Source organism: Brienomyrus brachyistius, chromosome 23 (assembly GCF_023856365.1).
Source record: "Brienomyrus brachyistius isolate T26 chromosome 23, BBRACH_0.4, whole genome shotgun sequence".
NCBI lineage: Eukaryota > Metazoa > Chordata > Actinopteri > Osteoglossiformes > Mormyridae > Brienomyrus > Brienomyrus brachyistius.
Genome location: NC_064555.1, coordinates 4,797,484 through 4,868,383, shown reverse-complemented (window position 1 = coordinate 4,868,383; position 70,900 = coordinate 4,797,484). Strand labels below are relative to the sequence as shown.

The 70,900-nt window shown below is 45.3% G+C and overlaps 4 protein-coding genes across 12 annotated transcripts in view; 2 read left to right on the top strand and 2 right to left on the bottom strand.

Moving 5' to 3' along the window:
* Nucleotides 1–23,958, bottom strand: part of LOC125718752 (hemicentin-1-like) — a 30,058-nt gene extending 6,100 nt beyond the window's left edge. For 2 of the 4 annotated variants that reach the window (XR_007384920.1, XM_048992785.1), the window contains exons 1-7: nt 23,812–23,958; nt 20,373–20,714; nt 19,320–19,625; nt 19,049–19,157; nt 17,849–17,997; nt 12,666–12,758; nt 383–724 (exon numbers count right to left, since the gene is read on the bottom strand). Coding sequence is in view for 3 of the 4 variants with exons in the window: in XM_048992785.1 (XP_048848742.1) it covers nt 383–724; nt 12,666–12,758; nt 17,849–17,997; nt 19,049–19,157; nt 19,320–19,625; nt 20,373–20,714; nt 23,812–23,899 (1,429 nt within the window). In the remaining variant the exon portion in view is untranslated. Of the gene's footprint in view, nt 1–382; nt 725–12,665; nt 12,759–17,848; nt 17,998–19,048; nt 19,158–19,319; nt 19,626–20,372; nt 20,715–20,807; nt 20,866–23,811 lie in introns of all 4 variants that reach the window. The other 2 variants (XM_048992786.1, XM_048992787.1) reach the window with 2 other exon arrangements.
* Nucleotides 23,959–32,964: 9,006 nt separating this feature from the next.
* Nucleotides 32,965–36,552, top strand: LOC125719612 (DNA-binding protein inhibitor ID-4-like). Of its 3 annotated transcripts, none has more exons than XM_048994565.1 (4): nt 32,965–33,170; nt 34,699–35,056; nt 35,427–35,494; nt 35,779–36,552. In XM_048994565.1, exons 2-4 carry the CDS (start codon nt 34,751–34,753, stop codon nt 35,792–35,794), a joined length of 390 nt encoding a protein of 129 aa, XP_048850522.1. In that variant the 5' UTR covers nt 32,965–33,170; nt 34,699–34,750; the 3' UTR covers nt 35,795–36,552. The 3 variants fall into 3 exon arrangements, with proteins under 3 accessions (XP_048850522.1, XP_048850521.1, XP_048850520.1); XM_048994564.1 differs by lacking the exon at nt 32,965–33,170 and adding an exon at nt 34,515–34,613; XM_048994563.1 differs by lacking the exon at nt 32,965–33,170 and having other exon boundaries at nt 34,549–35,056.
* Nucleotides 36,553–45,848: 9,296 nt separating this feature from the next.
* Nucleotides 45,849–57,309, top strand: LOC125719207 (neurocalcin-delta-like). Of its 3 annotated transcripts, none has more exons than XM_048993781.1 (4): nt 45,849–46,135; nt 54,187–54,606; nt 55,575–55,680; nt 55,942–57,309. In XM_048993781.1, the coding sequence occupies exons 2-4, from the start codon at nt 54,229–54,231 to the stop codon at nt 56,037–56,039; spliced, it is 582 nt and encodes a 193-aa protein (XP_048849738.1). In that variant the 5' UTR covers nt 45,849–46,135; nt 54,187–54,228; the 3' UTR covers nt 56,040–57,309. The 3 variants fall into 3 exon arrangements, with proteins under 3 accessions (XP_048849738.1, XP_048849737.1, XP_048849739.1); XM_048993780.1 differs by having other exon boundaries at nt 45,851–46,021; XM_048993782.1 differs by lacking the exon at nt 45,849–46,135 and adding an exon at nt 46,184–46,528.
* A 151-nt stretch (nt 57,310–57,460) lies between these two features.
* Nucleotides 57,461–70,676, bottom strand: LOC125719205 (grainyhead-like protein 2 homolog). Of its 2 annotated transcripts, none has more exons than XM_048993777.1 (16): nt 70,378–70,676; nt 68,210–68,393; nt 67,419–67,486; nt 66,984–67,308; nt 66,516–66,574; nt 66,223–66,379; nt 65,576–65,687; nt 63,241–63,335; nt 60,847–61,005; nt 60,525–60,582; nt 60,078–60,220; nt 59,840–59,877; nt 59,544–59,635; nt 59,195–59,280; nt 59,007–59,071; nt 57,461–58,874 (listed from the first exon to the last, which is right to left on the bottom strand). In XM_048993777.1, the coding sequence occupies exons 1-16, from the start codon at nt 70,395–70,397 to the stop codon at nt 58,760–58,762; spliced, it is 1,776 nt and encodes a 591-aa protein (XP_048849734.1). In that variant the 5' UTR covers nt 70,398–70,676; the 3' UTR covers nt 57,461–58,759. The 2 variants fall into 2 exon arrangements, with proteins under 2 accessions (XP_048849734.1, XP_048849735.1); XM_048993778.1 differs by having other exon boundaries at nt 60,078–60,217.
* Between the last annotated feature and the right edge of the window lie 224 nt (nt 70,677–70,900).

Below are 70,900 nucleotides of genomic sequence, written 5' to 3'. Positions count from 1 at the left end.
AGTTCATTCCACCAATTAGGTGCCAGGACAGAGAAGAGCCGAGATGTGTGTCTTCCCTGTGCCTTGACTGGAGGTGGGACCAGTCGAGCAGTGCTGGAGGATCGGAGAGATCATGGTGCAGTGCGGGGTGTGATGAGGTGCTTTAGGTAGGATGGTGCCAGAGAATTTTTGGCTTTGTATGCGAGCATTAGTGTTTTGAATCTGATGCGGGCAGCTACAGGAAGCCAGTGGAGGGAGCGCAGCAAAGGAGTGGTGTTGGAGAACTTGGGAAGGTTGAAAACAAGACGAGCAGCTGCATTCTGAATCAAGTACAGTTTCTTTGCATTTATTTTTTCCAAACTTTATTAAGCTGGGTGTTTCTTAGTAACAAAGACTAACTTACCATGAACTGTCAGCTGAGTTTCTATCTGGTGCGGCCCGCTTGGGAACACCGTGAAGATGCAGGTATACACGCCTTCATCTTGCAGCGATACATTCGATATCTGAATCGATCCAGTTTTCATGGATAAGTTTCCAATAAATCGGACCCGATTCACTAATCCGTTGATGTGTCTTACGTCCCGGGGGGGTAAGATGACCAAGAAGTTGTGATTCTGAGGAATTTCTCGTGTCCTTTTTCGCCATGTTACCTGCTGCAGATCTTCATCAGTCTCAGTCAGTCTGCAGGATAAATTAGCACTGCCACCTTCAGTGACGGATACCGGCCCGTTTACCACCCGAATAGCTGCAGAGAGAAGAAAGCGAGAGGTGAGAAGCGCACTGCTGTCTGATATTACGGGGATGACAGAGTATGGGAATGAGCAGCGCGGCTCATTACTTGACAAGTACCAGTGCTTCTCGGGGCTCTGAACACGGAAACGGTTCATATTCTTCAGCTGTTGATATAATGATGTATATTTTGTAGTTCATTATGACTGTTATTTTCTTGATATTTTACATTATTTAATTTGAATCTTTTTAAAGTATTTTGTAGTCGTGTTTTGAGATGTCCTACAAAGTACACTGTAAACAGTGGACAATGGGGACAATGCACACCGCCTGGATTTGTAGGTAATCTATATATATTTATTAATAATTATACTGTATTCATACAGTGTGCAATGGGACAATACATAAATTGTCTAATAGCTCTAAAACTAAACGAGACAGACGTGTCCTACAAAGTTTGCTTTGAATAGCGGACTATGGAGAGCAAGGCAAATTCCCTATGACATCATATTGCTTAAATGATGCAACAAGACAGGGAGCCTCACGACTTTCATTCTCTTACAAAGATGTCAGAGGAGCCACGCACCCCTCAGAGTCAGCAGAGACAGGAATTTTAGGTAATGAGGTAAGTGGACCTCACTGAAGTCAAGATTTTGTTGACTGACAGACACACGTGTGTGTGTGTGTATATGTATGTATATATGTATATTTGTGTATATATGTGCATATTTGTGTACATAAGAACTATACAAACGAGAGGAGGCCATTTGGCCCATCAAGCTCGCTTGGGGAGAACTAAACTAATAGCTCAGAGTCGTTAAAATCTTATCTAGCTCTGATTTAAAGGAACCCAAGGATTCAGCTTGCACTACATTATCAGGAAGGCTATTCCATACTCTGACTACACGCTGTGTAAAGAAGTGCTTCCTTAAATCCAGCTTGAAATGTTCTCCCGCTAATTTCCACCTATGGCCACGAGTTCGTTTATTTAAACTAATGCTGAAGTAAATATTTGGTTGAACAGCATCCAAACCTGTTAGAATCTTACAGTTGAGGCCAAAATTATTAGCCCCCCTGGAATCATGGAACATTTTCCTAAACTTCTTCCCAAAGTTTGCAACATTGATGAAACTTGATATAATCAAACATCCACCAGTGCTATTTACTAGCTTTTGATACATTTTGTAATATAAAATATATTTTTAGTCTTGCTTTATATCAAATATAGTAAAAAATGGGGTGGTCAAAAATATTAGCCCCATGTTAATGTTTGCTTTCAAAACACACCTACAGTAATGAACCAATCAGCTTTGACACCACACCTGTGCAATAAATTGGCTTCCCAACAACACCTGCAGTCAATTGGCTTCCTAACAACACTCAATCAGCATAAAAAGACTCCCGAGGAACAGGGCTCTTGAACACATGAGAGGGACTACTGTTACTGACCATGCCAAAGACAAAGGAAATCAGTCTGGAGCTCAGAAAGAAGATAGCAGAGGCTCGTGATAAGGGGCAAGGCTACACTGCCGTTTCCAAGTGATTCACAGTGTCTAGAACTGCTGTACGTTGCATCATTGCCAAGTACAAGGAGACAAATTCTGTTAGAAACAAACCTGGCCGTGGCCGTAAGCGCAAGATTTCAAGAACTCTGGAGAGAAAAATAGTCAGAGATGTCAGCAAGGAACCCCGGACATCTGCCAAGATGATTGTTGCTGACCTGGCCTCTTCTGGAGTTGATGTTTCAAGGAACACAGTTGTGAGGGCTCTTCACCGTGGTGGGCTTCACGGCCATCGTCCCAGAAGAACCCCTTTACTCAAAGAGCGGCACATCACAGCCCGACTGAGGTTTGCCCGTGAACATTTGAAATGTAAAGATGATTTTTGGAAGTCTGTGCTTTGGTCTGATGAGACTAAACTGGAACTGTTTGGGCACATGGATGTTGCTTATGTTTGGCGAAGAAAGGGACAGGCCTTCAACCCTAGGAACACAGTTCTCACAGTTATACATGGTGGTGGGAGCATCATGCTGTGGGGCTGTTTTGCAGCCTCAGGCACAGGGAGCCTTGTGCGGGTGCATGGCATCATGAAAAAAGAAAATTATGTTGACATTCTGAGGGAGAATATGCAGAAATCTGCTCGTAGTCTAGGCTTAGGTCGTCGCTGGATCTTCCAACAAGACAATTACCCAAAGCATGCATCAAAATTAGTTCAACAGTTTTTCAAGGATACCAAAACCAAGATCTTGGAGTGGCCCTCAGAGCCCAGACCTCAATCCCATTGAGAATCTGTGGCGAGTGCTCAAAGTGAATGTCCATGCTCGGAAACCACGCAATTTGGACCAGCTAGAACAATTTGCAATGGAGGAATGGACCAAAATCCCTCAGGAGACCTGTGCTAATCTAGTAAAGACCTACTCTAATAGATTGTTGTCAGTGATGGCTCAAAAAGAGTAGAGTATTGACTATTAATGGGCATGGGGCTAATAATTTTGGCCACCCCATTTTTTTACTATATTTGATATAAAGCAAGACTAAAAATATATTTTATATTACAAAATGTATCAAAAGCTAGTAAATAGCACTGGTGGGTGTTTGATTATATCAAGTTTCATCAATGTTGCAAACTTTGGGAAGAAGTTTAGGACAATGTTCCATGATTCCAGGGGGGCTAATAATTTTGGCCTCAACTGTATATACCTGGATCATGTCCCCCCTCAATCTCCTTTGCTTGAGACTGAACAGATTTAGCTCAAGTAACCGTTCCTCGTATGACATTCCTCTAAGACCAGGAATCATTTTTGTGGCCCTACGCTGCACCTTTTCTAAGGCCACAATGTCCTTTTTAAGATATGGTGACCAAACCTGCACACAATATTCTAGGTGAGGTCTCACCAAGGAATTGTATAATCTTAGCATTACCTCCCTTGACTTAAACTCCACACACCTGGAGATATACCCCAACATCCTATTGGCCTTTTTTATTGCTTCCCCACACTGGCGAGAATGGGACATGGAAGCATCAACATACACACCAAGGTCTTTCTCACGATCAGCTACCTTTATTTCAGTGACACCCATGAAATACCTGTACTTTATATTTCTGCTCCCTAGATGGAGTACCTTACATTTATCGACGTTAAATTTCATCTGCCAGGTATCGGCCCAGTCACTAATTAAATCAAGATCCCGCTGTAGCTGCTGAGCCACTAATTCAGTATCTGCTACACCACCCACCTTGGTGTCATCTGCAAATTTCACCAGTTTACTGTATATATTGGTATCCATATCATTTATGTAAATTAGGAACAATAGTGGTCCTAAAATCGAACCCTGCGGTACCCCACTATGAACGCAAGCCCACTGTGACATTGTGCCTCTTATAACTACTCGCTGTTTCCTATCTGTTAACCAGTTATCAATCCAGGTCGCTACGGTACCTAAAATACCTGTCGCTTTGAGTTTAAGTAGGAGCCTCTTGTGGGGGACAACATCAAAAGCCTTTTGGAAATCTAAGTAGATGACATCATAGGCCTTCTTATCATCAACTTCCTGAGTAGCTTCCTCAAAAAACTCCAACAGATTTGTTAAACAGGATCTACCTCTCCTAAATCCATGCTGGCTATCCCGCAAAATGTTATTGGAGTCCAGGTAATCTACCATTTTCTCTTTAATTATAGCCTCCATAACTTTACCAGTTATACAAGTTAGACTGATTGGCCTATAGTTAGACAAATTACTTCTATCCCCTTTTTTGAAAATAGGCGTTATGAAGGCGTGCTTCCAATCAGAAGGTACCACACCTTCAGATAAGGATTTTTGAAACAGTAAAGTTAAGGGTCGGCAAATAATATCCCTCATCTCTTTTAACACTATAGGTAAGATGCCATCAGGGCCCTGTGATTTATTTATTTTGAGCTTAGCTAGGCTTTGCAAAACATCTGCTTCAGTTATATATATATTAGCTATAGACAATGCTGGATAGGTAATAACTGGTAAATTACTAAGGTCCTCAACAGTGAATACCCGTGCAAAACTATCATTGAACTCATTTACTATATCAATGTCGTTTACTATTATAAGACCCTTACTATCCTGCAGATTAGTAATTTCAGGTTTTAGAGCTCTTTTAGAGTTAAAATACTGGAAGAAACTTTTAACGTCATCCTTAGCTTCCAATGCAACCATCCTTTCGATATTTCTTTTAGCTCGTCTAATATCATTTTTTAACTCAGCCTGTAGACTTAGATATTCCTGCTTAATTCTGTCATCATCAGTTATTTTCCATTGCTGGAACAAAGCCCTTTTCCTCCTTACTTTATGCTTTATTTCCCTAGTAAACCACCTAGGTTGCAATTTCCTAGATTTATTCTTGCTGGAAACAGGTATGAAGTCCTCTTGCACTTGCAATAATGTGCTTTTAAAAAATTCCCAGGCCTCTTCAACAGTTTTGTTATTTAACTCCATCCAGTTCACAGTTTTCTAGTTTTAGTCTCATACACTTAAAGTCAGCCTTCCTAACATTATATATTTTTGATTTGGACTTAGCTCTTCGAACACTAAACTTAACCTCAAATTTGACCATGTTATGATCGCTACTGTCAAGTGGTTCTAAAACGTCTAATTTACCAATCCTGTCCTGGTTATTAGAGAGAACAAGATAAAGAATGGCATCTCCCCTGGTAGGGGTGTTAACAAACTGAGTAAAAAAACAATCCTGTACTAATTCCACCATCTCCAGTTCATTTTCTGAAGAGCCAGTGACAATGTCCCACTGCATTCCTGGTAGATTAAAATCACCCATAACTACCACATCATTTTTATTGCTCATAGTCCTAATATCACTGTATAACAATCTGCTGTCCTCAGCAGCTACATTAGGTGTTCTGTAACAAACACCGACAATTAGGCTATTTGAGTTTTTAGCATCTAATTTTACCCATATTGCTTCCGTAGTTTTATTTATATCAGTAAGTTCCCTTGCCTGCAAGTTTTCCTTTACATATACTGCAACACCACCTCCCTTTTTTCCTATACGATCCTTACGGAACAACGTGTAACCATCCATATTATATTCTTGTCCATCCTTTTCACTCAACCACGTTTCAGTTATTCCTATAATATCATAAGAGTCCGGTGAGATAAAAGCCTCTAAATCATGAATTTTATTCCTAATACTTCTGGCGTTTAAATACAGACAACAAAGGGTAGGCCTATTACGGTGCCCACTTACAATATGATTATTTGGGGCTTTCCGTTTCCCCCCACTGACATAGTTAACTAACCTCCCTGCCCCCCCAGTCCCTAGTTTAAACATTCCTCAACTACTCTACACATACGCTTCCCCAATACACTGGTTCCCCTCTGGTTCAGGTGCAACCCATCCGGCTTGAACAGGTCCCACCTGTTCCAGAAGGTCCTCCAATTCCCCATAAACCTAAACCCCTCTTTCCTACACCATCCTTTTAGCCACGCATTTAATTTCCTTATCTCAGCTAACTTAGCCTGACTTGCACGTGGCACGGGGAGTATTTCAGAGAATACCACCGTGGACATTCTGCTTCTAAGCTTATTGGCGACTTCTATAAATTTATCCTGCAGAACAGCCCTTCTACCCTTGCCTATGTCGTTGGTGCCAACATGCACCACGACAACTGGATCCACCCCAGCTGGGGCCAAAAGCTTATCCACACGATCTGGAAGGTCTCCTACCTGGGCACCAGGCAGGCAAGACACCGTACGGGACCCTCTATCACGCGTGCACACATAACTGTCTACTCCCCTAATAATGGAATCCCCCACTACCACAACCTCCCTCTTCCTGGGGGGAGGGGGCTCCTCAGTGCCCAAGAGCCCACCTGCCTCCCCAGTCCGTTCCGGCTCTAAAGCTGGAAGAACCTGAAACCTGTTCGACACAGTCACCTCAGGTGATGCCGCCTCTGCAACGTGTGTACGCCCTTTCCTGCGTCTACGACCTACGGTCACCCAGCTCTCTCGACCTCTCTGCTCTTCATTCTCCCCCCTCCCGGCTAGTGGCGTACACACCTTCTCCCTAAAAGGCGTATTAACTTGCTCCTCTAACTCACTGTTGCATTGGATGAGAGCCAGTTGCTCCTCAAGGTCGCGAACCTTGACCATGAGCGAGTCCACTAGCCTACATCGTTCGCAGATCCGACTGGACACTAACGTCCAGAAGGGCAAACATGTTGCAAACGCAACACTGAGCCGGTGTTCTATAAATTCATCCTACCCGTGAATCCGTCCTACTTACGCTCACCGCGCATGTGCTTCTGAATATTTTTCCACTTTTGCGGAACGCCCATAAATCCGTGCTGCTCTTGTGGTTAACGTTACCTGCGGTGAGTATATAAAGATATATATTTATTTTTTCTTGTTTGTCAGATTTTATGGTAACGTTTTCTTGTTTGAGTGATTTTATGTTAACTTTGATTGTATGTTAACTGTAACAGTTTATGAATACACTATTAGTATATTTTAAGACAGAACACATGTATAACGTTATTTTTTACGCTAACCTGTAGTAGCTTGTCCTAGTCGTACACGTTGTACACATTTTTACCGTTTGTGTGGATTTATTTTATATTGTTTTCGCTACACAAATAATTACTAACAATTGAACTAGCTACCTAACTAGTTTTTTTCTTTTTGGCTTCAAATACATATTAAAGTACCAGTACTTTTGTGTTGTCATTTTGTTCAATTCCACCACAAAATAACATTATACTTCATGGGGTTGAAGTGTGTCATAAAAAAATCCTACCCCACTTTATGGTAGCATAATTTCATGGGGTTGAAGTGTGTCATAAAAAAATCCTACCCCTCGTTATGGTAGCATAATTTCATGGGGTTGAAGTGTGTCATAAAAAAATCCTACCCCTTGTTATGGTAGCATAATTTCATGGGGTTGAAGTGTGTCATAAAAAAATCCTACCCCACTTTATGGTAGCATAATTTCATGGGGTTGAAGTGTGTCATAAAAAAATCCTACCCCTTGTTATGGTAGCATAATTTCATGGGGTTGAAGTGTGTCATAAAAAAATCCTACCCCACTTTATGGTAGCATAATTTCATGGGGTTGAAGTGTGTCATAAAAAAATCCTACCCCTCGTTATGGTAGCATAATTTCATGGGGTTGAAGTGTGTCATAAAAAAATCCTACCCCACTTTATGGTAGCATAATTTCATGGGGTTGAAGTGTGTCATAAAAAAATCCTACCCCACTTTATGGTAGCATAATTTCATGGGGTTGAAGTGTGTCATAAAAAAATCCTACCCCACTTTATGGTAGCATAATTTCATGGGGTTGAAGTATGTAAATAAAATTATGCTACCATAACATGCGGTAGGATATTGTTATGTAGTGCAGTTCAATTAAATACCTCCCATTTATACAGGTAGCATTTTCTGATAAGGTAGGAAAAACTGATGGTTAAAACTATAACATTGCGCTACGGTAGGAAAATCTGATAAGGTAGGATGAATCGTTAGAACACCGGCCCCATAATTAACTAACTCACTATGACCCCGTACTCCCAGCCCAGTAAATTTATAAAGCGTATTTAACTTTAAAGATTAATTAGCGTACCGTTAAATGCAATAAAGTGCCGAGTACACTAAAATAAGTTACTTGGGTTGAAACGGAACTTAATTATTATTTTTATTTAAAATTTTAAATCCGATAAATTTACTACTACTTACCAAAAGAACTTCTGCCTGAACCAAGTATGAACTAAAAACAAAACGAAATCGAAGTTGCTCTTGGGAGGTCGAAAAACGACAAAAAACCCCTCACAGCAGGCTACTGCCGGAGCGGGGAAAAAAGTGGAAAATGTCCTCCCGGCCTCGACTGGCGACCGAACAAAGCTCAGGAGCAACTGTCCTTTTCTGGCGCTGAGTAACGTTACCGACGTTAGATATTATTAGCTATTTCGCCCCGCCGGTGTTTTTTTACGGAGTTAAACGCGAACAGAAAACGCAGCTCACTGCCCGTAACAATCGCGCTGTTAATAAACAGACAGGACAGACAAGCACTCACGCCGACCAAAATAAGAATAATAAATAGAAATAACACAGCCACCCACTAAACAATTAAAGCACACAAACACCCAGAAAATACGTTCCAAACACCCCAAAAACAATCACAAACAATCCCAAAACAATCGCTGCAGCTCAACACAACTCTCTCGCAGCAATCCCAGGATGCCTTTGGCTCAATCAGCAGTGTCACATCCATCCATCCATTTTCCAAACCGCTTATCCTACTGGGTCGCGGGGGGTCCGGAGCCTATCCCGGAAGCAATGGGCACGAGGCAGGAAACAACCCAGGCAGGGCACACTCACACACCATTCACTCACACATGCACACCTATGGGCAATTTAGCAACTCCAATCAGCCTCAGCATGTGTTTGGACTGTGGGGGGAAACCGGAGTACCCGGAGGAAACCCCACGACGACATGGGGAGAACATGCAAACTCCACACACATGTGACCCAGGCGGAGACTCAACAGTGCTAACCACTGCACCACCATGCCGCCCCTCAGTGTCACATCAGCAGTGTATATATGTGTGTATGTGTATAAAACACTAGGTTCAAGATTTGGTTTCTTTAGGACAGGTCTAATAAGAGCCATTTTTAAAGGTTTTGGAACATATCCAAGCTTAAGAGATGAGTTTAACACATTTAACAGGGTAGTGCTAATCTGCGGTTCGCATATATATATATATATATATATGTGTGTGTGTGTGTGTATGTATGTATATAAGTGTATATATGTGTGTATGTATATATGTATATGTATACATAAAGTATGATCGAGATACGTATGAAAGAAAAATAACCGTAACCACTCCCCGGTCGACATTTTTTAAGTTACGACGAACATTACCTTCTGTGATAAAGCGAAAATATCCACAAAGAAAAAAAATAAGAATTGTTTTCATCTCTGAAAGTAAATATTAAACAACGGTCCATCTACATATAAACGACATTTATAACACTTAAAGTTCTCCGGAAATGTTCCATTTGTCCTGCAACACCAAGTATCAGGGGCGTGAGCGGGGTTGGCCGCGCTCCTCCCAGGACATCAGCAGTGGCTGGCCAGCCTGATAAATGCTCCGTTCGTCCAATGAAATCTGGAGAAAAACAAAACATTTAGTTTCCGGCTATTTATCTAAACGGATCTACGTTTTCTTTATGTGGTTTAGTCTCCCCGTTTCGTCCACCTACACTTTACTCGCTTATCGGGGTAACTTTGCTAGTAACTTGATGACTTGTGGTTAACCCATACTACGAAAGGCGGGTAAGGTTTTACTCGCGGCATGTTGCCATGGCAATTTACGCCGAAAGAAGGGTCCCATGCAATCACAGGTATGCGACACAATTCGGAAGTAAGCCTATTTGCTGTTAAGTAATGTAATGCTCCCTAAAGTTCCATTACTGTGATGTTACTCATAATGTAAACCCAATGTTGACAGTAACTTAACTGATCCGATTTCAAATGCAATAGTTAAAAGCTACTGGTAGGGCTATGTAGTTATATTTCTACTCATTATGAAAGAGTTGTATCTAGCCAAATTAGAAAAAGCTGTCTGTTTGACACTTAATAGAAGGCGAGCCATTGTTTAACAAACAAAAGATTTACAACAGGACAAACGTGTGTGGAGTTTGCATGTTCTCCCCATGTTGTCCCCAGATAGCATGCGTAGTCGGGCCGATTCTGGCTGAGTGTCGGCACTGTCGGCTTACTGTCGATGCGGTAGAAAATGACGGTAGAGACACAGTGCCGAGCCCGGCAGCCGATTCGGGCTAACACACGGCTTTGTTCATGTGGTCCAGCGGTGGTTGAGCACAGTTCCGCCGATACATTTTTTATTTCATGGCAGTATGATATGATGCCGGGACAGTGCCGAGCCCGGCAGCCGATTCGGGCTAACACACGACTTTGTTCATGTGGTCCAGCGGTGGTTGAGCAGAGTTCCGCCGATACTTTTTTATTTCATGGCAGTATGATATGATGCCGGGACAGTACCGAGCCCGGCAGCCGATTAGGGCTAACACACGGCTTTGTTCATGTGGTCCAGCGGTAGCTGAGCACACTTCCGCCGATAGTTTTTTTTTTATTTCATGGCAGTATCACATGATGCCGGTGTTGTGCCGAATTCTGCACCCCTGCCGTGAAATGCACCCCCTGTCGGGAGCGCGCACCGCTCTTTTCTTCTATTCGAAGTGGGAAAATACGTAGTTCCGTCAATCTAAATATGCAACAGAAATATTAAATTGCGTTTGCACATTTAGAAGACCACTGTCCCACTTCACGAAGGCTGCATTTAAAGAATAAGTCATCCTGTAGTGCCTGTGCCACACTTGGGCCAGACTCTCATTATGATTGTTGTGCGGTATGTGAGCCAGATCTGGGCCAGCTTTTGAAAATAAGTCGGGATATTGTACAAACGCCAATTCTGGGCCGAGGACCCAGGCGGGTTGTGGGCCAGAAGAAACTACAGTATGTGGCCCACGTCAGAGCCAGCATAATTTTGCTATCTGGGTCGTGGGTTTTCCACTCTGGTTTCCCCCCACAGTCCAAAAACATGCTGAGGCTAATTGGAGTCGCTAAATTGCCAGTAGGAGTACATGTGTGTGTGAGTGTGCCCTGCGATGGGCTGGCCCCCCATCCTGGGTTGTAATTCGTGTTATCAGGAATCGCACCCCTGAACAATAACATAAAAATCTATTTATTAACAATTTCTAGTATACAAATGATCTAAATCATGCCCTAGGAATGTATAACGTTACTACTGTATGCACTGGGAGCACCACGTTTTGGACTTTTTATTAAAAATGCTAAATTAACGCCACTGGAATTTGAAAGTCCACGGTAATAAAGGTAACACGTGCGAGGCTGGTTACTGAAACAAAAGACACATGGCGTAGCCCACCTAAGTCAAGACATTAATAAGAAATATTATGCATCACTAACTAAGATTATGTGAGCCACGTCATTTCAGTATTGTTTTTGGCATCGTTTGCGGGTTTCTGTGATCTTTCGTAAAGCATGAAAAACTTTCCTGTTTAACTCTTCACTACCGACGCACGAATTACACAAACTCGCGAATATGAAGAGGCTAAAAACGTTAAGCATTACCTTCCGCCGTGAAGCGAATACAGCTACAAAGGCAAACAACAGGAATCACGTTCATTTTAACAGACAAATTCCGAGAGAGTTGTTAACACCTTGCCCACAGCCAACATTACCGAAACCACTCACTACAGAAAATTTCCCGCTGTGGACTTGAACCAAATACAAAAACGTTTTGTTTCACATTTAATTCACAAGAAAGATGAAAACGAACCGCTTAAATAAAATTTAGGGTTTCTAAAGGCAATTACTGAAGTATAACGCGAATTATTGATTGTGTCTGTCACGCTATTTTATCATTTCTATGTAAAGTTAGGTGTTGTGGCATTCAGCCCTAGATTTAAGGTAATCCGACAAACAAAAGATACTTGAATATGCACTGCTCTGGACCATTCACATTTCTGACTCTCAAATTGGGGACCAGCGAATACAGAGTTTACAGACTGTAACACGTTTGCACATGGTGAGACCTGCTCTCTCTCTGATACGGAAATATGATATCAAGGAATGTGGAGTTACAGTACGCCTGCAGTTTTAAAATTAATTTTTAAAGCACTCAATGGATTAGCCTCCTAATACATTTCAGATACGCTAATTCCATATTCTGCCCCTTAGTCACTTAGGTCACCCTCACAACATCTTCATTCAGTCCCCCACTCTCATCTCAGGACCAGAGGTGACCTCGTCTCTGCAGCTGCCCCCAGACTTTGGAATAGACTCCCATTTAACATTAGGTCTTTGAATTCAGCACAAAATTAAAGCAAGATAATTCAAATTATGCTACCTCTGCTGTAACTCACATGTCTTCCATGTGTAGAAGCTCAAGAGACTGAGTGCAGAAAGCAAGACCACAATAACTGCAATCAGGCCTCCATAGTAGCCTCGGGTAACATCTGTAAAAAGAAGAGCTTATTCCTGCTATTTGAAATCCCCCTCAGTGCATATTTTTTCCATGAAGAACTTGAATCATCAGTAGTGAGCACAAGGCTTCCCTCTGCTGGCTCATGCTGACAGCGTCACATTATTATTACTACTATTACTAATACAGTCTAAATGCCCCTTGCACTGAACCTTACCCGTATATACAAAGAGGGTCCCAGTAACTCGGCCATACTGGTTTGATGCCATACAGGTCATTCAATCCAGGGTCCCTCTTTAAAAACACCAGCCTGCCTCCCTCTGGTCTGAGTGAAGGACCGAGTACTTCACCGTCCACTCTAAGCCAAGAGGTGAAAAACAGTGTCAATACTACACTACCCAGAAACACACAGGCCAAACACATACAGAACTGGCTGCTAAACACCACAGATGTGTCAAGCGCACAGGCTGGGGTCTTGGCGGCTGCTGGACAGAGGGAAGTTTGGGGGTTGTTTTAATCTTGTTAAATGAATGTGTATGAGAGAGAGAGTGTATGGGGAAAATAGGGAGGTAGATCTTCCTTGAGCATGTAAGTCTAGTAATTACCCTTTTTAGAATTTAGTGATTAATTGTCATTGTTGACAAACCACAGCACAACAAAATGTGCTCTCGGCATTTAACCCATCTGTGACCATGTGACATAGCAGGGGGCAGCTAATTCGACACCTGGGGAGCAGTGCTTGGGGGCGGTACCCTGCTCAGGGTACCTCTGAGTTGGCTTGTCGGTTGGGGAGTCAATCCTACAATTTTTCAGTTATAAATGCGCTTCCCTAACCATTAAGCCATTAAGCTGTGGCAGTTTGCAGTGTCTGTCTTACTGAATTCGGGGTGGTGATTCATTATGCATAATAATGAAGTGTGTTGGGGTGGCATGGTGGTGCAGTGGTTAGCACTGTTGCCTCACACCTCTGGGACCCGGGTTCGAGTCTCCGCCTGGGTCACATGTGTGTGGAGTTTGCATGTTCTCCCCATGTCGTCGTGGGGTTTCCTCCGGGTACCTCCTCCGGAGTACCCTCCGGGTACTCCGGTTTCCCCCCACAATCCAAAAACATGCTGAGGCTAATTGGAGTCGCTAAATTGCCCATAGGTGTGCATGTGTGAGTGAATGATGTGTGAGTGTGCCCTGTGATGGGCTGGCCCCCCATCCTGGGTTGTTCCCTGCCTCGTGCCCATTGATTCCGGGATAGGCTCCGGACCCCCCGCGACCCAATAGGATAAGCGGTTTGGAAAATGGATGGATGGATGGACGTTAAGCGTTTTAGAATGTTCTGTATTTCTCTCAATCTTTGGCTCCAAAAACGTACAAACAATAGAGATGTACACAAGCCATTGCAAAATCCAACTTTACAAACAAATACATATGAGGGATTAACAAAGAAAATGGACACATAATACATTTCCTGTAATTCATTTTAAAAATAATTAAAATACTGAGAAAAAAACACATCAGGTCTTACTAATTTCTCTAATTCTAAATGATCTTCTAATTCTAAAACATCCGTTTTACCTTTTTGGTAGTTTTCAAACTGACAAAGGAGTTTGCAAAAAATGTCAGCTCAAAACCAGGTGAAATTTGGCTTAGAAGTTACCATATAATAACATTCAGCAAGAAAATGACAGACAACAGAATATGTTTTATCGCCATAAAACAGACCCTAAATGTGTGTTCCCATAGTGGTTAAAGAGGAAGTAATTTACTGAGAGACAGAGAAGTAAACTGTGTGGTTCCAACGGTTGTGAAGCCATGGTGTAGTGAAGAAAACCAAATCAAGAGTGTTTGAGCATCTGGCAAAACTCTATCAAACCTTCTGTAGAGCAGTAAAAACATTGTGTTTTTTTCACACTTACATTACATTTTCTCCTACATGGTAATTAATGAAAATGTTCTTTGTCCCTAATAAAAACGAATACTTCTGAAAACCACTGTTCGTGGACAGTTTGTTGCTGCATCCACAAATGCAGGATGAAACTCTACCATGCAAAGAAGAAACCATATCTAAACATGATCCTGACTTCTCTGAGCCCAAGATCATTTAAGATGGACTGAAGCAAAATGGGGGGCGGCATGGTGGTGCAGTGGTTAGCACTGCTGCCTCACACCTCTGGGACCCGGGTTCGAGTCTCCGCCTGGGTCACATGTGTGCGGAGTTTGCATGTTCTCCCCATGTTGTCATTTGGGTTTCCTCCAGGTACTCCGGTTTCTCCCCACTGTCCAAAAACATGCTGAGGCTAATTGGAGTTCCTAAATTGCATGTAGGAGTGTGTGTGTGTGTGTGTGTGTGTGTGTGTGTGTGTGTGTGTGTGTGTGTGTGTGTGTGTGTGTGTGTGTGCGCGCGCCCTGCAACAGGCTGGCCCCCCATCCTGGGTTGTTCCTGCCTCGTGCCCATTGCTTCTGGAATAGGCTCCAGCGACCCAGTAGGATAACCACATTCTGCACTCTCCCAGGGTCCTGCCATTCCGGCAGTTTTGAATCCCTTCTGCAGTCTCCCCCCCCCCCCCCCCCCCCTTCCGGCAGATGTTTCCTTCTGCCCGTCTCTCCAACGCCTACTGGCCTGTGCAGCTGACGACGTGCATGTGGCTGGGAGACAAGAACACGCAGCGCTAGATTCAAAACAACATAAGACAGGCCTAAGATACAACAGCAATCCCACAATGCCTCCCTCCCCTGGCCTACCATTGCTGTTAATTTCAGAGGTGGGCTCTTTGCAGTACCTCTAAAAGGTGTATTTCGCCTAGAAGCCATTATGAAAGAGTTATTCAGTAAAATTTTACACAGTTACGGTTATTTGTGGCCTGAGATTTACATACACTGGATCATTATCACCCAAACTATGTAATGGCATGGTGTTTGACATTCCTGCTCTTAGGTAGATTAGAATATATTAGATTAGATTAGACAGACAGAGAGACAGATACTTTATTAATTTCCAAAGAAATTTACGCATCTAGTACCTCAAAAAATACAATGATAGAGACAATATTACACACGGTAATAGAAAAAAACAAGTACTGCAGATGTACAGCGTGAAGGAGCCGAACAAGTGACTCTGTGTGAGGATAAGAGCTACCATACATTTTATATATATATATATATATATATATATATATATATATATATATATACATACACACATACATATATATACATACACATATACACACATACACACACACACACACACACACACACACACACACACACACACATACATACACTGTGGCAGACTGGCCATCCAGGACTGGAATTAGTGAACGCTGTTCAAGGGACATAAGCGATAGTCTCTTCTGGACAAATGGAGGCTCTGAGACCAGACCCAAAGGTAAGGTCACTGGGTTGTTGTAGGAGCTCAGTCATAACAGGAAGGAGGGACAAAACAGACACAACCTATGAGTAAAGCTAAGGATTTATATAAACGCAAACACAACTGAATAGAAACAAAAGAACTATAAGGGGACCACTTGTGTGTAGCTTTCTCGTATAGTACACCTCCCGTATAGTACACCTCCCGTACAGTACACCTCCCGTATAGTACACCTCTCGTACAGTACACCTCCCGTATAGTACACCTCCCGTATAGTACACCTCCCGTACAGTACACCTCCCGTACAGTACACCTCTCGTATAGTACACCTCCCGTACAGTACACCTCCCGTATAGTACACCTCCCGTATAGTACACCTCCCGTACAATACACCGCTCAGGCGGTGAAGTGGCTAGGCTGGCAATGTTTGAGTTAAAATCCGGGCCTGGTCACGTGGAGGAAAAGGATGTAACTATGATTCCTGAAACTGTGATTCATCTTCCTGTTCTTCTTCCTGTTGTTGTTCCTGCATGTCCACATCCTCCTGTCAACATCCAAACATACATGCTTTTTAAACTGTTTCTGTGAAGGAGTCTCACATCAGTAGCAAATTAAAGATGATTATTTCATTCAGCTCATGTGTACCTGCTGTGGACTTGATCTTCTTGGATTCCTGCAGAAACACAGACACCAGTCAGCTAAGAGATGTGCTTCACTTCAGTTCAGAATCATGCTCATCTCAGCACGATAATTCAAATGAAGGTACCTTTGCCGGAACACTTTCTTCCATATGTAGAAGCTCAAGAGACTGAGTGCAGAAAGCAAGACCACAATAACTGCAATCAGGCCTCCATAGTAGCCCCGGGTAACATCTGTAAAAAGAAGAGCTTATTCCTGCTATTTGAAATCCCCCTCAGTGCATATTTTTTCCATGAAGAACTTGAATCATCAGTAGTGAGCACAAGGCTGCCCTTTGCTGGCTCATGCTGACAGCGTCACATTATTATTAGCCTGAGCCAAATTGTTATACAAATGATTATTTAAATAAAACCTGACATCTGATAACTAATATTAAATACATTAATAATAAACTACACTGGTTATTATTGTACAGTACTATACTCTCACTCTCGTATCTAACCTAGACAAAACCTAGTATCTGATTCCCAAATACCAACTTCCCAAAATCCTATGTAAGTGTTATGACCGGTGATATCTCGATGGGAGGGAAGGCAAGGGAGTTCAGGATACGGGGAAATTCTCTCAATCTCTTTCTCTCGAGAATGAATTGCAGTTTTCCCCTGTATCTGTGGTTTATATATGGGGTCGGGGGGTGTCTGCGATTTTGGCTGTCCATGAAAGGTCTGGCAATGTATCACTTGCAGGTACTAGGAAATTACTGCAGTAAAACGTGGCTTCAAAAGGGCTGTATATAATTTTTTACCGTTGTGAGCGTGGTTGTTATCTTTAGCTAGGAGAGTTTGAGATTTTGGGGTGTTGGGAAGCTTGTGTGATACACTTTTCCTGTGTTAAGTTAGAATAGGACCAATGATTTACAAACTGTTCATATGTAAATCAGGCCCTAATCCAAGTTCCCTTGGTCACCAAACAGTTCTGCAAGATCTGCAAGCCAGGAAGTTTCTGTAATACGGCCTCAGGATGGAACAAACAAAATATGGTTATAGATGAGAATTCAATTGAATAGGTGAGATCGATCTGTTGAATATTATCACAACACCCGCCACACTTTCACTGATCCTTACCTGTATATACAAAGAGAGTCCCAGTAACTCGGCCATACTGGTTTGATGCCTCACATACATACAGGCCATTCAATCCAGGGTCCCTCTTTAAAAACACCAGCCTGCCTCCCTCCGGTCTGAGTGAAGGACCGAGTACTTCGCTGTCCACTCTAAGCCAAGAAGTGAAAAACAGCGTCAATACTACACTACCCAGAAACACACAGGTCAAACGCATACAGAACTGGCTGCTAAACACCAAGGATGTTTTACATGAGTGTAGTACTGGGACCATAATGGCAATTTTCCTAGTTATGCAAAATCACAAAGTAACAGCCATAGGTGACCCATTATCTGAAAGCTGCAGTATTAGTTTTGTATAACAGACACACCCGTAAGCACCCACAGGACGGTGGGCTAATGCACGCTTGTTATAAAATGCTTTCTGAAGTGTGGCAGTATTCTTAGAAATCTGGGGGCTAAAAAAAAAACTATTATCAAGCAATGTCAGCAGATATAGCTGTGTGACCATATTGCAGATGCATTCGCCATTGAAGGAGATTCTTCCCTCGCTGCCTTGCTGGAGAACACAGAGGAAGTGCTGTGGCTAGATCCAGTTAAGCAAAAAGATCATGCTTAGGATTTATTTAATTCATGATTTCTTTTTTGTCTCCACGAATGTTTTTCTATGTTCTGTTCAGTTCAATATTCAGTGCAAAATGCAACCTTTGGAAATACATGGATGTTCCAACTGATTTTCAGTGTGGAGAGAAAAAAATATTTTCCCCAGTGCTGCTCTTCTGTTTTCTGTTTGGTTAATATATTCATGTATTTTGCTCTAACAATATCTCTGGGGGGAAAAAATACAGAATATATCATTAGAACAGTAGAAATATTTAATTCAAAAATTAATTGAAAATTGATTATCACCCCAGAGCTACATCACTTCTTGGGAGTTAAAATTTCCTGACAATCTTCATCTAATCTCAACAGTTATTTCTTGTAAGTGGCTAAATACACTGTAACAAAATACATCAAAACATCTCAATGCAGACTTAATGAATAGTTAAACAAAAACTACAAAATCTATACAAAATGCCTGTCACACATTAATGCAGCAGTTAGTCTTAGAGTTACACAAGTCTGTTACACAAACACCCCACACACAGAGAAACAACATTAAGTCCCAGAAGCTGTGAAATGACACATAAGGTAACATTCTACCTGCTCCAGGTGTATCTTGTAGGTGCAGGATTGGCATCTACATCACACTGGAAGACTGGACCTTCAGATGATCTTCCGTTTAGAGTGATATTCACAGACTGCGGGGCATCTTGAAGGAACATTGGTCTGTTTGGTTAAATGCATTTTACAGCATGGAGCAAAGAGTCACCCTCTGGGTTAATTTATTGTAAAATATTTACTGTCTATGTCTGAAGTACATTCCACTGTAAACACTGACTTGCAGTGGGTTTGGCATCCCAGCAGTACTCACAGTGCACCGAGATCCTGTACGGCACAATCTCGTCATGCTCCAGGGATGTATGGTTCACCACACACTGCACCTCTCGGCCATTCATGGACCTGGTGGGGGTCACCAGCAGGGACCTCCTGACGGTTGTGGTGCCGTTGGGGTTCTGTGTCGCGTTATTCTGGATCTCAGTCGGACCATCCAGCTGGTCTGTGCGCCATGACACCCCTGCTGCTGGGCGTCCATTGGCAGCAATGCAGGTCGCTAAGACGCCAATCTCTCCCCCGACCACCAGGGGCGCCGCAGGTGTTACTGTCACTACAGGACGAACTGTCACGCAGACCGAGTCAATGAAACATCCCACACAGGGTGTTCGGCAAAGAGCTGAACCGGAGGCATGCCCACATAAAAGAGTAGCAAGAAAACTGGCAAAGGCAAGACCATTGCCTATGTTTCTGCTTACCTGTGCAGGATAAATACTGAAGGATTAAATGAAAAACAGCACAAAACAAAGAGATACTGATATAGGCCAAATAAACATTATTTAATAAGATACTAGATTGTTTGTTCAAAGATGTGAGAAATGCAGCGTGTGAATCTTCCCCGAAATTGTTCAGTGCTGCACTGTTTGTTACTGAAGCCTCGTTCGGCACAATCGAATCAGCTAATCATGAGGATCTGCTGAAAAGCAGACAAAGGCACCATAGCTCAGCTCGGAATAAGAATAATATGAATTGTGTATATGTCACTGGCGTGTGAGGAGGGGAATAAAGGAAGGAGATACTGGGTCCAACTGGGCTGCACTGAGACTCAGCCATGCAGTGCTGATCCTGTCTGGACCTGCTGCTTTCCTGAAGATCAGCTTCTTGAATGCAGCTCTCACCTCACCCTCCAGGAGGTAGAAGGGTGGCCGGTGGAATAGGTGTTTCAGACCTTACATGAAACTCATTTAATTTATCTGGCAGGTTAGGATCCACTGAACAATTTCGGGGAAGATTCACAAATACAGTTTCTTTACAGTTATTTTTTCCAAACTTTATTAAACAGGGTGTTTCTTAGTAACAAAGACTAACTTACCATGAACTGTGAGCCGAGTTTCTGTCTGGTGCGGCCCGCTTGGGAACACTGTGAAGATGCAGGTATACACACCTTCATCTCGCAGCGATACATTCGATATCTGAATTGATCCTGTTTTCATGGTTAAGTTTCCAATAAATCGGACCCGATTCACTAATCCGTTGACGTGTGTTACGTCCCGGGGGGGTAAGATGACCAAGAAGTTGTGATTCTGAGGAATTTCTCGCGTCCTTTTTTGCCATGTTACCTGCTGCAGATCTTCATCAGTCTCAGTCAGTCTGCAGGATAAATTAGCACTGCCCCCTTCAGTGACGGATACCGGCCCGTTTACCACCCGAATAGCTGCAGAGAGAAGAAAGCGAGAGGTGAGGAGCGCAGTGCTGTCTGATATTACGGGGATGACAGAGTATGGGAATGAGCAGCGCAGCTCATTACCTGACAAGTACCAGTGCTTCTCGGGGCTCTGAACACGGAAACCGTTCATATTCTTTGGCTGTTGATATAATGATGTATATTTTGTAGTTCATTATGCCTGTTATTATTTTCTTGCTATTTTACGTTATTTAATTTGAATCTTTTTAAACAATTTTGTAGTCCTGTGTTTTGAGATGTCTTATAAAGTACACTGTAAACAGTGGACAATGGGGACAATGCACACCGCTTGGATTTGTAGGTAATCTATATATATTTATTAATAATTATACTGTATCCATACAGTGTGCAATGGGACAATACATAAATTGTCTAATAGCTCTACAAAGTTTGCTTTGAATAGCGGACTATGGGGGGGTAAGGCAAACTCCCTATGACATCATATTGCTTAAGCGATGCAAGACTGTCAGTCCCAGGACTTTAACGACTTGCACCTACATCCTCTTACAAAAACATCAGGAGCACCACACACCCCTTTACAGTGACCTCATGACCCCCCCATGATCCTTCATGGTTGCACATCACCTGGACATTTAGGCCTAATGCCAAGAACAGATTTTGTGTTGCAGATGGAATTCTAGTGGCTGCGAGTATGAACAGGGTTGAAGGTTCCATCCACTGCATCTAAAATGTCAGGCATGCCTGCAATGGCATGGAAACAATGCAAGAGATCCCCTCCTACAGGAAACTGTATGTATTATGAGGGGATCTCTTGCATGACATGGAAAAAACTGGTTTTCATGTCATCGAAAGGATTTATTTTGGATAAGAACAGAATCTACACACACCCAAGCACCTACTTGCACACATTTTGAGTGTTAACAGATTGAGCAAAATAATTGCTTAAAGTTGAATAATATTACAGGATTTGAATTAATCATATGTGACTGGGACGACATGACGCTTATATCTGGTCCAGCTCTGGAGAGTCAGATGGCAAAGGATGCTGCGTGTGCTGGTGGCTGCTTACTGGGAGACAGCAGGTTTCCTCTTAGCAAATACCTGCAGACTGCAGCGTTGAATTCCCAAATCGTGCCTGAGGAAAGGTTATGTTTTAAGTTGTTTTATGGTTTTTTGAGAAGTGTTACTTACTTTTCCTAAAGCTGCTCACCGTGGTTTGACCTCAGAATATGATGTGATCTCGAAGTACCCAAAGTACGGCACCGGGTTCGGTGGAAAAGCACCATATATGTATGTAACCGGGTTATTTTTGTTTAATGTGCACAATTACACAAAAGGTGTTTATTCTGAATGTGTTCATTTGCTATCAGGACACAGTGTCAGTTTGTTTGATAGAAGATTCACACAACACAGATAAACTGGTTAATACCCTGTATGTACAAAGCTTTGCCAAGCAACTAGGATTTAATTACAGTAGGAATTCTGATGTAGAATATGATAAAGCATCAAAAGAAATCAAAATTGCGAAAAAAAAATCTAGTTTCTTGACAGTTTTGTCTGTCATTCGTAACCTTTCCATTCCACAAGCTTAAATGTGAAATTGCATTTTAACGACGCATTAACGTGAGAATAGCATTGAGTGCTTAAAAAGCAGAACTGACTGTGTGCCCAATTTTTTAATCTGTGCTCCTATTTTTTTTTTTTACATAGGGGCACAAGTGCATAGAGCCTGTTATAGTCCTAAAACTGATAGTGAAATGCATTTTCTAACAGTATATCCTATGTATTTTACTTGTACAAATACAGTTCTTACTCATACTGATGATAATTCTTACTAGAAAAAAAATAATTATACATATTTAGAATTCATATTAATACTTGTAAAAAATGTAATTTTTACTATTTAGATTGTTGTTTTTACTAGTAAAAATCATTATGACTAAGCCCAATACTATTAGATGAAATGTGACTTGCCATAATCAATGTTAATAAGGAATGACACGGGTAAAGAGCGAGTGAGATTTGTGAGTGTTTTATGTCTGTTCTGAGAGTGACGTCCTTGCCCAGGGTCACCAGATGTTACTTATTCTGTCTTATTGACTCGTCTTTGACCTGGTTGGGGTCCAAGGTCACTCACCCCCCCCCCCCCCCCCCCCCCCCCGTTCTCCCGTACCGCCTGCAAAGACTTCTCCCACGTTCATAATTCCGGACAACCTACACTTACTCAGTGTAAAACTACATCGTATTACATAAATGCTATATGGACAAATGTATTGGGACAAACCTCAACAAATATCTATCTGAAATTCACATTTTGGATATTTACAATTACAATTTACAATCCTTTAAATTTATAATTACAATTTACATTTTTATTAGTAAAAACTCAATTATGGCTATATGGACCTGGAATTCTTACAAGTTAAAATTATTACATATATCTAAATTAGTTCTTAGTAGTAATAAATGAATTACAGAGCTCTACAATATGGTTTCTTATACTAGTAAAAATTGAATTTAGCATGTGAGGTAAAACCACATACAGTCAGTAAAAACTGAATTCTAGAGCTCTATAATATGAATTTTTACTAATAAAAATGATCATTCTTACTAATAAGAACTGTACTGCAGACGAATTCGTATTATCAGGAATCGCACCCCTGAACAATAACATAAAAGTCTATTTATTAACAATTTCTAATATACAAACGATCTAAATCATGCCCCAGGAATGTATAAAGTTACTACTGTATGCACTGGGAGCACCACGTTTTGGACTTTTTATTAAAAATGCTAAATTAACGCCATTGGAATTTGAAAGTCCACGGTAATAAAGGTAACACGTGCGAGGCTGGTTACTTAAACAAAAGACGCATGGCGTAGCCCACCCAAGCCAAGACATTAATAAGAAATATTATGCATCACTAACTAAGATTATGTGAGCCACGTCATTTCAGTATTGTTTTTAGCATCATTCACAGGTTTCTGTGGTTTTTCATAAAGCATGAAACTTTCCTGTTTAACTCTTCACTACCGACGCACGAATAACACACACCACAAACGTAAAATTCGCGAATATGAAGAGGCTAAAAAAGTTAAGCATTACCTTCCACCGTGAAGCGAATACAGCTACAAAGGCAAACAACAGGAATCACGTTCATTTTATCAGACAAATACCGAGAAGCTGAAATCATAGGCTAAACATGTGCTACTACCCGAGTCCGTGCGGATCTAATTATGCACCCGGTTCTGTCGCGAGCGGGAAGAGTTAGTTCCGTAAATATATACGTGCAACAGGAATATGAACTTGGGGTAGCACAATTAGAAGACGTTTATCACTGTTGCACTACACGAAAGCTGCATTTAACCCATATAAAACAGATAAACTGTGACATGTAGACCATGAGCCCCGAACGAGAACATAGGCTTTTTATTTGTCTCGTCATTAGTTTACTAGTTTATGAACAAGGAAGTCCTTGGCTTTTATAACCAAAGAAAATTACACAATGCCATTCCTTATACAAATTTAGTAATTTGTTTGTCTCCACAGTGAAGAGAATGTTCTGGTACAGTTATCTGAAATACCTAAATAATAAACCTGCCGGAAATTGCACCCCCTTTGAATTCTGGCTCTGTATGTCCTATGTAAGTGAAATTTGCTCAACCAGAAACCCACAAAACCACAACTTTTCTCTCAACTTTGAATCGCAAATTAATGTAAACTGAGCCCAAAAACTAATCAGATGTGCAAATATCTGCAGTTATTTAAAAAAAAAAACTATTACCAGATCTATACAGCAAATGTTTAAATATCACATTATTATAAAGAAACAAGAGCAGCTTAAAAACAGAAGAGAACCCTGAATCTTATTTCAAAGAAATACATTTAAACTAGCTGAACATCACAATTTAATACAATAACTCAGAACAAACACGAATGTATAACACAAAATAAATGACATCAGTTACATTCTCCATCCTGCTAAAAATATTGGGACCCGCTGTCTAGTTTTAGCTGCCCGCTCCTTTAAAACCGCCAGCTCCCGCGAGATTTCCGTTGGGTCCCGCGGGATCCCAGTCACAATACAGGGCTGTAGTACGATCCTTCGTAATAAAAAAAATGTATTGATTCGTTGATTATTAAAAGTTTTTATTTTTTTAAGAGTCAAAATTTAAAGATTACATCGAAAAAATGATGTGGCTAATGAGAACAAAATGAGAACAAAAGTGGGCAAGGGTTAAGTTCATTAGTCATAAAAATAAAATCTAGCACTAAATATTAGTATCGGTATTGGTATCGGGATACCAACCTTTGTATTACTCGGTATGAGATCGGAAAGACAATCAGTAGTATTGTCCATCCCTACTAAGTCAGGATTGGTGAAAAGTTGTTGCAGTAACCATCATGGGCCACCAGATGGGTCTGTTTTACCTCCGTGCTTTTCAGGAGCATTACTGGAAAGTACCACAGATTTTACATATTACTGATCAGCACTATTCAGGTTTGGTGCCATGGGGGGGGTCATTCGTGATCCATCCCCCCGAATGACCAAATGTGGCACCCTAAACCCACCCCCCAAGCCAGATGTCTTTTATTTGATGGCACCCCCCCCCCCCCCCCCCCCGCGATCTTGAAAAATCGCAAAAATTTCTTGGTCTCCATGATGACTGAAGTACACATGCAAGTGGAGAGGAGCAAAGCCAAAAGATACAAGACACACAGGATACAAAGATCACTGCGAGGTCACTGCAGGATATCGCGTCGCGTGAGTGACATCTTCCACCCAGTGCTGTACATATATTTCATGCATTTACGAGATACTACATTTTTTGTGTGTCGTCTGCGGTTTCTGAAAAACTCTGAAAAACACCCAAAAAAATTCCCATATAATTTCTTATGCTGACCGCTTCTGTATTGAAACTGATGGGGAAAGTTACAATGTAGAAGGGTCGACTGTATTTACTGTGTTGGCTTTATTGACCACAACACAACAACATCCTTTAATAATGGAGGGATTTAAACATCCAGCCTCAATGAAGGAGACTTGACTCTTGTAAGGCTGCCCCCCTGTGGTGGAACTGGGGGCTGCCGCTTCACTTAAGGTATCAGCGATGAATGCTTGCGATCTGGAACTGTGGTCCAGGAGAAGGATAGTGGCAGCATGTAATTGAAATACATTCCTATAAATCCAATACATGAACCTGTATGGTAAGGCCAAATGTAAGGTATTCTAAAACGTTTTAAAATATGCTGTTAAATATGTTGGAGTCTGTATGACTATGTAGGATTATACATACTGTATAGCAGAATTGGACATTTCAGGTCCAGAGAGTACAAATCCAAACCGGGATTTTGTTTCAACCAACCAGTTGAGTACTCTGTGACTGTGACTCTTTATACTAAACTGGTTGGTTGAAACAAAATCCCGGTCTGGATTTGTACTCTCCGGACCTGAAATCTCCAGCTCTGCTGCACACAGTATATAACTCTGAGTTCACGTCCTCTGAACATGAAGAATACTCTTCCCTCCTCGACCATACGTCGCCTCTGACATACGTGCCTCAGCTGGATACACTCTGTGGCCAGGTCGGCCCCCCTCAGCCAGGGAGCTGTGATGGGCTCCCCCAGGAGTAAATTGTTCCGGGGTCCACGCTGGAGAGGTCTGGCAGCAAACACCAACAGGCCTCTCAACAGGGGACCTTGCTGGGTGGAGAAAAGCATCACTTCTGAGAGGTGGGGTTGAGTATTTGTCACTTGGAGATAATGGGTACAGGGAGCTGCCACTCAGAGAGCTGGACAGGGATGCACTTCTCGGAGTTGGGGAGATTCACAGCTACAGAATGAAGAGGTACGGTGGAATAGATCCTTGGCACGATGGAAGCTGCTCGCCTCCCTGCTGAGAAAATGAAGTACCAGGATGGTATATTAATATTAGAACATTAAGGAAATAATGTGACGTACATTCATGTAAACGTTCATGTAAATCATGAAACGGGTGAGTAGGATAAGCTGATGGAAGATGGGTGGGGAGATTGATGGATGATGAGATCTGCACCTGAGTTTGGTGCCTGAGTTTTCTCTGGTTTTATCGATGCGTTACAGCATCTGCACGCACAGTGATGGCAGATGGTAGATCTGACCTTGGGGTCTCCAGCCAGGTGAGATGAAAATGAAAACAGAACTGGGTGTTTATTTGTCTCGTTGCTACCAGTTAAAGTTAAAGCTCACAGGTTGTTACACAACACTATCTGTGCAGCTGTCTAAGAACAACGGCAGACACTGTGTGTGTGTGTCTGTGTGTGTGTGTGTGTGTGAGAGAGAGGGTCTCTGTGTGTTTGTGTGTGTGTGAGAGAGAGTCTGTGTGTGTGTGTGTGTGTGTGTGTGTGTGTGTGAGTGAGCGGGTATACCTATCCTTATGGGGACACAATGTCCCCATAATGTGATAAATATCTGTTTTTTTTCCTTTATGGGGACCGGTTTCCTGGTTCCCATAAGGGAAAGCTCTATTTTATAAAAATCAGTGACTGCTATGAAAAAACTAAAAATGCAAAAACTCTTGCATTTTGCTTGGTTACTTATGGTTATGGTTAGGGCAGGGTGGGGGTTAAGGTTGTCATAGTTAGCGTTAGCATTTTTCCCATAGAAGTGAATGCCCCATAAGGATAGGTATACCCTACATGTGCGTGAGTGTGTGTGTGTGTCTGTGTCTGTGTGTGTCTCTCCCTGTGTGTGTATGCCTGGCACAGATTTCTGGATAGAAGCCCAGTTGTCTTCAGGTTGGTTAAAGCTGCTGGTAATTTCCTCATTTGGCAAGAAAATCAGTAATTAAAAGCCACTTGAGCTAAAACGCTGTTGGGAATCACACTTGTGATGTTCAGTCTGCTTTCTGTACTCCACACTTTTGCAGACATATGAAGACCTTCACTGACACATTGAAAATGACATGAGCCACTGAGCTGATAGACAAAGACGCTCTGGTCCATCTCCCTCGGCTGACACGGGCCTGACTTCCACATGTAGGTCAGCTGATTGTCAGCTGACATTGAAACATTCTTCACCTTCGCATGTGTTTGCCTTCTCTTTTCAGTTTGTAATTATATACACATACATATTCTCTTGACGATAAGAGCGAGAATGAACACAACAGTCAAAATATTTGAGGAACGTGCCACCATGTACCCTGTCCAAAAGTTGCACAAAATCCAGTGAGATTCTAGAGGACACCGGCCAGCTAGACCCAGGAAGGAAGCAGCAGAGCATCGGTGTGTATATACGTCTATCAACACAGGCTAATGAAACTCCACATGAGGTGGCCGCCATAAATCTTTATGTATATTTATGTAAAGGTATGCAAATGAAGACCCAGTGGTTCACAAAAAAGGTCTGTGAAGATGAACAAAGAGCTCCTGCTGTTTGATGGAGCAGCAACATCAGGAGCGACAAACAGCTGAGGAACACTGAAGATAGATACCCCCAGTGATGGGATGGGGGTAGACACCCCCAGTGATGGGATGCAGATAGACACCCCCAGTGATGGGATGGAGATAAATAGCCTCAGTGATGGGAGGGAGATAGATTCCCCCGGGGTGATGAGAGGGAGATAGATACCCCCAGTGATGGGAGGGAGATAGATACCCCCAGTGATGGGAGGGAGATAGATACCCCCCGGGTGATGGGAGGGAGATAGATACCCCCAGTGACAGGAGAGAGATAGATACCCCCAGTGACAGGAGAGAGATAGATACCCCCAGTGACAGGAGAGAGATAGATACCCCCAGTGACAGGAGAGAGATAGATACCCCCGGTGAGACTGAACAAGTGAGACTGGGATAAGGAGCCAGTGAGACCAGGATGAAGAACCAGTGAGGGCCAGTGACGGGGATGAGAAATCAGTGAGATTGGGATGAGGAACCAATGAGACTGGGATGCGAAATCTTTTTTAGATCGGGATGAGAAGCCAGTGAGACCAGGATGAGGAGCCAGTGAGAATGGGATGAGGATCCAGTGCATGGCTGGCAGTGCGCATGCGACCTGCCTCTAAATAATTAATTTGTGCTCTTCTTGTCTTCTCGCCGAGAGAGAGAGAGCTCTTGTAACCTGGCAACGCGCCATGGTTTCTACGGACTTCAGAGACTGGGAATCCCTCTCCAAGGAGGGGGTAGAATGGCTCTGTCAGCTCAACCCCCCCTAGGTCAGCCAGCACAGAGCTGTCTTCCAGATACACAGGCTGTCACTGTATAATTCAGTGACTCTGCCTGAAGCTCACCAGTCCATGTCCCCGGACTGGGCCGTCCCAGCAAGCAAAATAATTCTAGCAGTTTAATAAATATCCTCCCCTGTGTGCTGGAACAGACCGTGGTATTAGTAAAAAAAATAAATAACTGCAGGGCGCGAATGCTCATGAAGAAAGTGGCCCTTAAAGAGGAGATAAGCATTATTAACCCACTTTATTAACATACACAGCTTTATTACCAGGTAGCCCCGTGGCCTGTGTACTGCTTGAATTATTAATGTCCTTCCATGAGCAGCAGAGCTATGTCTCTGAAGAAGGGCTCTTTCATTTATAACAAGGGCCACTCAGGGACGCAGCTCCACAGGCTGGGGCTCCGGGTTCGATAATTATACCAGATGGAGTGGCAGGCTCTCGTCCAGCTGGCAGAGCCCTCTGAATGACCTTGGGTTCACACACCAAGCCCTCCCACACGCGGGTGCGGAAGGAGTGGCAGAGCTGTCTCCCCCAACCGCACCAGTCGATCCAGGCACTGCACAGCCTCCACCTTCCTGCTTTAATCTCTATGCTGATTGTTTATTTGCTGCCGCTGTTATGGTTACATTTGGAGTATAAGAAATTTGTTTAGAAATCATAACCTGGGATAGAGTTCAACTGGTGGGTTGAAACAAAATTCGGGTCTGGATTTGTACTTTGTGGACCTGACATTTCCACCCTTGACCCCCTGACTGTATCCCAGAGCGACGGGACAGTCACAGTCTGTTTGCGACGCTTCACGGTCTCCAGCCAATCACAGAACAGCCACAGTGTGGAAAAAGGATTGGGGTGGCCACGCCCACTCCTCCAGCACCCGCATTCATCATTTCATCCGATTTCTGACAGAGTAAGAGAGATTTCCTCCCCAGCTTAGCGGTGGGGTAGCGCAGTATTATTTTACATCACGTTTCTCCTTCAGAGATAGAAAAAAAACGAATCGTGTGCCTTTGTTCCACAGCGATTTGCATCTGAATAGACTCTGATTGAACTGTGACAGCTAAGAAGGTCAGGACACCTTGACAGGTCTTCGTGAGAGAATCAGAATGTCCCTGATGATTACACACTCGTTTGGGATTCACGCTCAGCCAGCGTGCACGGCAATGCGCCGAACGCTGCCTGGCTCATTCCCGCATTAAAGCCCCCCCCCCCCCCCCCCCTTTTTTGTAACATGACGTGCTGTGTGTCTGCCGCTCATATATGCTGGCTGTGGTTTTTGGTGCAGGCTGCAGGTAGTGCATGTAGACTTGTTTTAAATGGATAGTCGTGATGTGGTGACCCAGTGACAGGTACTGGGGCGGGTTTTAGTTTGGGTACCTGCGTTACGGGAATGAGACTATGGGGTCGACGCCGTGGAGCGGGCAGACGTGGCGGCAGAGACAGACAAAAGGGAGGGAAATGTGGTGAACAGGCTGTGATTGCTCTGGCTATGATGGTGATCACAGGCTCATTCAAGGGCTGGGTATCGTTGGGATTTTTTCCGATACCGGTGCTGAAATACTACTTTTTAAATGCCGCTGGTGCCTCCACTGGTACTGGACAAAAAATACCACAAAGCGAAGGTCTTTTATCTTTCTCTTGCAAATTTAATTTCAAATTGAATACATTAACTTGACACCTTAAATATATCAATGAATTTGACGTGTTCACCCCTTTACGCTCAATTGTTTTAAAACATTTCCCCCATGTTCGAATCCTTTCGAATGAAATACAGTCACATTTTATACCGTTTAGATTCAGGCATTTTCGCAGTGATTGAGGTAGCTACTAGCTAACGGTGGACATCTGCTAACATCAGAGCAAGTGTGATATAATCTAGCGAAGGCACGTGGGGTGCAGTGATGCTTCTGTTGCCGGAGCACTAGAGGGCAAATATTTCAATCGACAGCTCAGGCATTAAGTAGCACCGAAATCTGCGTTGCGGGATGGTGATCGTATAGGAACCGGGGCCATATTGGACCTGGGTTTCAGTACTCAGCCCTACTCATCTCACAGATGAACTGCAGAGCCTTTAAGGGGCCGAAACCTCTGTCTCCTGGAAATACGCTTTAATGTGGAAATGAACGGCGAGGACTCCCCAGCACCTGTGGGATCGGGGCAGCCAGCCAGCCGCCCTGGCGTCCATCCCAGCATCACTCTGCATGGGCTTCCCTCACAGTGCCATGGAAACGTCTGCCAGCTTTCCAGGGGCTGTAACCATCTCAATTAACACTGCATCTAGCTCACATTAGCTTATTAGCATAGGGGCACCCTGGGGAGTTTCAGCATGTGTGTTTGTGTAACACAAGCTGCTTGGGCACAGTTTGAGTGCTAGAATTTGAGGGTGAGCATGTTGGCCTAATACATGAGTATATGTTTGATTATATGCTCAGGTATGTGCTCAGGTATATGCTAAGCCAGTGTTTCCCAACCCGGTCCTCGAAAACCCACAGCCGGTCCACGTTTTTGCTCCCTCCGTGCTCACTGTTAGTCCACATTTTTGCTTCCCGTAGGGAGCTAGGAGGCAGCAAAAACGTGGACTGTCTCTGAGATCCCAAGGATCGGATCAGGAAGCACTGTGCTAGGGCAAATTCTGTGTGCATGACTGACGCTGCCTGTGTACGTGGCTCAGTCTATCGAACCCCCACACACAGGAGGACTTTGACCTAGACAAAGGGAGCAGATGTAGGAATGGTGCGAGGTGGGGACTGGGAGTGACAGCTGCCCTTGGGTCCACAGAGGTGCAACACTGCATCTTAAAGTCAATCACTGCATAGTAGATACACAGCTAAAATGACAGCCGGGGTAAAGAGGTCCAAGGACAGCAGGGCAGGGGTAGATGGGGCAGGTAGAGAAGGGGCAAGGACCCCCCCCAAACCTACCCGCATGATTACTAGAGGATGACACACATTCTCAGGACACCTCAGAGTTTAAACACCATCTATTACTCGGATTTTAATTCCGCTTCAGGGTTTCTGTCCCCTAACCGCTCAAGTAAGAACTGCACAAATCGCAGCTCATCTTCCCATGATCACCAGGAATTCCTACCTGTGATGGGAGGCTTTACGGGAGACTGAAAGCACGTTTATTGGAAGCACAAAGGAGTCAGTGGAGCACGGAGAAGCCATGCAGCAGCACACCAGCCATTCATCATAAACAGATAAGCATCTGAAATATTTAATCACCAGGGAACATTTGGAGCAGCTATTTGCTGTAAGCATGGAAAAAAACTAATTAACTAAACATATCTTCCTGTCACATAATTACTTCTAATTGTACTGGTGTAATTAGCTAATTTGATGGCCATTCCTGAGGTGCAGAGATTACTGCTACCATCTTAAAAGCACAGAGATGCAGAGACAGGTTGAGTGATTATAAAAAGGAAGTTTGGGAAAAGGGTGTATTTTTATGATGAACTTTAAATATGTGGGCAACTATTTGTGGGCATGCAGCTTTTAGTGTAATGATCGGGAAATGGGACAATCTCAACCCTAGTTTCTGGGAAATAAATGGTCAGTCGTCACATAATGACTTCGGAAATGAGAACAGAGATAGAGAGACAGAGATGCTGCCAGTGTTATGGGTTTAATTTCGAACACAATAAACGCAGCACTGCGGCCAAGCACACTGCCACACTGTGTCACGGTGCCATATGCACTAACATAGGGTATCTTGGTTCAGGACCCCCTGTTGCCCAGCAGCATGCGTCCCACCTTGGAGCAGGATGGGTTCCATGCCCCCTGAGCCCCCCTGCTGACAAAGTGGGACATGATTGGCTGAATTGCTAACAGACCATCTGCCACAGTACTGCCATTAATTACACTGAATGAAGGTGTGTTGATGGGGAGCCCCTGGCAGGCGGGGGGACGGACAGCCTCTAGAGGTGGGGTTCCGCCCCTCTTTGTTTGCCTCAGGACCCCACCGGAGCAGGATGGCAGACCCACGTGAAATCTTGAGCTACTTCGCAGTTTCTTGCATTGACCAGACATTCAAGCAGATGATTTAAACTGGATAGTATAGTTTGTCCTGGTGCGCAGTCTGATTCTCCTCCCCGTTCACCCCAATGGGGACTTGGTCACATGACCAGCATGCCCGAGTGTCACATGACCAGCAAACCTCGCCCAAGTACGCCCACCTTTACGAAGAACTGGCAGCCCAGGCCTTGGTGTGAAGGCTGAGGGTATCCCTGCGGACACCTCAGATTGGATCTGACTGTACTCAGGTATGTTTCCACTCTGCTTAATATGTGATATAATCAGCCTGTCCAGAGTAATTAATATCACAGCGAAATATGGCCGTCATACTCAGCATGAGATGCATCCTTCTGTGGTCAGTCGGGTTACTGAAAGCCAGCTGATCCCACCCATCAGTTACTTCAGGCTAACAAACACATCATTATAGCGAGACGACGAGAAATTATCTGCTGCGATGCCTCTCGCCCTGAATCACAGCTTCTGCCAGAAGAGGCTCGGCAGTAATAACAGTCACAACGGCGCAATAAGAGTCTGAAGACAGCAGACAGAATGTGACTCTCGGCAGACTTTGGTCAAATGACATCAGATGGAGAAACCGAGCATCAGGGTCTGTTTGCTCTTCTCAGACGTTGTGTCTCTCCCTATTGATCAGGGTGGCCAGATAATCCATGTCATCCTTGAGCTACTTTGCAAACTACCTTAAAACTGAAAGGCTCCTGTACTTAGCTGATTAGCTCAGTTCTTCTCGTACTTTGACTGGTTTGTTTCCATGATAGACTCATCCAGCTGTTTCACTTTAACATTACTGACACGTGCATGATTATAGGAAACTGACCAGTCAGCACACAGCAAGAACTCAGTGCTTAAGTGAAATCCAGGTCCTTTTAATTGAAACAGTAGGTTATAAATCCTGTCCTAGCTGAAGGTATCTGGGATGAAGTGGATTATCTGGTCATCCTACTATTGATCAGCCGGTCACTCAGCTGAGAAAAAGGTGAAAGGGGAACGAGAAAGCAGTGAAAACACTGGTCCTCTTTTCCGTCCCAAAAATCAGGCCCCTGAAATGAATCCGGCAGCTTATGCTGCCAGTTTAATGTCTCACTGCTGTGTTTTCAATCATCTGCAGAGGATGATTAGGATAATGGTTCAGGGGAATTGCTGTTTGCCAAAACCCACATTCTATGGACAAACACCAGCAAGCCTGATCCATCCAGGACATTTACAGGAATTACAGTAATCAGCAAACAAAAGCAGATGCTCAGCTATAAACCATCTGCAGATTTCCATATTTCTTCGTATAATTTACTCTGAATTTTGAATCTGAATCTGGTAGTTATATCTGAACGTATATGTATATTTTTGTAATAAAACGTTGGCTGCTCTGTGACGCTGGCAGTACAGTCCAATAATCTGTATTCTATACTATAGAAACATACATTTAAATAAATTACCCCTAAATAACTTGATTGCTTGGCCTGTGTGTAAGGAATCGGAATGAGATATTTCCCTTCGCACTGGCGCCCGGGGTCCCTCACCTTATGCTTATGCCCTGGGCGAGGTGTTGCGGGAGGACGGACCCCCTCCGCAGCGCTAGTCGCCGGAGACCCGCCTCACTTAGCCGCGGCGCCTCCCTCCGTATTAATGCGGCACCTGACGCCGTGCGGGGAGCTGTGAGGGAGTCGCGTTTCGCGGTGGGTGTTTTATAGCCGGATAGCGGTGGTTGTTAGGATTAAGGCACAGGTTGGATGGTATATTTATATTTATATCTATATACAGGCTGTGTGTCATTAGATCTCGCTGGCTCTCCGTTACCGGACCCGTCTTTACGATGAAGGCATTGACTCCGGCGCGGCCCCCTGGCGTCTCCGCCGCCTGCGACGCGCTGCCCCCGGCTTGGGGGGACGCGACGCACCGGCTTCGCGGCAACATGAGCGGCTGCTATAGCCGGCTGCGGCGCCTGGTGCCCACCATCCCGCCGGGCAGGAGGCTCAGCCGCGTGGAGATCCTGCAGCACGTCATCGATTACATCCTGGAGCTGCAGAGCGCGCTGGAGACGCACCGGGCGATGCTGCGCCGACGCCGGGAGACCCCCGCGACCCCCCGAACCCCGCTAACGGCGCTCAACCTCGGGCAGGTGAGCCTCTGCACCGGGGTTACAGGTGCACGGTGTCTATATCCCTCCGTCCGTCTAACCGGTTATCCTCGTCTGGGCTGCGGGGGGAAATGTCTTTATGAGATGGGAAAATGGGTTTTCACGTTAAGCAGTTAAGGCTTCCTCTGCATTCACACAATATTTTTTTTGTTATTATTTAAAAGCGCCATTTCTGTGCTTTAGTGTGCAAGGTGGTGAGAGCCGTGTACGGACCCCCGCGAGCCTCGGCCCTTGTTGGGGGAGCCGCCGCCGCCGCCGCAGCTGCTGCTGCTGCGTGCGGTTCACTCGGTTTATATTCATTTTCCTCCGTCCGTTTTCCCCCGACTAATGTTCCCATCTTTCCCGTTTTCAGTTTCCGGCTGCATCCATAGCCCAGAAGCAGGAGGAGGCAGCTTCATGTACCCGAAGCGCGGCAGAGTGGTGAGGGCCGCATTCAAATGCTTAAAAACATCACGCTGAAAAAGTCACGAGGTTTTTCACCTTTGATCCTAATAGACAATGTGTATACTCAGACTTTGCTCTGTAATCTTCACCCTTTCTTAAGGTGGGCTTCATCTGGGTGTCATTTGCTGGCCACGGTCAGCATGTGATACCCTCCTCACTGGCCCGGGTCACTAGTCCTGAGCGGCCGGTCTGGCTTTTATGGGGTGGGGGTTTATTTGGGGTATATGAGCTGTTTATATGTGATCGTTCCTCTGTCACAGGTGTCCTGAAAGCTGATCTGGAGTTTTGAAATGTCACAAGACTTGGTGACAGAGCGCGGCTGGGAGCTCTGGGCAAGTAAAATGGAACCAGATGACGGGTTTGACTCAAGCCAAACATATGACCAAAACCTAAGTCGCAGGACCGGGGGGCGGGGGGGGCACTCCACTTTGAAGATCTGCTGGATAATTTCATGGGCATTTAACCGATAACAAAGGATCCCTTTAGGAGAGGAAGGTAAAACTGACAGCTTTATCGAAGGACGCCGTTCACTGACTTGTTTAACACAGGTGAGGTTCACCGCGTTTCCTCGTGTGAGAGACGTAAACTACCTTATGGCTGCCGCGGGTTTCACGGCATTTTACGTGTCAGTACGGATCGTCCAAAACAATCGAACCCAAAAAAAGCGTATCTTAAGAGCACTGCCTGCTGTCTCAGGGCAGGTCAAACTATAGCAGCTTTAAAATGTGACCAGGTCCAAAGTTTCCGGTTCTTACTGCACATCCTTTGTCCTCCACATTTCTGGGAGGGATGTGTGTCTTTTACAGGGTTTATATTCTCTGTTTTTTGCTATTTCACACTGTGACGTTTGCCGTGAGTTATAACAGCGAGTTGTATATAGTCGACTTGTTAATATTCTTTATGTTGCGGTACATACATGTTCAACTGACTGCTGTCGTTTTGATAGCCGTGTTAAGCTCACAAACTCTATATTGTGCCATTTTTTCTGTTCATTTTTTTCTGTTCATTTTGCAAATAAAACCATGTTGTCTTCATCGTGGTATTATATGTGTGTTTATTAGTCATGTTCGTGTTCATTTTAAGCAACAATATTCATGGAAAGGGGACAATTTTAAAATGTGTCTGTATCTCGCCGGAGGGAAGCGTCTGCCTGTTACCCTTGCAGTGTGACGATGATGATGAAGAAGAGGGTGGCTCCTTAACCTGAACAGTGCCCTTTGCAGAACTCTGATGCTGTCCGCGGTGTGCATAGACACATCATGCTTGTGTCCTTACAGGAAGCCTTGATTATCCCCAAACAGACCCCTCTCTCTATTTTGCTTGCGCCAACATGAATCCAGCACGCATATCAAATGATATTAATAAGGAGGGGACGCTTGGTACTTTCGGGGTGTTACCGGGTCCTCTGGAGGATCTGTAAAGATGATTTATAAAGAACACAGTTTGGTTTTCTTGGGATATTTTTAGCAGATGATTTGTAGTCTTCTGAGTGTGTAAGTGAGAAGGTTTTCGCTTAGGGCTGTAAGCATGTTAGGATCCGTGTTAATGAGCTAATCTCTGGGGCCTTGGTGTTGTCACCATGCCGCTCATTTGACTTACTTTTACAGAGAAACCCCCTACAGATCAGCGGCCTTGTTCGCTCTCCAGTAGCGTGTTGGCTGGCTGGGCTGGGAGACGAGGGGGAGCCAAACCAGCAAGGGAGAGCAGATTCACAGAGGCGAGCATCTCCTCCAGCGGGAAGGCGTTTCATAATTGAACGAATCAGGAACTTCCTGTTGGAAAGTCAGAAATGCACTAACAGTGGGCATTGCTGACGAACACTCCAGTATTTTACCTGTTAAGCCATTCGCTCGTGTGGAATTTGCGCGTTTCCCCGTTTTTGTGCTAGATGCTGCCGAGGGTTTTTCTGGTCCACGGCCGTGGTTCAGACATAAACCACAGCCTTTGTCTCCCAGCTTCTACCTTCTGGTCACGCTGTTCCTCTCGGTGGCGTCTTACAGGTGTCAGTTCTGCTTCCAATCTCCAGATGGTGGTTCAGCACCTAACAGATGACGCGTCCCTGATGAAGGCAAATCCTCTTGCTGATGTCTTTATCCTGTAACACTGGGTTCATACTCACAGCTGCACAGCCAGCCTTAGGACCAGTCCCATATTCATCTTTAACGCTACTCGCCGACGCCCCCTGTAGGGCTGGCCCCAAACTGCTCTCAGTGGACTCATTATCTGTGCAGTTGGTCAGTTTGCTGTGGCCTTATACAGGCCATGGCTTGTGTCCTGAGCTACGATGGCTGTTAGGGTCGCCCAGGCAGAGCTTCAGGAGCGGAGAGTGAAGCGGGCAGTCACGGGGAGACCACGGGAGGCCTCGCTGCTCTGTTATTGGCCAGGTCATCATCTCAGGGTTTTCTTGCAGGGTGGTCTGGAAAATACTGATTTCTGCAGAATTTAATTAATGTGACCCAGATAAGTGGTGGTAAATGAATGAACGAGTGAATTAATAAATGATTGATGGTGATGCTTCTCTACTTGCAGTTCCATTTTCATTCATGAATTAAAAGTCTTTTTATGGTATTTCCTGAAATCTTTTTCTAAGATCCAGTGTTACCGCAGTGGTGTTTCCTCTCTCCCTGTACAGTGTTTTTTCCTCTCTCTCTATTTCCCTCTGTCAAGTTTACTCTCTTTCTGTGACTGCCATTCCTTCACAGCTTGATCGTAAAAACCTCCACATGAGCGAAAAGTGACTCTTTGTCTGGAATCTGTGCATTGCCTGGTCCAGCAGGGGGTGCTCATGAGCTTATCCGCTGGCAGGGTTTGGTCTCCTTAGCTTTTTCATAATCTCATAGTGGCAGTTCCAGTTGCTCTTTAGATGCTTCCTGTTAGTTTGACAAAGGCGGCCGGGTGCCTTTCGACCAGGACGTTCTTCCTTCCATTCATTCCCCACCCTTCTAATGAAGGCTGAACACAGGATGCAAATACATGCCATCTCAGTGACGTTCTTTGGCCCTTATGGCTTCACTGGTTTTGGGTTGGAGACCCTGTATCACTGTCCGCTGATGATTAAACACAAGCAGATCGTTTTGTCCCCCAATGAAGGATTTCGGGTTAACATTCCTGGAGGTTTTCCTTCTGATGTGTAGCTGTGTGGCTCGAGAGTAAATCCCTTTATGCTGCTGTTATTCTCCTTTAGCTTCTGCCGCGGTGATTAATTAGCAGTGTTGTCTGTGGCACAGGTGTGGGTGCCTGAATCTGGGCCTCCTTCATCTGCACAATAACCTCTTGAGGCCGTCCAGGGGCTGAAATTACAGCCCTGCCCCACGCCGGCCCCACTGGGCCTCAGGTGTGAGTGCATGGCTCAGTGTAAACAGCCAGGACAGGTGCCCGCCTCTGTGTACACAGCAATTAGGCTGTAATATCCCCGCCAGCTGGTTCGGGCCCGGCCGCCAGAACGACGGGCAGGAGCGCGAGTAACAGCTGGGGGGGTCCGTAGCTAAGACTCCCCCCCCTCCCTTTTCTCCAAGGACGAGGACAACAGACACCTGACAGACGCACAAGGTCCCTGCCAGCTCGGGAAACAAAGGACTTTCATCACCACGACGACAAGGCCACATCAGGCTGCAGAAAGATCCCTGATTTCACTGGCTGCTGAAGATCAGGGTCACGTCAGGATGAGGGTGAGGGGCTGGTGTGAGGTCGACAGGCCGCACAGCCTGGCAGCGAGGTCACGGTGTCCATCACCTCTCCACTGTACCACCGCGGGACCTGAAAGTGTAACGAATATGAGGCACCTGCATTGCCTCAGGCCATGTGAACATTCAACAAAAGAGCAAAAGGGTAGTAACCCTCTCTGGTTACAGGTCAGATCAGGGCTTAAGGTGGCCATGAGCGTGTTGCAGGACAGTGAGAACATCCACATGTGTGCGGGAGGGCTGAGGAGCAGGGACACTTGTCTGTGAAGAGTGGGAGGCAGGCCTGGGTATTTAGGGAGGGTACTTAAGTGCGCGGCAGCGAATCAGAGAGCTTCTCCCGGAAAACGTGAGGTCTGATTGGCAGGGATGAAGCCTTGACTCCTGAAGTACATATAGAGGATGTTTAATCAATTAGTTTGCAAATATGGTTTCGGACATATTTATGATGCAAAACGGTAAATTATTATTGGAAATGTAGATTTAGTGCAAAGGGACAGTAATTCAGTGAGATTGCTCATGATTTTCAACTCATCTACCCTGTTTTTGACACTCAGGCAGCGGTGGTGATCAGAGAGAAACAATTCACTCATATATGCAGCAGCTCTAACCATGATAAGCATGATAGTTTAACAGCTGAGCTCCGCACTTAGGACAGGGAGCAGAGGTGACAGGCAGGTGGCAAAGCTCTGACTAACATTATCACATCCTCACTACAGAGCAAAATGTATCTTGTTCAAAATAATGGCCAGCAATTTGCCCTTGGCTAATTCGGGCTGTAAAATAAGGCAGATGTCAGGCTGAAAGGATAAAAACTAGGCCGTCATCGTACGGATTTAAAGGCTTCAGTACTGCAGTCATTTTCCGCCCTGCACTTTGGTAGCACAGACATTAATCTTGGTGACTCGGAATCACAATGAGACAGTGTGACTGAATGTGCTCTTCAGAAAATAGGAACGCTCCCTTTAATATGAAATTCAAAGACAATTCAAAGACAAAAATACTTTAGTGAGTGTAGTAAGACACAGACAAATCGCATGTCCACAACTGGCCATTTACAGAATGTCGTTTTTAATATAATTGCATGAGTGAAATAAAGCAGAAGTTATTAGAAATCAGTGTTCTGCTGCCACCTGTTGGACACAAAGAGTATTTGGCGGTCAGGTTTCTCTTCCGCTCTCTTTAGGCGGGTTAAGGATCAATTGCGTCGCAATGCTGTGTTTAGTCTTAGCACCACTTTGTCTAAAAATTAATGCATGTTTGTAAAAGATATTCGTCGGAGAATTTTCCTTCGTATGTATAAATCTGTTGAAAAAACAATTCAGTGCATTCTTACGACAAGCTCGGGAAGACTGGGGAATTCATTAAAAAAACAATTCAGTGCATTCTTACGACAAGTACGACAAGCTCGGGAAGACTGGGGAATTCATCATGTCTTGTAAATAACATTCGCTTTACGGATAGCCGGGGCAAATTTTGTTTTGTCTAAATTTTAACATTGTTTGGTGTCTCTTCTATAAAAATGCACTCCATGTGCCAAACATCTGAAATTAGTGCAATTTTATGCATTTCGAGCCAAAATACATAACGATAACGTAGTGTTTTGTTTGGAAATCTTTGAGGGTGGGTTTCCAGATATTTGCCCTTGACTGAGAGGTAATTCGCGGTTTGATTCTGCAGACACAAAGAAAGACTTTGAATAACACAACTAACAAGACAATCAATGGACATGATAATTACTTAGTCACTTTAAAATAAATTGTAGCTTTTGCTTAAATGTTTCAGATTTTTAAGTATATAATTTGACTTCCATTACGCAAATGCAACTCAAGACATGTGTCATGTGAAAAGCTGAAATAGGGAACATTCGTCATCTCATGCTGTTAAAACTCGTTAACACACAAGTCTGCTTTTTGCTGTCCAATTATTCACTGGTTGCCATGTCCAGTACTTCTCACTATTTATATAGAGTATTTTATAACATCCAACAAAAAAGCTCTGCTAAGACGTGTTACATAAGTAGAAGGAATTCCACTTCAGTATCTCAAGAATTCAACATCTGCATCCTTCAGCTACTCAAACGAATCCCAGCCATGACCTGGGTATGAACTGGACCCTCTAGGATATAGGTTTGAAGCCCCAGTGACTCATAGAAAGCAGAACTGCAAATTACTTGTTTATCTAAAATATGTACTGGGAAAGATGACAAGGGACTGGACACTCTCCTGGGCTCAGAACTTCACCATCACACCCTTTTCTGGGTATGTTCAGCTCCCTAACTGGCAGTGTCAGCCTAGCATCTTGTTTGCAGGATTCCTCTATGTGGAAATCTACTTGAAATGTCTTCCTGCACTTGAGGGCAAAGCCTCTTGCCCCCAGAGACAATAAAGATTTCGACCAGTCTTTGTGAAAACTCTCATGTGCACGTTTCTCTGTCTGGGCATATAAGAAAAGTCACTAAGGAACTTTTGACTCATGATTCATGGCTTTAGTAAGTGTGATTTACACAGCTGCTTGCACGTTGAGGATCAGGTGAAACATACGCCTTGTTGCAGCATCGAAGGGCAGAAACGGCGTGATGAAGGCCATGTGACGCCATGCCTAGCAAGCCTCACCTTCCAGGGATCCCGCAGTCCTTAGCCAGCATTAGCCGGTCCGCGAGCAGCGCTAATCAGGGCTCATTAGCATGGCCCTGCTCACACGCCCTGAGAGGGAACATCTTTGATCCTTGTAAACACTGATTCACGTTCTGAGACACGTTAATCCGAGCACGCTCACTGGCTCGGGGGCAAACACAGGGATTTGTTCTCGATAATCCGGTTCGTCACATTTTCAAAGCACTTTGGGTCTGAAGGTCCAGTGGTGGAATTTCAGAGTCAGTAATGTCTGGACTAGGCAGTGATTGAGCAACACGTTGGAGGCTGGACCAGAGCCCCCTTGAATATGAAAGCAGTGCAGCATGATGCTCCCCAGTTTGTATTGCTGCCACTTCCCTCATCTGTCTAGCCGGACGGATAGTCCTGTGCATTTCACTTACTTTCAGGTCAATTGAGTGTCAAGGAGACTACAAATCAGCGGAAACATACATGCTCTACCAAGACCATTTTATCATCCATCCAGCTATCCTCTTATCCTGATCAGGGTTGGTCACGGGGGGCTGAAGCTCATGCCAGGCAGCACAAGACTGGGCTGCACACTAGGTGATGTAATTCAGAGATGATGGCTGATCCCACTGCATGCCTTTGGAAGGCAGGTGGAAATCCTCAGGCAGCTTTCAAAGCCCCAGCCCATGTGGCAGGACACGACAGCGCCACCTGCTGAGCCACTGTGGCACAATCCAGCAGAGCATTTTTTATTGGTGACTGTATGTATAAGATTTCAGCTGGAGTCTAATGTAAACTGACACGGACAGCAGCTCAGCTTCCCTGCGGTAAAGTGAGCCCGCAGAGTTTGCCATGTGAGCCCCAGTGGTGGGTGTTAAGTTTTAACTGACTCAGCCCAGTGCCTATCAGCCCCCTTCTAAGTGCAGACTCCTCCTCCAAGATTCCCAGCATGCTTCAGGTCTGAGCAACTCCACCTGCTTGGGCCCTAATCCTTCAGGATTACCCCACCCCACGACGCATTCTCCTGGGGTCAGCACGATGCCTGGCGGCTTGCTAGCCTGCTTTCCACGCCGGCTTTCCCGCCATCGCAGAGATCACTGATTGTTTCTTTCTATGTCGAGTTGCATGCAAAGATCTGCAAAGGATAGACCGAGCTGTGCGGGCAGGAAGCCATTTTTCCGTCCAGTCAGCAGAGCTTCTATTATCACGGCGCAGATGTTTCAAGGCACTTATCAAAATGTAACATTGAATTACTCTCTCATTTAAATTTTATAGGGCAGCAATACGGAGAAAGCTTTGCACCCCCAGATGTAAGGTTCCTCCTGGGGTGGAAATTGTGGACGTGTGGAACAAGTTAGAAGGTTCCTCAGTAGCTCACCTTCAGGGGCCCAACATGCCTGCTGACCAAAGACCTGCTTACAAAAATAAACCTGGAATAAACTTTCTCCTGAAAGCTTAAGTTCATCACATTTTAAATTTACTCCAGACGTATTTTTCACTGCTATTATGTTGTTATTTTGGCTTTTTTTAAAAAACATTTTTATTAGACCATCCAGTGTCTTTAGCCCATTATCTAGAACATTCTGTACACTTTGAAGTTGGAACTCAACAGCTGTGAAGCAGAGAGGAGACAGCAGCTCCGTGGGTGTGGTGAAGGACATCCAGCACCATGCAGACATCGGGGCGCAGAGCTATGGAGCTACAGAGCTAGCAGGGACCCATAACCTGTGACTGAAATAGCCTCCTGACAGCCACATGGAGGCAGAGCAGTTAGATAATAGATAATCTACAAGATCCTTTAGCTGTCCTTTGCCTTAACCATGTCAGTAACTATCTTCAGTAAAGCTGTCATTATCTAATGATAGGAGACCAGGCACAGAGCAGTTTATTTAAAAAGGGCTCAGGAGTTGAACAAGTTGAAGAGACCAGGGTAGCTAGAGTCATACCGAAGAACTCCTGTGTCTCATAAATGCTAACCCTATATGCTAACCCTATATGCTAACCCAAACCCTGAATGCTAACCTTGTATGCTACCCCAAACTCTAAATGCTGACCCTATATGCTAACCCAAACCCTAAATGCTAACTCTATATGCTAACCCAAACCCTAAATGCTAACCCTATATGCTAACCCAAACCCTGAATGCTAACCCTGTATGCTACCCCAAACTCTAAATGCTGACCCTATATGCTAACCCAAACCCTGAATGCTAACCCTATATGCTAACCCAAACCCTGAATGTTAACCCTGTATGCTACCCCAAACTCTCAATGCTAACCTTGTATGCTACCCCAAACTCTAAATGCTGACCCTATATGCTAACCCAAACCCTAAATGCTAACTCTATATGCTAACCCAAACCCTAAATGCTAACCCTATATGCTAACCCAAACCCTGAATGCTAACCCTGTATGCTACCCCAAACTCTAAATGCTGACCCTATATGCTAACCCAAACCCTGAATGCTAACCCTATATGCTAACCCAAACCCTGAATGTTAACCCTGTATGCTACCCCAAACTCTCAATGCTGACCCTATATGCTAACCCAAACCCTAAATGCTAACCCTATATGCTAACCCAAACCCTGAATGCTAACCCTGTATGCTACCCCAAACTCTAAATGCTGACCCTATATGCTAACCCAAACCCTAAATGCTAACCCTATATGCTAACCCAAACCCTGAATGCTAACCCTGTATGCTACCCCAAACTCTAAATGCTGACCCTATATGCTAACCCAAACCCTAAATGCTAACCCTAAATTCTAACAATAACCAGAGGTGACTGTCACAAAGATGAGGTCCCCATTTCTGCAATGCTTCACTACTGGACGAGGTCCCCATGGCTGTGCCCCCGCCCCCCCCCCCCCCCATATGGTGGCCCCCTTTCCCCCACTAGAAGGTACTCAAATGAGGCCCAGCAAAACATCAGGAAGCCACCACATTTTCACAGGGTGTGGAAGGTGGGCAGTGTGTGGATGCTAAAATGCTTTGGTATGTTTCCCATTTTTTCTGCCTTGTATGAACATGGCAATACCATGTTTTACTGTCATCTTACTTCATACGCCTGTTATTCTCCACATGGTTTGCCTGCTTTCTGTTTGCCTTGATATATTTATGGTCAATTATGAAACATAACAATACCTGGTGTGAACAGCGCCTGTCATACTTCTTTCTGTTTCTGTAATGGGACCTTTCAGCACGTGTCCTGTCCTTCAGAAGCACTACAATCTAACTGGGACCTTGCATTAAGCACAATATTTTCCATTTTAATCTGTTAGATTGGTAAATTAGACATTGTGCTGACTTTGGAGTGAAAAGGATGGTTTCTGAAAGTGGTTAGCTTAGGCCTTAATGATGGGATTTCGTTTGTCTAATCCTTTAAAAGCGCGCATGTCTCCCAATGTGAGATGAGACATCTGTCCACAGTTCATGCATTGCAGTACACGTGTCTTGGTTTGAATCTTTCATCTGTTAGGCTCTTAAGCAAAGCCCTTAACTTTGAAATAAATGGCTGGACCTGTGCTCTGACCCCAGTCTTTGGTCAGCTGTGTCTTTATGTGTCACACTGAAGCATATCCATCCATCCATTTTCCAAACCGCTTATCCTACTGGGTCATGGGGAGTCCGGAGCAATGGGCACGAGGCAGGGAACAACCCAGAATGGGGGGCCAGCCCATCGCAGGGCACACACACACACACACACACACACACACACCATTCACTCGCACATGCTACGGGCATTTTAGTAATTCCAATTAGCACTGAAGCATATGAAACATGCAAAAATCAAAGAATTTCAATGAACTTGTACAAATAAAAATATATTATCTGTGTATTATTTTTTTGTCAGTTATAAATCGTACACTTGTTCGCATTCTCGATATAGGAATGGTACAAACAACAATCCTGTGTCTTTAAGCTCAGATTCTGTCAAAAAGCCTGATACATGACGGGTCAAAATCATTTCAGCACGGTGCCCTTGTTGCCGGAGCAACGCGAACTGGCCCCGCCCACGTGATGCGGCGTCGTGACGCAGAGGGGGCGGGTCTTGGCGCCGAGCTGAAGGCTCCTAGTGAAGTTTGGAGTTGGATTTGCTGCTTCTTCTCCTTCTGCTGTCTCCGCGCTGCCCGCCGCCCCGAGTAGCTCCCACCACTACTTGCTGGGAAAGTGCTCAGTTATGGACTGTTAGCGGCTGGCTGTTAAGTCAATAAGTAAGGTGAGGAGTTTAAATCTTCTTTTGCGATTGGTGCCCTGACAGGAGACCGGGGGTCGGACGCTGCGCTGCCGCTGTGACCGGGGACCGGGGGGTCGGACGGAGCGCTGCCGCTCGGTGAGGCTTCAGGCTTCGACGCTTTGATTTTAACGTGACTTTGGAGCCGATGCCAGGGCGCCAGGCTGAGATGGGGAGCGCCGCGTATGAGTTTGAGAGTTTGAGGTGTGAGAGCCGCCGGAGGCTCGTCTTTGCCTCCCCTCGGAATGTCACACGCAGAAAGTTCCGTTAGATGTGAACCCTGAGACCAAGCAGAAGCAACAGGCGGGTGTCAGGAGCCCCAGGACCGGCCTGGCCAAAGGACACCCCGCGCAGGGTCGTGAGAAGCTGCCCGCTTGTCTGGTCCCACGTCTGGCCGAAGTTGTTCATCTAGTTCGGCGCTGTATTCCCGGGCGACATGTGTCATTATTCATTATCTGCGTACTCTGAGGCAGCAAAAGTGGGAGCTTAATGGTTAGTGTTTATTTCCACATATATTTAACTATTTAAAGTGAATGGTCATTTTACTTTAAGATGTCCACGTCCTGTTTATGTAATGTTTCATTTCCTCGTTTGTCTGTGAGTCTGATTAACATGAGACCTGTCATTGAGGCATTATGCCAGATAAACTGAGGTATCAGACTGAGTGGAAAGTTCAAACCTGATATAAACAGAAAAACAGGGGAAGTGGATGATTTTCCAGCAGTTTTGGGGAAACAGGAAGTAGGGATGCTCGCAAAATAAGCATGACACAGCGCAGGGAGACGGGCGTGAGCTGATCTGAAAGTCCACCTTCCTCACTCGTCACTTTGGAGAAGCTTCCACTGGACCCTGGGCGGGGCTGAGGATTGTGTTTTGTTTTTCATTCGGGGGGCAGCATGTCCTCTTTGAAAATATGCCGAGCCTTTCAGCTGACTTCTGTCCTGGAGTTGCACAAAATAGAGAGACCGTGTCCTCCCAGTGTCTCATGTGCAAGATTCAGTGGGACTGGCGAGGGCTCTGGAGTGATCAGCGTGTGACTCAAAACCCGAGACATAAAACGTGATAGCAGATCGCAGCAGTGCTGCTGCACATGGAGCACATGGGCTTCTCACGCGTGTGTCGTGCCCCCTCCTGTGCGTAAATAACAAAAGGAGCACCTGCGTACGGCGAATGTTTTTATCTGTCCGAAAAAAACCTGCTGGTTTGCGCGAGCGTGCTGTGCAGATTTTACCGGAAGCTCCGCGAGGCGGTGACTCGTGCAGTTGTCGATGTTGATGATATTGCTGGATTTTCACGCTCGCCTTGATCTCCAGATTACCGGCTTTGTGAGATGCGCCGGCGAGAGGCGGTGAGCCGTTTGAGGGTAATGAGCCGTGGAGTCACGCTGCGTCCTGTACCAGATAGACTAGGCGTGTATAGAAGCCAGACCTGAGCGGGGATCTTTCCAATGGGACGCTTTCACACACCGACCTTCCGGAGTGGCCATGAGGCTCTCCATCCTAAACTGAACCTCATGTTTTGTTCTTTTTTGTCCGAAGGGTTGTTTTATCTCCCACCCACTTTCCAGGGTTCCAGTGGTTTGATCCTTAATCAGAATCTCACAGATCTTTATTTGCTGCGTATATTAATATGACATAACGTAATCAGTTTTGCGGGTGTTCTCTGGTAAATAAATACAACATGCAAGACAATGTCAAGTCAATTTACACGGATGTGCACATGAAATTTTACATGTACTTTTTACACTAGACTGTATCGTCAGGCATGCAGAAGTGGAATGGTATGCAATAACGAGATGGATTGATTACATTAGGTTACATTAGATTACATAGAGAATATTAGTGAGCAGGGGTGATGCAAGGAAGAGTTATAGGATATCAGCTGACTGAAGTGGAAAGTGTCTGCAGTTAGCAGGACAGTCACTGTTGGTGAGGGACACTGCAGTGGGACAGAAACTGGCCCAGTGTCTGATGGTTTTGGCTGCGATGGTTCTGCGTTTCCTGCCAGAGGGTAGAGGCTGGGAGGGGTCAACTCTTATTATTATTATTATTATTATTATTTTATTATTATTATGCTTAATTCACATTGGGAATTCTCCTTAGATGATGGACATCTAACACAACAGAGTTCATTTCTACAGATAAACATTAAAAGAAGGACCATAGCAGTTTTGCCTCTGCCAGCATTACTGGTCGTAGCGTGGTATCGTGTGGCTAGTGGGCTGAGCCTCCGTACCTGTGATCAGAAGGTCGCTGATTGGAGCCCAGCCTCTGCACATGCGAGGGTCCTTCAGCGAGGCCCTTAACCCCCGGCTCCCTGGGTGCTGTAGGGGGTGGCTGCCCTTCGCAGACAGCTTACTCTCACCCACAGAGAGCAAGATGACAGAGGCAAGAGGAGAATTTCCCCATGGGGGACCAGTAACGTATCAATAATATATTATTATTATGTCGTCTGTTTCTGAGCTAACTGGGAAACTGATTCCGGCAGTCCAAATGTTTGTTGACGTCACCGCCCACGAACGCCCTCATTTCCTTCTGCATCACCCCAAAGTGGAGAGACACTGCAGGCTGCTGGAGAACCAGCAGCATTGATTTGACCGCATGTGACCCATAAGCATGGTAGCAGTGCAGCTTATGTCTCTGAACAGCATTACATGCAGAACCACTTCGATTTATTTGTTCTGTAAAACCTAAATAGAACTTAAAATAGAAGCCATTTCCCATGAGAGTCTGTGATGTTTTCAAATGCCAATGTAAGCAGAGCAGAGAGGTGCAGTGTGTCGGCAACAGGTAGGCTTGTAGCTGAATGTCAACCATGTGGCCAGTTGAATTATGTCCTTAAACACATGTGAATGTTTTATAAGAAGCAGCTACTGGCTTCTGTCAAGATTTGGGATAAACAGGAACACGGGTTAGATAGGAGGCAAAAATGGTCCTGATCTTATATTTGGAGCTATAGAGTTTGGTTTGGTAAAGATGTACGCCATAGAACACCTGATCCTTTATCCAGGAGCGAAAGTCCACCTTCAGGTTGGCGGCTCTAATCTGACCCCTTAGCCTGAGAAGCTAAAGGGCTAACAAGTGCGAAAGGTGTAAACATTGATGTACACAAGTGCCTTAATCCTTCTTTGGCATGTGTGAATTTAGAGAACGTCATTCCGTAACCCAACCATCGTATGTTTACTATCTAGGCAAGGAGGTTTAGCAGACACTGCTGCATTTGAAAGGTTTTTGTATTTTATTCAGGTTTCCTGCAATGCTCAGGTGGCTAATGATGAAAGGTTTATTTCCAGTCATTTCACTGAGAGGTGCACCAGTCCGATATTTGGGATCAGTATTGACACAGATCCATACCTATACCGGATTGATTATTGATTGGCCATATGTGTCCGATCCATGGTTACTTGGTTTTCGGCAGTCTGTAAAGAGACAGTTCTTATTTCCTGTTAAATAACAATCAATCGCACAGCAGCTCTTTCACATTTTAGATGTGTTTTCGTGGCATTCAAGCTGAACGCTGATGTTGCCACTCAATCTACTTGGTATATCAAACGTCTGCAATCTAGAAGTATATTACGCTTGGAACAGCAACTAGTAGCACAGCAATTTCCAGTCTTTGTAAAAACAAAGTTTCGAGGGGTGGGAGTAGAGTTTAGCGGAAAATCCCACTAAACAAAGCAAATGAAAGTGTGCGAGACAAGGTGTGTAATATGAAAAAGCAATGGATGGTTTGGGAGCTGCTAGCTTGGGCTGTTTTTGCGCTAAATTTCGGAGCATTTTAAGCATTAGTCCCTAGTGTATAGTCGCTTGGAAGATATTCTAATTGAACTGCAAGTGTCTCAAAAACGTTTAAAACATGATGTACAAATCAGGTAGAACAGTACATTATGTATATTTTAGTAGCATAATTAACAAAGCTGTTTTGGCGATTTTTTTTTTTTTTTTCTCTCATTTGTATTTACTAGTTTAAAAAGAATTTTCGTATCGAATTTGTATTCATACTGGCCGATACCCTCTATTCGGGTTTCGGGATCGTATCTGCACTGAAAAAGTTGGATTGGTGCTCCTCTAATTTCACAGTTTGTTAGCATAAAGTTGCCTGTATATATAGTAACATGATCTGCTGCTATGTTCTTTCTGATGTTTGCTAACACAGAGACTCAAAGGAGAAGCTGCAGTATAAATTGCATTCAGTTGCCGCTGCTTTTTCCATCATGGCATCTCATCAGGGGCATTGCTCCTGATAAATGCTGGAGGAGCTCAGCCTGAAAAGCGTAGGTACCATCTTCTGTCACTCTGAAGTGTATGAACCCTCATGTCGGTCCCAGTAATTGCAGTAGAGTTAGTTAAACAGAATATAGTTCGTTACTATAAGGGAGCAATGGACTATTTAGGCAACTGCTGAAGTGCTTTTATGGATTTGATTATCTGCCACTGTTCTTGACTGACCTACCAACATCTCCGGAGGTGGTGTTGCAGTCTTCAGCCCACTGAAGAGGGTCATATGTAGCGACTCCCCACTTTCTTGTGTAACAGCATCATCGCTCTGAGAGTCACTTCAGTAAGAGCCTTAGGGTTAATTGAAGAGAATGGACAGTTCCTAAGGGGGCCTAGAAATAACCCAGCCTCCAATCCTCCTTCTCAGCAGGCCACTGTTAGCTTAGTCGTACCTGCTGTAAGCCCTTGAGTTTCCCGGGAATCCATTAGTCCAAGATACTGCACTGTACTCCACTATGTGTGTGGATGCAGCGGGATGCCCCAGGACAAGGTCACTGCCACCTTATGATCAAACTGCTCTGTTCCCAAAGTATATGACTTCTTTGGAAATGAGGTTCACTGAACTAAGTAAGGTGCAGGAGAAGCATGCATGTGAAATTCTGTAATGAAAATAATCTGTCCATTTGTGTCCAGGATTTAGAATGGTTCGGGTTATATGTTGCTTTTTGTACAGTATGCGATGCGCATGTCTCTGCAGGATGATTCTTCTGTTATTGTTCTTGGTTTTTGTTGGCTTCTGACACTCCCTAATGGCTCCTGGGGTGAATCTCAGTGTGTTTACTTCTTTTCCCATATATCTGTTTTACGTCATCTTCCATTGCCAAAGACCGGTTCCAGTACTAAGAATACAAGTACAGAGGATGGTAAAAATCGCTAGATGTTGGTCCTGCTCCGCCCCAAATGTCAAGGACACATTGGATGCATCCTTGCCAAACGAGACTAATCCCATGATTCATTGCGCCCCAAGTTCATTCTAGGAAGGCATGTTTGCAAGATCAGTCTTGCCAAGACCTCAAGTATCTTTGCGTTCTTGGTATTGAGATTCACCCCTGGTCTCCACTGACTCATGGTTCCTGTTGGGTTCTGGCAGTCTTTGATGGCTCCAGGACTCCACCGGCTCATGGTTCCCGCTGGCTCCTGGAGTCTCTAATTGCTCCTGGTCTCCACTGACTCATGGTTCCTGTTGGGTTCTGGCAGTCTTTGATGGCTCCAGCACTCCACCGGCTCATGGTTCCCGCTGGCTCCTGGAGTCTATAATTGCTCCTGGTCTCCACTGACTCATGGTTCCTGTTGGGTTCTGGCAGTCTTTGATGGCTCCAGCACTCCACCGGCTCATGGTTCCCGCTGGCTCCTGGAGTCTGTAATCGCCCTTGGTCTCCACTGACTGATGGTTTCACCTGGCTTCCAGTGGTCTCTCTTGGCCCATGTTCTGCACAACAGAGTGGCAGTACCGAATTTCATTTGAATTCATTCAAATCCTGTCTATTAAAAGTTAAGGCATGATGTCTAATGGATCTGTTTGTTTTGAATCATCGTTCCCCCTATACCTTTAATGCCTCTCTGTGTAAACATGACACAGAACCAGCTTGGAGAAATGTTAGCATGTAGCCAAAAGTCGAGGCCAAATCAGGGAGGTGAACAAAGCAAGGATTTCATCTGCAGTGTTCCGTAGTAGCTATCCAGCCACTTCCTCGAGCTGTTCCACACAAGCCATGCTGAAGAAGTTAATGTCAGTAACTGCTTCTTTCTGCAGTGTTACACTGCAACAATATTCAGCACAGTGGCAGGCTTACTGGTCACTGGCTAATTATCCCGTCAAGGATTGTGTACCAGAGGAGGTGGGATGAATTTTTCACCCTTCCAGAAGTATCTAGTCTCCCCTTCCCCACGACAGCATTTGAGCTGAACTCAGAAACTGCCGCAGCTGATAAACCGGACAGGTGCAGGCCCCTTTAATGTTTGGAGCATGAGTAAATTTCCATAATCAAGCAAGCCTCTCACATTACTCCATTTATAATGGTCACATACTGGGGCTTTCACTCCTATACTGTTTGTGATGGTTGGACCCTGGTTTTTTTTATACTGCCTATGGTGATTATATCTTAGAGGCACGGCTGTCATAATCATGAAATTTTATTTGAAAATTAAAGTAACACGTTTCAAAAGCATTCAGAATTGCAAGAATATTTTCATTTTAGCTACAACTAGTAAGTAAACAGTCTAACATCATACAAAAAAGAAAAATATCTAACAGTAACAGGAAAAACTTATGTATGATTTGATTAATTAATTCAATGTTAATTAATAAGTAATTGTTATTAATGTCAATGCGTCAAAAAAAAAAGTACCATGGCTGGTTGAAAAAGACGGCAAATGTCTGCGAAGTGCAGTGTGACTTTTGGCAAAGAAATAGTCATCAAACTGGCAACAATGGGCTCTATAGCCATCGACTCGCATATCAGGGGAGAGAAGCACAAGCATTTTGTCGACAGTTGGGCAACAAGAGTCATGATGTATTCTAATCTGATCCATACAAGAAATGTCTCTTATCATGATGACTTATTTTTCTTCCTTTTTCTGATGTAATGAAACATGGGTGACTTTATGATGACTTTATGAAACACTACGCAAAAGAAATGAATTATGGAATGTGGATGCAGATGTGTAATTCCTATTGATACTGTTGTCAGGGAGATGTTTGTGTTTACAGCACCCTAAAGAATCTGCAGGAAAAAAACATTTCGATTCCTGATATTTCTTAGAAAAACTTTTGTCTGCATTTCTATTTCTGGCTTGTGAATCTGCATTGAAGGTCCCGGTGTTGAGATTCTGAATTCTCACCACCCATAATCACTTTGCTCCACTGGCTGAAGTGAACTGCTCATCCTTCACCTGATTTCAGAGCTACAGTTAAGGCAACAAATAAAGGCACCACAAGTCGGATACTATCTGTAGAAAAGTTCCTTAGCACTCAAGGAAAGCCTCCAGTTATTACATCTTTATGTCAAACGGTTCACAGTAGTTATGACTCTTGAAGGCCCCACTTTTTATAATCAGTCCTGGGTTCAACCCCTCCCCCCTCTGGGCTAAGTCGTCAAGGCATCCGGAGGACTGAGAAGGATGCTTGATGACACCCTCCATGATGGGAAGGATCCGGAAGGCTTTCACAAACAGCTGTCTCTTCTTGTGCATCACGCTGGATATTCTGGGCTCTGATGGACGAGGAGGAGCAGGACCCAGCGGGTTCTCCAGCCCACGCCCAGTGCGTCAGCTCGATCAGCATTAATCACAGCTGTTGACTTGCATCCAAGGTCTCGTTTTATTCACATTTTCAATCATCTGAATTTAGAAACATTATCTTTTTCTTCAAACAGTGTACTCTAAGGAGTGTTTCCTGTTCTTTGTACGGCCCTAAGTCCTCATGACGCAAAGAATGATAGAGAAACAGACAGCTCTGAAGGTCTTACTGTCTTATTCACCATTGTAAATTTGCAGACAAAAGGTGCCCATTGAACAATTCAACATAAATAAATGATAAAATTTCCCTGGAATCATTACTGATGCTTAAGTTCTCTCCTTTCAATGGGAAGTCACAGGTTGTCTTACTGTGAATTCCTGTGTCACACTTTTGCTCTAGAGGCTTCTTTTGGAATCAGGTTATTGTGGGTGATGGCTGAGAACTTTAATGTGCATGCATGCTGATCCGGGACGAACTGCCCTGCTTGTAGCTTCAGGATGGGGGCCTTATTGTAGCTGTGAAAAATCAGTGTGCTAGATGTGTGGGAATGTGTGTGATGTGTGTGTCGTGGTGGAGCAGAATGGTGTCACACTTGGCATAGTCTCACAAACTAAGCCGGGCTCTCTTCCCTTCAGCTTCTCCCACCCAGGCCCTTCAGCCAAAACTGACTGTGCAACATGGGCAAACAGAACAGCAAGATCCGCCCGGAGCTGATGCAGGACCTGCTGGAGAGCACGGACTTCAGCGAGTATGAGATCCAGGAGTGGTACAAGGGTTTCCTGCGAGACTGCCCCAGTGGGGCTCTCTCCATGGGCGAGTTCAAGAAGATCTATGGGAACTTCTTCCCCTACGGCGACGCCTCCAAGTTCGCTGAGCATGTCTTCCGTACCTTCGACGCCAATGGTGATGGCACAATAGACTTTCGGGAGTTTATCATCGCGTTAAGCGTGACGTCACGTGGGAAGCTGGAGCAGAAGCTCAAGTGGGCCTTCAGCATGTATGACCTGGATGGCAATGGCTACATCAGCAAGGCCGAGATGCTGGAGATCGTGCAGGTTGGTACCCTACCCACTCCCCACATACCTACATGTTTGATGCCAAACACATGTAAATGTAGAGCAGTGACATGGTCAGTCATTGTTAAGATTGTGTTTTCTGGTACATGCACTTGCACCCCACTGGTTTAGCCCTGGTTGTGGTGGAGTGACTTTGAGCTCTGAGCCCTAGCCGTGCCCATCATTGCCAGAATGATGGTGATAATGATGGTTAATGAGTGATGCTAGCTGATAAAAACAAGTTACATTACTCGCCAGATAAGATGGAAATTAGAAAGGAAAAGATGTCATTGATGACACGAAGCAAGGCTGTGTTGAAGCCCCTTACTTTCCAGAGTGTGGCTTCAAGAGGAACCGGGTGTAATTCAGAAGGAAGCTCACACGCAGTAGATAACCCCGCTTGCTTCTCTGAATGCCTCACCAGTCGGCTCAGCAAAGTCCGGATGCTGAAATGCTAACCACACCAGCGAATAATCTGACTGCTGATGGCGATCAGCGCATGCGGTTAGTTCAGCCGGGTCCACAGAGAGCTGCCTTGAGGGGGGAGCGGGTCTGTATGACCCTCATGGGCTGATTACAGTCAACCTGACAGCACATGTCTCTGCTCTGTACAAACTCGTGACACTTGGCAGTGGTTTAGCCTCCTGGGTTCTGCTGCAGGCTGGTTATTACTGCAGCCGGAAAACTGCAGCCGGAGAAGCTTTGCATCTGTCTCATCCGTCATATTTGCATGTCATATGTTCCATAAATTGTGGCCTTGGACCAACCTCGAGGTTTGCCTGGTCACCTGCTTGTGGTGGGCTGACCCGAGGCATGACAGGAGGGATGCCAGACGGCCTGCAGAATGGACTCCGCCCCCAGCCATCAGTCTGCTTGCCCGCAATGTCTCGTGCACGACGTTCCTGCAGTTCGCCCATAATGCAGCGCTCTGCCCATCTAACGTGTGCCGTCAACGCTGTCCCCTTCAGGCGATCTACAAGATGGTGTCCTCAGTGATGAAGATGCCTGAGGACGAGTCCACACCAGAGAAGCGGACAGATAAGATTTTCAGGCAGATGGACACCAATGGTGATGGTGAGTGGCAGACTGCCGATTCATAGGCTACCAGCTGACACTGCAATGGTGAAATATCAAGGAGGGAGGTGTGAAGGCCTGGATCATGGGCAGCATAGGGGCCAAGCTGCACGAGGGTTTATAATCGACAAGGAAAAACTGAACATGTAGTATAGGGTCTAGGGCCATGATATACTGCCACCTACTGGTGGTACAATGGAACTGCAGCAGAGACAAAGAAATGGCTTCTCAGGTTATTACTGGTGTGCTTGTTTTCTCCAGGCAAGCTGTCCCTGGCGGAGTTTGTGGAGGGAGCGAAGAACGACCCCTCCATCGTGCGTCTGCTGCAGTGTGACCCCAGCAGCGCCAGTCTGGGCTAAGCCAGCATTTCACCTCACCACACGTATTCTTGTTTTGTTCCTTTTTGTATTTTTTTAAGCGTTATTTTATCAGGACACGTAGTGTCGCAGTCAGTTATACAAATGCATGTTGCATAACTGTACTGGTGGGGACTACATGTGTGTGTGCGCGTGCAAACTCACAGGAAAAGCTGACAGTCGGACACACACGTGCATCCCTCATGCAAACACACAGACACACACATGTGCCACCTCTCAACCACGGCCGCGTTCACTCTGAGGATTACCCTCCCTGAACAGCTGGACTGCTGAGAGGAAAACTGATGTTTATATGTAAATCGAACTTTGAAAACCCCCCCACCAAAATACAACGCATAGGGTCACTCATAAAACGACACAATGCTTCCTCCAGCATGAGACACATATTTAGGACTCATCTCTGGATGCCGCTGGAAGTGGACAAGGATGACCTCTGACCTTTGAACTGTAGACTAGGATAACCTCTGACCTTCTGATGGGAAAGCACCGGTTGCTTCTTTTTGCTTGTTTTTTAAGGCTTCGTGGAGCATGTACTGGAGAATTTACCAGATGGACGTGTGCGTGCTGCAGTTTCACAGATAGGCATTTCTCTACGAGTTAGACCGCGCCAAGATTATTACTGAATATCCATGTTTTAATTCCCTGAACGGTTTCCTTTTTGGGCAGTTGCATTTCTGAGACGTGGGGATTGAAAGTCAGGCTGAGGGAAAGCTTGTGGGAATCTACTGAGCATCAGTACAGTGTAGCGTGACGTTTAAAAGTAGAAGTCAAAAGTGAAAAAATAAGCCAAAAAAAAAGTTGTCTCTCTTCTGTTTATGTATCTTTTCAGAGCTTCTGGGGGAAAAAAAAATACTTGTGTTTATTTATGAATATACTGACGTCACAAAACAGGCATCTTAACTTACAGTAGGAGGAGGTGACCCAGCTGCCAATATTTTGAGTTTTGAGTGAGTGATTGTCTTGTATGTCAAGTTGAAAGTGTGTTCTGTAAATGAGCACGTGTTAGGCGGGTTGATGAAGTGAGGGGATGTGCATTCCTCAGTGACAAGGTCACGGTAGGATGCCGATCCTGGCTTCGAATCTGCAGTTCATCACTCTATGTCACCAGTGCTGTTTGCACCGGGGGCTCATTTAATCCCTTTTGTTTTTACCACCTGAATCGAATGCTTCTGTTCACCAACGGAGGTGTCCATCACCTGCCGATCACCCACAGTCACAGGATGCAATAAAGCCTGCATGTTTTCCAAAGAAACACACCTTGTGCGTTTTCTTTAAAAAAATCTTGCTTCACAGCTGCCGTTTTTAGGGCAGCATGAAATAACCTGAACGAATGAAATGTTCAGGCGACCAAAACCATGTCTGGGGACCACAGGAGCAGAAGGTCATGGGAACCAGACCAGACCTTTAGGAGATGCCAGGCAGTGTTTTTATTTTCATACTTTTTTTTGTGAAACGGTGAGAAATTTCATATGCAAAGTGTAAACTTTCCAGTATATAACAGTTCGCATGCTGCAGTTTTCTAAGGTTTTTGAAGGTACATTTTCACATGATCTTGACCAGAATGAGATGTTTGAGTGTCTGTGTGGGTTGAGTCAGATGGCCTGTCCTCCACAGTGGTGCACTGATATTTTGATGGAAACACAAAGAAAGACAGACAGACAGACACACTCTCTCTGCTGTCCAATCAGGAGCTTCAGTTAAGACCTGCTCATCCCTGTCATTAATCAGTTAACAATGAAGCTCACCAGTATGACTGCTGGAATTTTCTGCATGTAACAGCCCTGGTTAGTACCTCCATCAAATGTAGACATATCCATCATATTTACAGATTTTATATTACCAATAAAATAAATACGTCCATTTTAAAAAAGAAACCTTAAAAAAAGTACAAAACTGGTGTGCACTCTTTAGTCCAACCCTATGAATATAAGATCCCTGTTAACATGCCCAGTTTCGGGTTTCGCTTCTCTGTGAAGGTCAGGTGATCTGCGGAGATGTGATTCGTCTCCAAGAGAGCTGCTGCAGGGAGATATCCATGCCATAGCAATAGAACAGCAACACACTGAACATTCGCCTCCATTTGTTCACAGAGAAGTAGAAAATATCATTGTCCTTTAAATGTCTTTGTTCCGCGATGCACACTGCACTAGGACAGAGGGTCACCTGCGTTCCTGAGGGTTCAGACGATGGATACAATGCTGTCCCTTATAAGCGCTGTTAATGCACTGTAGCCAACTGGCCCGGTCTTCTGGGCCCGTTTAAAATTCTGTCCGCTTACCGATGGTTCCCCTTGTAGCACATACAAGTATGACATCAGATCTCAGCACAGTCTCAACTGCCTTTTCGGGGTTGGATTGGATCCGGCCAACACCAAGCATCTTCACTTCATGCTCAACAGTGCGTTTCGTTGGATGATGTCTGCTGGCGATCCCAGAAACCAAAAATAACATTGTTTTCCCCCTGAAGAGATGGCTTACAGAGCCTGGCTCAAGGCCTTCAGAACTCCAGTTATGTGTCAAGTAATGTGACAAACTATCGGGCAAAAAAAAAGATCGGTCCATTTGGAAAAGATGTCTAAGAGAACATTCATGGTCTAAGGGGGATGCAGGCTTCGGCGTGCTAGAGGCCTTTCTCCCCACTGACCTCTACGATCCGAATGGACCGAGATGCTACAAACGATGCCACAGTTCCTCAAAAGCCACTCAAATTTCTGTTAGTGTGACTCTGTAGGCATCTGCTAGATGGTCGATGCTCAGAATGAATGTATCCTCATTGGAGTAGTGCTCGATAATGTTGTCATCCATGTTGACCAGAATCCTGAAAGAGAGATGATATAAGCTAACCATTAGCAACCATTCATGTCATGTACCTACAAACACATTAAGGTGATACATGTCCATAGTTGGGTCTCATAATTGTCCTTTGTTGGCACGTCCCCCCATTCTTTACCCTTTTTTGTTTCTCTTGTACACTTTAGCCATCCTCTCAATAGGGATGCCATACTTTTCTGAAATCTGAGGGAAAACAAAAACATTTTGTTAGTTCGCCGGTTCCATCATGATCTGGACCTCATGATGCACACCTGTGCACCGATAATAACGAACTTAGAAATGGTCCAGACACATAGAGAGACTCACCGCGTCCATGAGGCCCTGCAATGTCGGGGACTTCAACACTAACGCGTCGAAGACTTCGTCAGACTCACTCCTCACGTACAGGAGCACTGCGGGGTAGAGAGACGGCTGTTACGGACAGCCCACGCGATCTGCCCGTCGTCTCAGAGTCATTGTCTACATCCGTGTGTCTATAACCACAGTCATTTGAGCAGATAAGTATAATCTGCTGAAAGCTGGCCTGTGTTCAATCCTCTGATTTTCTTTTATGCTGCAGTTTTATGGGCTTCTAAAAGTGCTGTTTAAGTGGCTATAATCATAGCTGAGATTTTACAACCACATCGCGGCGCTCAGTCATACTGCCAGAACACACCTTTCTTCTGTAAATCCCCCCTCATCTGCTTGGATGGGGAGGCACTGCATTCATCCTGAGATGGTCTGAATATACTCTTCACCACCATGCTTCTGTAAAGGCCAACAGAAGAGAGCCCAGCACACCATCACCAACACATCATACGAATGGTCACCGGCGATCTCACTTCCCAGTAACAGCCAATCAAACTGTATCAAAATATTTGGGGGAGGAGCCTCCACTGGGTGTTTGGAATTTGTTCTATTCGCTGCAGAGATGGACTGTCGGTTTCCGTTCTTTGGAATCTAAACACTTACCCATCCTTCTCAACCTCCTCAGTGTTGATGGCATAGATCTGCGGACGGGGAAAAAAAAAGCACACCGGTGTAACCGGTCATACATGTTCCCCGAGAACACACGCGCATTCATTCCACTGAATGTCTCTCCCGATTCCACGTGAACTGCAACTGTTGGCTTGCGCTTTTTTTTTTTCCAGTTTAGCTCTTGTGCGACAGTCTACCAGCTACTCTTACCCCTGAATCCCAGTACGCTCACCTGCCCTGCCCTCTGCAGGTTTCCAAAGTGAACATCGGGAATGAAGAGGACGGGCTGCGAGTTCAGGTCGGTCATGGTCTTGAAGTAGGTGCAGTCCAACTTCTTGGGCAGTGGTAGGGCTCCTGGCCCACTGTCTTTCCCTGCTGACCAACATGGGGCTGCATTAGCGCAACACAAAGGGGTAACTTCGGTGAAACACTGCACCCCCCCCGCCCCCATCCTAGCTATGTGACAGCAACGTGGGTCAAATATCTGAAACACGCAGGTCGAATCTCTCGTGAGCTATGACTTCTCCCTTGGCTACTTCCTGTTCGGTCTGATGGCTTAAGCCCAAACATTTGAATGTTGACCTAGAATTCCTTGAAAGTGAGGCTGGTCTTCAGAGAAGTGGGGGCGTCCCAGGGATCTGGGCCCACATCCTGCCCCACTGCCAGCGGCCGGTCTCACCTTTGACTTTCTTTCGGATCTGCTTCCTCTCCTCATCCCGGATCTTCCTCTCCGCACCCTTGGACCAGGAACAAACTGTCTGTCAAAAGCTCTGCTCCAGCCCTTTGTAGAAATATACTCTGTGCATTATCCTAACGTGTATGGTGGTTTGGGGATTCATAATGAAGTATTCTGACACTTTCCAGTCTAACCACTAGGGGGAGAACTTCCACTATGGTAACCTCTGTGCACTCTGACACCTCTGGGTTTAATTACTAATTACTCTGAAGCCTTCAGCAGGGCATTTGTTATGCGATCTGAGGTGTTCACAGCCCACACTGACCTTGTCACAGAAGACCTTGATCTGGGTGTACGCTCGATGAAGTGGCTTGTTGCTGTGATTGTTATAACTGTAGGTGTCGATCTGGATCGTCAGCGGGAGTCCTTTCACACCCTTCTGGGAGGAGAAGTCGGTGCTCAGGCAGTTAACTGTGATGAAGATCTGTCAATCAGAGGCAGGATTGTTATCTGATTGGCCAGCAGATCGACCAATAAATCCGTATGGTCTTCCACTCACACAGATCTCAGGCACTACAGTCCAGTTTAATTCTTGCCTAAGTTGAGCTGCATATTTAACGAGATTATACCGATTATATAGCTGCATGCATAATGAAACAGATTAAGCACCTTTCTTTAGAGAACAATAGTTCAACTCATGAAATGTGACCACAGTATTTTAGTTACCAGTCTACCTCTGTTACCCACAATACCCTTCACGTTCCATTCAGAATAATCAACTTCACCTCCACCTGTGTTGCTGTAGGAATTGCCCCAAAACACTGCGACCTCATGGACTCCTTCATGTCGCGCTGCTCAGACTGGGGCCATCAGGCTTTGCTCTTGTTTGTTCTTCTATTCATAACATTTGTGTCAGATTGGCACAGAGATTTTAACAGATTAACAGCAGCTTCACAGTTTCACCCAGAGCAGACCACTGTCTGTGCGCGTTAGACCATGTGACCACTGTGTAGTCCTGGGCAGGGTGGACCTCCACAGATACCAGAGGGGGCTCCACCACACAAAGCTGACCAGAACCCAAAATTAAATAGCTTGCTAGTTCATTAACTTCACAGTTCAGAGTTTAAAACAGTCTGTATCTGTGGAAAAACGGCTGCAGGGATAGTCAGCAGTCTGGAGACACGTGTAAGTGGCTCACTGCAGTCCCTTTGAAGGTTTGTTTGCTTTTGTTGATGAATTCGGTCAGCTGGTGCAGGTTAGGTGAGCCGGTTTGAAACGGACTGCATAGGGGTCTAATTTGCTTGCTACAAACTTAGTTTATCTAACCATAACATAACAGATGCTTTGCATGTAGCAGGTAAGGTACACTGCAGTCTGAGTTACTATTACCACTGCAATAAGTTGGAGAGTCGCAGTGACTCTCTACCCATGAACAGCAGAACTGCTTCACTTAAAAGGGTGGTCCGTTCTGACAGAAGGGGTAACTCTTACTTCATTTGAGGCAACGGTTTACTACCGGATACCCGGAAGTCTGCTGAATTAAAGCCCCTGTGAAAGACTCTGATCTCCATCTGGAACGCACAAGCCACCCCCCCCCGCCTTCGTTCCCGCTCCGCAGATCAATGGCGTTCCAGGAAACTGGTGCATGCTCACCTCCACTCCAGATCAGGCTAGCATGTCTTTAGGGCCAAAGTGCACCTTGAAATTGTCACATAGCTTTAGGTCTCGTTGAGCGCGCAGATGGTTATCGCTAAAGGACTGGCGGCTTCAGGCAGAGAAGAGGCTATGGTCAGGTCATCCGATTCGGCTGCCTAATATCAACGGGAATATTTCAATCTTGAGACGGGTTTTGCGCTTTAAAGTCATAGAAGCACTTAAAATGTGTTTATTGTAATGAAGAGCAGCGCAGAAATGCATCACTATTAAGAGTCAGACTGGATCAGAGGACGGTGAAGATCTGTTTTAATTGGACTGAAGGCTCCACCCCGGGGGGGGGGGGGGGGGGGGGGGCTGGAAGGTGGGGGGATGTGATCTGTTAATTCAAGCAAAAGCTTCAGGAAAGCAGCCCGGTCTATGACCAAATATTTACTCACAGAAATGAGACAGAGGATTTCTCAGGTCCCCCACCCCGGACAATACAGACAAAGAGACATTTGACACGGGGGCAGAACCGGGCTTGAAGCCTAGGGCGGGTCACTCAAGCCAACGCACCGGCCCTCCACCTGGCACCGGTGAAATCCGAGCTCCGTCCCGCCGACAAGGAGCTGAGCGCAAAACAAACAGGCTGTGGGGCGCCCCGTGCTGGTCACAGGTCACTGCTGACTGGCCCTGGGGCAGCGCTGAGAGACAGACGCCCATCTCACTGGGGGGTTGGGGGCCAGCACAAACACACACACACACACCCCTCAGGGCTCGTAACAGTTCCGACACCACACAGCTCCCCACCCACGGCTGCCTAATCTCTTACATTCAGATATTTATGTACTGAACAGAAACGAACAATTTGATGGCAAACGAATTTGAAAAAGCACTTGGTTTGGCTGCTTGAGAAGGCGTCCGTCACGCATTACAATCCCATGCGGCTCAGTGCAAAGCTAAGCTCATTCGCAGCCTTTTATGAAACACAGGTGAAACATGTACAAGCGGGTGTAATGCAAGGAAACCCCCCCCCTCTCTAAGGGCATGTGTGATGGGAGGGGCACAGAGGGCTGCTTTTTACCTTTGCATCTTCATTCACGTCCCAGGTGAAGGACACGGCGTTATAGGCGATCTCCTCGATGTTGCCGATGGTGTTGAAGCTCTCTTTGTAGTCAGCTGTGAAGAGCAGAGAGAACCAGGCAGCTTCTCTTAAAAAAAATGTGCTGCTGATGGAGTGAAGCTGCTGAGAAGTTTGCATAGGATTCTGCTTTGTGAACATCAGGGGTATCAGGGAACGTTATTCTTAGGCATCCAGCAAAACAACGACTAGCTACTAAAGGATTTTGAAAGTCAAATACACCTCTCAAGCATTTTGGCTTGTGATCAAGTTAGATAAGATAGAGTTAGATAAGACTGAGTTAGATAAGAGTTCCCATAAAAGCAATAGACACATGTAATCTCTTAAAGATAATATGGTTTGGTAAACAAACAGGACTCCTTCAAAACATCTGTATGGTAAGAGAATGAAAATCAATCCACTATGCAAAAGTGTTAATGAACCTCTTCTGTCTAATGTTAAAAATCGACAGCATGAATCTTCAGCGGAATTCTTGCAGATCTTAAACAGCTACACCAATTTATTCTGCCGTTCGCATTTTAATTGGTTTACATTTTGAACATGTGCTTAACAACATGTCACCGACTAGACTGCAAAATCCACGACACCATCCGTTCCATTTTACAGCACCATGTGACTCCGCTGGGACGAGGCATTGTTGGGAACTGTAGTCTCTTCGGGGTCATCTGACGCCCCGTTGAACACGGCGGCACCAAGCAGCCCGGGAGCAGTGATGGCAGCCACGGTGGCCGGAACGCGGCCATGCTGCCGTTTCGTGGGTGGGGTGGGGTGGGGGCGCTGGCTCTCAGTCTCTGTTAAACAGCCCTATTCAAATCCTGGATCCTATGACATGTCCTGAGGCGGTCGGTGTAATCAGGGCTCAACTGCTATTCAAATCAATGCCAGAGTGTCGGGTTTCACTTCCTGCAGGCCCGTCTGCGCGGCTTTGCGCCGCCATATGCTTTCCAAGGGTCCGTGTCACAAAGATGAGCCCCTCTGCACCACTCAGCTCCTCTGGGTCACCCCAGTATGGCCTGGCTCCGCAGCTGTCTTCCCCCTGCTACTATTACACTTCATCTATCCCTATAGAGTAGACAGGTGTCACACTATGAGACAAAGGTGTGGCTCAGTCCATCTCAGAGGAGATTCGGGGGGGGAGGGGGAGGACCTCAGGCCTCAAGGCGTATGCAGGGCGGCGCTCTGAGAAAATTCACTTTGAAGCTGTATAGCAGGTAGCCAGGCCAGAGGCATCCTGCACAGGGTCAAGATGATAGGTCCACATCTGTAAAAATACAGTGGGGATCTCTACACAGTTTTTAAGCAGGAAGGAAATCTCATGAATGCATTTAGAACTATTCTGGCCTGCATGGGTCTGGAGTCCACATGGGAGAGAAAGGACTGACAGTTAAATAAAGTTATTTCAAAACAAGTTTAGAAGCCCAAAAGCTACAGAGAACTAGAACTCCTGCTGTTCACTGGCGCCTCAAAGGACTCTGGGACATTCCTCTTTCTGTCCATACAAGTCACCCCCCCAGCATGTTCCCACACATCCACCTGCATCTGCGCAACACACAAGTAGCAACTTGTCGGACACCGAATATCTCAGAGATGCTTTCCTGCCTCACCGAACACCGCCTTTGAATACCGATTAATTATCAGTAAATAAACACCCCGAATGCTGCCCTTTCGTTTTTTTTTTCTGTCAAAGAACTGTCAGTGAACTGCAACAACAACAACGACGACGACGACAGACCTGTGAGCTCCGCATGGGCCGTACCCACCCCACACAGTCACAGCCAGGGGCTTGAATGCACCGTCCACTGATCAAAGCCATTCGCATGCAATAAAAGGAGCATGAGTCTCACTGCTGTTTACTAAACTGTTTACTGCCATCATTATCAACATCATAAAAAAGACTGATGGGAAAATAGGACAAAAGACCTCCACCCAGTTAGAAGAGACAATAAAATGTGATCATTGGGAGTGAGACAGACCTCAGATCAACGGAGGGAAAATGGCTGTATTATAAAAGATTGAGCAATAGCGATTTCTGCTTAGTGAGAACTGAAGTGAGTAGTTCCCTGTTACAGGCTACATGGTGCATATCGGAGCTGCTTAACCATTTATATAACCACAACCTGCCTGTTACGCCTAGAGGCATCGCGACTCTTTACTACACAATGTGACATCAGGGCTTCAACACACACACACACACACACACACACACACACACCCATTAATCACCAAGCCAGCAACTGGAGATCCAGCGTGTCTCACTGACAAAACCCAGCAGTCTTACCGATGTCCAGGACCCGCTGCTTGGCCGTGTGCTGGCGGCTGTGCCAGTATTTCCAGTATTTGAGCTGTTCATCCCTGTTCTTCTCTGGACTGAACACCACCATGATCACACTCTGGGGAGGGGAGGGGGGGGGGGGGGGGGGGCGATGTTACAATACGGTCATCACACTGGATGGGCGAAGACACACGGCGGGTCTGTTTGCGCTCACATCGATCTCAGTGTGTCTTTGGTCTCACTGTTCTGGACGCTAGTTTGTTCTACTCAGGAGCATCATATAACGGGGATTAGGGCGATTCCAAGGGCCCCTGAGCGACGGGGGCTGTGAAAAATTTGGAATGTACTGGATTGGTCTGGCTAGGGGCTCCGTGTAATATACTCTCCTGGGGTCCAAAATGTCTCTCTGCTTCCACTGATGCTGGGTGTAGGTGGAAAGTTCAGGAACAGCGTGAAACCAACCGACTTACAGATTTAACTAACAATTCAACAATTTGTCACTTTGCCCAGAACTACGACTCAGCTTGATTTTATTTAGTATTCATTCTGAAATGGTCATTAGACTCTGACATGACTCTGCATGCCCCTTGGTTGAGAGTACCCTTCCCACAATGCACCGCACAGCACTGGCCTTCCCACAATGCACCACTCACCCTGACTTTGCTGATAGGGTGACGCAGGCCCTTGTTGGCACTGGTCTCGCTCAGGGTCACTGCATAAAACTGGCCCTTGTTCAAGTAGGTCATGGGCGCCTCTCCCTGCTTCTGTCGCAGTGACTTAGAGGCATCCAGCATGTACTGGAACGTGTCTCTGAAATGGAGGCGTGTTCCAGAAATGTTTAATTCGGCGACCGTGGGAGCGAATGGGCCTCTTTCGAGGCGCTCGGCATCATGGGAAGCCTCGTCCATGTCGCGAGGCTGAACGGGGTCGCGGACGGTTGACTTACATGCCTGACTGGTCGTGGACAAAAGCATCAGCACCCAGGACTGATGACGGGCAGAACTTCTGTTTGCAAACATAACAAGCGCCGTGTGAACCAAGGAGCAACCAGCGAGATACACAACGAGATATTAAGCGGTCACATGACCAGGAAACATTTAATGTCAGCGTCCGGGGGCATAGGAACCAGGACGACGGGGGGAGTGTGTACTCCCCAATATTTAATTTGGCTTCATATACCCCATCCCCCAAAAAACAGAACTTTACATTTAAATTATTAAGTGTCCTTCTCAATATCAAATTCTCTCCTATGCCCTTCTCAGCATCTAATGCACAGCATCTCTGACATCTGGCCGGGCACACCTGAAATGGCTGGGTGTCATTGTGCCTGAATCCCAACCCCTGTCCCATGACACCCCTATCGGGGGCTCGAGTCTCCCCCACTTTCCACTGCGAGCCCCAGGCAGCCCCTCACCTTGCGCTCTTGCTCGTAGGTGCTGTCTGGGCTGCCTCGCTGCTCGCCTTTGCAGTACGCTCCCTGATAGCCAGGGGACACGTTGAAGGGGCTGACTTCATACCCACGGGCCTGTCCCTCCCCCTGCAACCTGTAGGGGGCGTACGGCTCGGTCTTCAGCAAGGGCCCAGTCGCGGGGCCACCGGAATTACCCGAGTAGGGGTCTCGCTTCACGTCCGGGTGCTCAGAGTTCAGTGACAGGTTGACAGGGACCGTCTTCAGCACCTGGACGCGGTTGTTGGCCGTGTCCAAAGTCATGTGACTGGTGCCAGCGTCCAGCCCGCTCCTGCGAGGGACACACAACAGCGCTGAAAGGCAGGATGTCATTCCCATAGCAACGCCTATCACAGCATTCACTAACGTTATATGTCTCCCTGTCACCCTGGAAACACTGACCTTTTCTCATGCTCTTCTGGGGTCTCAGTCACTTTACTGTTGGACAGGAGCCGCTTATCCTTAGGAACCTAGGAACCACATACACACAATGTAAAATACAGATACGTTTGTGTGTGTGTCCAACGATGGACCAGTAGGGTGTCTCCCAGTCTTGCACCCTATGACACAGGCGCCACCATGACCTTGACCTGCTCTGTATTGCTCCAGTCACTGCAACAATTCAAGTAATTTTAGCAGACAACTACTCATGGTGAGTCATGGCTGGTTTAGGGGCCACTACAGCGGTTAACTGCCGGGTCTGACTGAGGGGCAACTACAGCGGGTAACTGCCGGGTCTGACTGAGGGGCAACTACAGCGGGTAACTGCCGTGTCTGACTGAGGGGCAACTACAGCGGGTAACTGCCGGGTCTGACTGAGGGGCAACTACAGCGGGTAACTGCCGGGTCTGACTGAGGGGCAACTACAGCGGGTAACTGCCGGGTCTGACTGAGGGGCAACTACAGCGGGTAACTGCCGGGTCTGACTGAGGGGCAACTACAGCGGGTAACTGCCAGGTCTGACTGAGGGGCAACTACAGCGGTTAGCTGTCGGGTCTGACCGAGATAACAGGAAAACGCGTGGAAGGCCTGTGCTATGCTAGCCATTAGCAAAGATGCTAAAGCTAGAGTGCTTCAGCGAAACCAATCTGTAGTGTGAGGTCTGTCAATCTACAGAGTCACATGACTTTACCTGGCCAGCTGCCCCGCCCACACGGCCATACCCCCCCACCCCGCCCAGAGCGACGACTCACCTTGTAGTAGTCGTAGAGCAGGCCAAGGGCTGCCACGCTGTCCTCATCACCATTGATACTCATCATGGCTTTGGTGGCGGCCGTCAGCGGGTTCTCCAGATAGGATTTCCAGGCCTCGTCCTCGCTGGTGTAGATCCTCTGCGAGTGCAGGGACACCTCGTTTGGGACCACCACCACCAGCCGCCTGCGGAGAAACAGATAGACCCGGTTACACCAGTGTGCACCGACCCCTCCCAACAACACACAATCCAAGCTTCCATATATTGAGTGTTCGTGTAGCATGAACCATGTCTGTACAGCCACCGTTTACTACAACTATGAAGCTTATTTCTACTCTCTCACTGGAGGCTCTTGCATCTAGCTGACAGCTGTATGTTTGGGCTGTATTATCTTATAAGTCATGTTAGTAGAAACTAAATAAGATCATGTAGATATAAGTGTTTAAAAAAAAAAAAAACGGTACAACCTTTATCGAGGGGTCATAACGAAACATAGTAAACACTCACTTAAATTGATCTGTTCCCCAAGAAACTGAGACAAGATCTGTGACTCACGCTGACACTGTTGACCGCGAGCAAAGTGGGCGTGTCTGTTTGCGCTCACATCTACCATGCGGGTCGAGCGGGGCCATGCGGGTGCCGTGTGACCTGTCAGGTGTGGCGTGTTTACCTCGGCGGCCGTTTCCCAACATGGCCATCAAAAGGGGCGGCAAGAACTTGAGAAGCAGAAGTCAACATCTGTAGGGCAGCGCTCTCGCCAGTATGCATACAACATGATATCTCTCCGTTTATGTGTGCGCGTGTGCCGAGAGAGAGCGACCCATCCTCACGTCATCTCCCATGTGCTGTGGGATCTGCTCTCTCCATTTATCAACAACCCCTGTTCAGATCTTACAGAGCCACGGGTCACTGCTGTTTATTCCTATTACACTTAAAGTAACAGTTGATCTTCTCACCACAGCTAACGTAAATCGGAATGAAGGATAGGCCCTACCTATTAAGGTTACCCATAGACCCTCACCCAGGGCATTACAGAATCTGCACTTGCAGGTTACATGGCAGGGGGTGAAGATCAAAGTCTAAATGGACCCCTGTGATAAAGCCTCTCCCAGAATCATACAGGGTCTCACATACAAACGACCCAAACCAACTCGGAAGAGCAGGTACCTTAACAACAGAGACAACAAATTTTGGAAAGTCTGAGTTCTCAGTGCCTTGCTGTTGTTGGCAGAAACAGAACCAAATATTAAGACGCATTAACGCGCATGCGTTTGCTGACTGGCGCGAGTATGTGTAAAAGATGACTGAATCACTCATATTTCAGTACAAACACATGACATGCGTGTGAGATGTATTTACGGGTGTGTCTGATGCCGTGTTGATGTGCAATACATCATCTAAATTCTGAAACTGTAACTGAAAAACAGAAGGTATTTTTGAAATATAACAAAGAAAGTTAAAAACTACCGACAGTCTAAGCTATTTTTTTTACAATTTAAACGTAATGCACTAAAAGACAAACCATGAAACACAATGTTTACCAAACAGCTCATTATCTAACTAGAATTTACGAAAGCTATATTTATGTTGTGAAATAATACATATCACAAAGTAAAGTACGCTAAATAACAACGATAAAGTTGTCTTAATTAAGCAATATATTATAAATGCGATGTTTATTTGACAGAAGTCACGCTTATATGTATATATTTAAAACATTATTTCATTCACATCGGAATGTTTTCATATTAACAAGCTTCGATCTTCAGAATTAAAAGCTTAAAAACTGTTTATTTCCACTGCCAAGTAAATAAAATATCCTACAAAGTACAGCCACCATAACCGGGGGACCAAACGCAGGAAAATCGGATCTCCATACAGGATCGCATCTCCGGTGAATACGGATATTTGGCCGCATTGCTAATTTTAAGATTTCCTGAATTAATGTAATAAACCCTGTAAAGTAAAATTAAAAAAACAAACCGGACTGTGGGACACTAATATACATTTTTAAAAACGAATTTTTGTGCTCATAATTTTATTCTAAACATTTTATGGTCAATATTGTATTGTTATTAATCAACAACTGGCAGTATTCAGGGTAATACAAACAGATGCCAGTGCGGAGTACACACCTACACCTGAACCATGCGCCATCACTTAGCCTACCTGTCCGGCTCCTGTGACATATCTCGCTCTGTCTCCACTTTTCGCCCTGAAACTGGACTTTCAAGTCGGTGCAGATGCTGTTGCTGTCGGATAGATGCCGCGGCGAAGCCGGGATACAGGTAATACCGCTTTTGAAGCTCAGACCAGTCTTTGCAAGGAGCCTGAGCCGAATGGCTTTGCCGCGCACCCCATAGAGGTGTACAGTTTTATGTGCAGCACTGACACCCAGACACTAACCCCAAATGTCCCGGTCAGGCGCCCATGCACCCCGCCGGCGGATCGCGAATAGACTCAGGATTCTTTCACAGGGCATTAATTAAGATAATAGGAAAGACGGGCTACACTTTGATTGGCTGAAACTGGTTCCACCGGCAGCCCTGATTGGCTGTAGCAGCGCAGGTGAGACCCGCCTTACCTGCAGTTACGCTCTTCAGGTGATTCCTACTCGCAAACTACGGGGCTTTGGGATGTTTTCGGGGCAAACGGCCGGATCGCCAGCGCCCTTTCAGTGCGGATCATTACC

Excerpts from the sequence above, each read along its gene's own strand:
- LOC125719205 (XM_048993777.1), bottom strand. The coding sequence starts at position 70,397 with ATGTCACAGGAGCCGGACAG. Across the intron at positions 67,309-67,418 it reads CCAGAAGAGCATGAGAAAAG|GAGCGGGCTGGACGCTGGCA; the intron begins GTCAGTGTTTCC and ends TGTCCCTCGCAG. Across the intron at positions 59,636-59,839 it reads GAGGAGGTTGAGAAGGATGG|AAGCATGGTGGTGAAGAGTA; the intron begins GTAAGTGTTTAG and ends TGGCCTTTACAG.
- LOC125719612 (XM_048994565.1), top strand. The coding sequence starts at position 34,751 with ATGAAGGCATTGACTCCGGCGCGGCCCCCTGGCGTCTCCGCCGCCTGC. Across the intron at positions 35,057-35,426 it reads CGGCGCTCAACCTCGGGCAG|TTTCCGGCTGCATCCATAGC; the intron begins GTGAGCCTCTGC and ends TCCCGTTTTCAG.
- LOC125719207 (XM_048993781.1), top strand. The coding sequence starts at position 54,229 with ATGGGCAAACAGAACAGCAAGATCCGCCCGGAGCTGATGCAGGACCTG. Across the intron at positions 54,607-55,574 it reads AGATGCTGGAGATCGTGCAG|GCGATCTACAAGATGGTGTC; the intron begins GTTGGTACCCTA and ends TGTCCCCTTCAG. Across the intron at positions 55,681-55,941 it reads GATGGACACCAATGGTGATG|GCAAGCTGTCCCTGGCGGAG; the intron begins GTGAGTGGCAGA and ends TGTTTTCTCCAG.